This window comes from Taudactylus pleione, unplaced genomic scaffold (assembly GCF_031769625.1).
Source record: "Taudactylus pleione unplaced genomic scaffold, aTauple2 ptg000913l, whole genome shotgun sequence".
Taxonomy (NCBI): Eukaryota; Metazoa; Chordata; class Amphibia; order Anura; family Myobatrachidae; genus Taudactylus; species Taudactylus pleione.
The window spans coordinates 1,473,466-1,533,011 of record NW_028285314.1 but is presented as its reverse complement, the minus strand read 5'-3'; the positions used below and the strand labels follow the sequence as shown (position 1 = coordinate 1,533,011).

Sequence of the window (59,546 nt, the reverse complement as noted above, 5' to 3'; positions counted from 1 at the left end):
TCACCCAGCAGGTGCACAGGTGTATTCATTACTCACTGACACATTTTAAAAGATTCACAAGTGGAGCGAACTAGTTCACTTGTGATTCTATGAGGAGACCTGGAAAACATGCACTGTTTGGAAACATGAGGACCGAGTTTGAGAACCTGTAATTATATTATGTCAGCTCTTTCCAGAGCATATGTGAAAAATCCACCCAAAATTCCTCCCTGTTTACTTAAAATGCATTTTAATATTATATTTACAATTCATGAATTCACAGTAAAATGTAATGCAGTGCTTCTCATATGCAGCCCTCAACACACACTAACAGTCCAGGCTTTAAGGATATCCGCGCTTGGGCACAGATGACTTAATAAATAATTAGCACCTGATTTTACCATCTGTGCTCAAGCGTGCAAATTCTTAAAACCTGGGCCAGGGGTGTATCTATAATGAGTGCAGGGTGTGCAGTGCACACGGGCTGCGGACTACAGGGGGGGGGGCCCACATCGCACACCCTGCACTCATATTTTTAATAGCCCACGTCGGCTGTAGCACCGCTACATAAATCGCCTGGTAAAATGGCCGCCGCGGCCATTTTCCCGGCGATTTGCACATGTGCAGTAGACTCTGAGCACAGACTAGTGCCTAGAAGCTACAACTGTGCTCAGTGCACTACTGGTCGCCGGGCAGAGAGGGAATGCACATGGGTCCTCTCCTCTCTTAATAGGCCCCTGACCTGGACTGTTATACCCCTTTTACACTAGCAGCAATAACCTGGTTTTTGCACATGAACCTGCAGCAACCCGGGTTATAACCTTTTCTACTGCTGCAGTAACCCAGGTTATTGCTGGGTCTTCCCGGGTAGCGGCTCAGTGTAAAAGGGTCCCTGAAAAATAACCCGGGTCAAGTGACCTTGGACTCCAACCGAGGGACCTGGGTAATGGTGCAGTGTAAATGGTGAGACCCAGGTTATCCGACCTGGGTCATGCCTAAAATTAGCTGATTGGTGGCTGTGAAGCAGTCGCCTCCCACTTTTTCTCACAAGTTTAACAGGGCAGACTTGGGTTTAGCTATACTGTATGTACAGGTATGTGAGCCACTCCCTACTCCTGGCAACCCCCTCATCAGTGCTCCTCACAGTGACTGCAGGAGGAAACTGTCTGCTCTCTGGATAAGTGACCCAGTACCTGTATCGCTGGCACCGCCTGTAACTAATGTGCTGTGAAACTGCGCTACGTCCATCCCTAATAACCGCACCATAGTATGAGTAGGGTTACCCCGTCACCATGTCAGTCTGACCCCCCCGCAGCCCAAACGTTTCTCTCATTTTCATCTATTTTCCCCTCACATTGTATTTTCTGTCACCTGCCCATGCACACAGTGGGTAGGGACGGGCGGGCGCAGCAGCAGAAGTGCAGTCAGGACATGTTTAAAATGCGTCCAATGGCGACTACCAGAAAGATACATATGCGCCTGATTGGTGCTGCAGCACCTGCGGGTGCTCACCCTCTGCTGCAAAATATAACCTGATGATGATGACAATCAGCGGCCACTTCTGATTGGCTGAGCACATCTAAATCCATTTATACTAATACTATAACAATGTGACCAGGGCAGTAGGGGGACGATATTCCGCCCTGTGCCGACACCGCCATCCGGACATGTGAGGTCAGCAGGAGGCTCCGAGCCGCTCTCTAGGCTGCAACATCCAGGCACCCTGCAAGACAAAGGCTGGTGCCACAGGGAAGCAGCGGTTCCGATCCCTAGACCCTGCGCCCTGGGTGGCAGCACCGATCTCCCTACACTTCGTTACGGCCCGGAATGTGGCTGCTGCGATCTATTCTCAGTATGACAGGGGGATATTACCCATCAGTCAGCAGCAATGATGCAGATTTCCATTTCATGTGTTGTACAGAGGAAGAGGACAGGTGCGATGCGACCATATTTCATACTGTCCTCTTGTCTTTGTAATAAGGTGCCCATCCACTAGGTATCGTTCAATAATCATTCAAAATCGTTTGCGGATTGTTTAAAAAATTTCTAAAACGACCAGCGATGCGCGCTCCCGCTGGTCGTTTAGACATCTATCATCGGTCAAACATACTGGACATCCTGAAAATAACGTTTACAGATGTTGCATGATGGATGAGCCTGCACTGAACGACTGCTCGCTCAGTGCAGGCTCATCACAGACTGACAAACGACTGAACAATTACAATGTTGTAATCGTGCAGTCGTTTTGAGGTCTGCTAGTGGATGGGCGCCTTTAGTCTTTTTTATGCTTACAAGGTAAATGTAACTTTATTAGTTATAAATAACACTGCTCAGTCCTGTACTGTATTGTGTATGAATTGTGTACTGTAATTTGGACATTTACTAACACTGTGCAGCCAAACGAAACTGTTTCGGGCAGATGGAGAAAATCCCATTGGGCAGTGAACCCGGCATCCTTTGCGGATCATTTGCACATGTTCATATCTTGCATTCATTTAGATAGGGGCGGAAAATCCTAAGATCGGGCAATAAATCTTCAAATTGTTCAATTGTGGTTTTTAGATTGCTGATGTATAGGGGCCTAAAGAAGAGGAGGTAGAAGAATGAGGAGAGGAAGAGAGAAGGTAAATGCGAGTGGCTGCATGGAGGGGTGAGGTCAGAGATGTGGATGAATATGGTTAGCTGGGGCAGGTAATGAGAGAACAAAGAGGACCAACTGTTCCAAGTTGTGCAGGGCAATGGATAGAGTGGCAGCACCTTTTCCAACCCCTAGCTGGGGTAATGGAGTGGGCAGGCGCTGCAGTTTGCACACCAACAGCTGAGCTCTGTGGATCCAACAACCAATCAGAGATGGGATTTGCAATGGCAGGTCAGCTCAATGAGTCCAGCAGCCAATCAGAGGCATGGATAGCAATGGCAGGTCAGCTCATTTAGTCCAGCAGCCAATCAGAGATGGCGATAGCAATGGCAGGTCAGCTCAATGAGTCCAGCAGCCAATCAGAGATGGCGATAGCAATGGCAGGTCAGCTCAATGAGTCCAGCAGCCAATCAGAGATGGCGATAGCAATGGCAGGTCAGCTCAGTGAGTCCAGCAGCCAATCAGAGATGGCGATAGCAATGGCAGGTCACCTCAGTGAGTCCAGTAACTGAAGAGATCCTTGCAACCACCTTGTTAGTGGTACGATGACGCTTTTCAGCGCCTAAATAATTTTTCAACAGTATCCACAGACATTCAATGTTTATACGTGTGAGAAAAACTGATAACGCGGGAGTAAAGGCATCCTAGCAGTCCATGTTTTAAGGATATTTATGCTTAAGCACAGGTTGATTAATAAGTACCTAAGTCACTTTGATTATAACATCTGGGCAGAAGCATGGATGTCCCTTGAGGACCAAGTTTGGGAAACACTGCACCATTAGGTTCCAGCATGCCCATAAAGGCATTCAGTAGCTCTTCTGGGCTCTCTCTCCCAGGACTCTGAGATGCGTTTCTCACCTGCACCTCTGTTACATCCTCTCCACACTGCATTACCCCTGGGAAGGCTAAGTGACAGAGAGGGTACATGGGGGGACACTTGCAATGGGCTCCGTCTGGGCCCCGACTGATACAGTCCTGGAGCAGGAGTGGGCTAGGCCAAGGGGCTTCTGTCTTTTATCAAAGCACCCGATGGCTGGCTCTATAAAAGATGTGGTCAACTTCCAGCTCCAGGTTCCATTATTTAGGGATATTTTTGGTGTTGCAGTGTGTGTGACATCGTGCCCCTGAAGGCAAGAGAACGGGGAATACAGTTTGGAGCCACAAAGAAGAGCCAGGCAGGTAGAGAAAAAGCTTCTGGCACTCTGTCCGGCCACCAGATGTTCCCTTACACCTTCCCATCCACAACTGTACACACGGGGTGCACCTCCCGGTCATATTGGTGTTTTGCCTTACACTTCCTTCATTTGTGTTGCCAGTATGCGAGTCCCAACATAAATATTCAGACAGAATTTAAGAACAGTTTAAAGGACGCCATTTTTACCCTGGGCACCAGAACCATAACTAGGGTAGTGCGACCAGTGCCATGGCACAGGGCACCGCAGGGCAGGGGGCACTGTTTGGACCTGTCAATTTTTTTGTTTATTATCATTCTCACTTGTAGCTTCCTCTTCTTTTATCCCCAGCATCTCCTGGCCTCCCCTATCTCTTCCTTGGCCCTTCCCTATGAGGCTATGGCCCTCTCTCAGGTGCACTATATTATGTCCCTATTTATCCCCAGCATCTCCTGGCCTCCCCTATCTCTTCCCTGGCCCTTCCCCATGAGGCCATGGCCCTCTCTCAGGTGCACTATATTATGTCCCTATTTATCCCCAGCATCTCCTGGCCTCCCCTACCTCTTCCCCGGCCCTTCCCCATGAGGCCACGGCCCTCTCTCAGGTGTACTATATTATGTCCCTATTTATCCCCAGCATCTCCTGGCCTCTCCTATCTCTTCCCTGGCTCTTCCCCATGAGGCCATGGCCCTCTCTCAGGTGCACTATATTATGTCCCTATTTATCCCCAGCATCTCCTGGCCACCCCTATCTCTTCCCTGGCCCTTCCCCATGAGGCCATGGCCCTCTCTCAGGTGCACTATATTATGTACCTATTTATCCCCAGCATCTCCTGGCCTCCCCTATCTCCTCCCTGGCCCTTCCCCATGAGGCCATGGCCCTCTCTCAGATGCACTATATTATGTCCCTATTTATCCCCTGCATCTCCTGGCCTCCCCTATCTCTTCCCTGGCCCTTCCCCATGAGGCCATGGCTCTCTCTCAGGTGCACTATATTATGTCCCTATTTATCCCCAGCATCTCCTGGCCTCTCCTATCTCTTCACTGGCTCTTCCCCATGAGGCCATGGCCCTCTCTCAGGTGCACTATATTATGTCACTATTTATCCCCAGCATCTCCTGGCCTCCCCTATCTCTTCCCTGGCCATTCCCCATGAGGCCATGGCCCTCTCTCAGATGCACTATATTATGTCCCTATTTATCCCCTGCATCTCCTGGCCTCCCCTATCTCTTCCCTGGCCCTTCCCCATGAGGCCATGGCTCTCTCTCAGGTGCACTATATTATGTCCCTATTTATCCCCAGCATCTCCTGGCCTCTCCTATCTCTTCACTGGCTCTTCCCCATGAGGCCATGGCCCTCTCTCAGGTTGACTATATTATGTCCCTATTTATCCCCAGCATCTCCTGGCCTCCCCTATCTCTTCCCTGGCCCTTCCCCATGAGGCCATGGCCCTCTCTCAGGTGCACTATATTATGTCCCTTTTTATCCCCAGCATCTCCTGGCCTCCCCTATCTCTTCCCTGGCCCTTCCCCATGAGGCCATGGCCCTCTCTCAGATGCACTATATTATGTCCCTATTTATCTCCAGCATCTCCTGGCCTCCCCTATCTCTATCCTGGTTCTTCCCCATGAAGCCATGGCCCTCTCTCAGGTGCACTATTTTATGTCTCTATTTATCCCCAGCATCTCCTGGCCTCCCCTATCACTTCCCTGGCCCTTCCCCATGAAGCCATGGCCCTCTCTCAGGTGCACTATATTATATCACTATTTATCCCCAGCATCTCCTGGCCTCTCCTATCTCTTCACTGGCTCTTCCCCATGAGGCCATGGCCCTCTCTCAGGTGCACTATATTATGTCCCTATTTATCCCCAGCATCTCCTGGCCTCCCCTATCTCTTCCCTGGCCCTTCCCCATGAGGCCATGGCCCTCTCTCAGGTGCACTATATTATGTCTCTATTTCTCCCCAGCATCTCCTGGCCTCCCCTATCACTTCCCTGGCCTTCCCCATGAAGCCATGGCCCTTTTTCAGGTGCACTATCTTATGTCTCTATTTAAAAAATGTGTGTGGGGGGGGGGGAGGTGCCAATGCTCTCTCTGGCACAGGGCACCAAAAAGTCTGTCTAGTTACGGCTCTGCTGGGCACCATCAACTTCAGTTACAGCTCTGCCGTCCGGCCTGTTGAAATTTGAAGGACTACAAGAGGCATCGCCTGACGTATGTGTGTGTGTAGAATAAGTTGGAGATTGATTTCCACCACCTCTAAACCCAATTTAAGAAATGCCTACTGCAACTCTGCCTTCCTGTGAGGCATGCCGTGGCTAATCTGTAATGGGTGCAGGTTGTGTGGTGCACATGGGCCCCTGGGCACCAAAATATACTTGCCTATCCAGAGTCCTGCATGGGCGCAGAAGAAAAGTCACCGGGAAGATGCCATGGGTGACATTTTCTCGGCGACCTGTGCATGTGCCGTAGACTCTGGCGCAATGTAAAAGTCTACTGAGCCCTTAGAGAGTAGGGAGCCAATCCAGAGACACTGCACATGCACTCCCCACTCTCTTAATCTCCCCCTGGAGTGATGGGGCCCCTCAAAATGTGTACCAGGCCCCCACCAAATGGAATGTAGTTATAATCCGAACAAGCGAGATGCTTGCGCTTAGAATGTCGGCACTGAAATCCTGATACCTGTCAGGATCCCGGCATTCTGACCATAAGTACTGGGGTTAGGGATTGGGACTAGGGGTAGGGTTAGGCACTAAGGGGGAGGTTATGTTTAGGTAGAGCAGAGGGAGGGTTAGGGGTAGGGAGTAAGGACACTGAATTTAAACATCTATATGCTCCTGCCTATACCTTCTAAAGTTGACGCTATTTGCATACGCAGTCATACAGTAAATAAATGCCTTCACACTTTGAGAAAATGTGTTTCCAATGCACAAAGGTTATTATTCAAGCAAAGTACAGATAGTTACACCCTGTGATCTAAATACAATTTAGCGCAAAGAAATTATACAGACCCAAGGTACAGTTATACATATGCACGCGCTCTGGGACCAGTTACCGGCATCAACAAGAAACCTCCATCAACTGCATCAGCATGAAGACTCCAGATGGGGGTCATAACACACATATATATACCCTTACAGAAATAGACAACACAATAGAGAGGTTTGTTGCGATCCCATTGGTTCTCCATCACGGTGCTTCTGTTACAGGACATTTAACAGGTCGATTCAAATGGACACAGACCAGCCTCTAACAGCTTGTTGCCTCCATTTTCCTTCCTCATGCAGATCTAAGCTGTTAATTTTACAAAGTACAGTTTGGTGTTTTAACTCTCTACGGTCTATAAGTTGAGAATGCATGTTGCGATCTTCACACCGATGATACCGGAAAGCTGTTGAGAAAGTGCAGATCAGTATAACACCAAACACGGTTTACTTATCACGTATTAAACCTTTGATACCAAATAGCCTTTATTTCACAGCATTAGTAATAAATGAATAAACCTTGAATCTTACACTTTGAAGCTATGGAACCTTTTATGTGAGTGTGCATTGTGTAAGTATTAGGGGTTTGGGAAAAGACGCTAGTTAACTTGGGGCAGATGCGTACATATGAAGCTAATAAACAGCGTTCACATGCAGGATATTATGCATTCGCTAATGTGCGACATGTTAACAGCGCAACTGTGTGTATTGATGTGTGTATGGGGTATGGTAGAATATGTGATCGCATGATGCTATTATTAGCATCGCCATATGTACTTAAGTGTGAGTTTGGCTAAAATGGCGCTGAGCGGCCATTCGCAAAATGGCATCTTGCAGATCTCATTTTCAAGATGGTGTCTTGCGGCCATTCGCAAGATGGCGTCTTTTTGATCTAAATTTAATCTGATCTTGTCTCAGCCAATTATCCAGCTTCGACAGTCCACCCTTTGATAGTGAACAACATGCTATCATACTCTGATTTTAAAAATATTAATTTAGGCTTACATTTTGATATATTATTTAATGTTATTATGCGATGGGACAAGGGGGTTCTTAATCCATCAATAATGTGTCTCTGGGAGGGGACATAAAACTACCATTATATGCACACCCCGGATCTTGGAAGATCATGGGAATGATGTGGGGATGCATCTATCCTATAAAGGCAGTCTTGAGGGGGAATAGGGACTTACATTATTTGAGGTGTTTTTAAAATAACATTTTAATAATACATTTTATGCACGTCTAAATATAATACATTATATGATGGTGTTTCCTAGTTCAGGGTTGTAATGCAGTTCTACATTTACCGCAGTATTCATATTGTCATTACTAACCACCATCATAATTTCGTTCTTTCGTTTTACCTTACCTTTACATTTTCCACACTTCAACACAGTAGGAACACACCGGACACATATGCCAATTACTATGATGACGACCAGTATAAGGATCAGGAGTTTACCTATGCTTGCGATCATTTCCTGGACCCATTTTCCTAGGCCTGAGAACCATTTCATGGGGTTCAACCATGAAACCCATTCCTCTACCTTCTCCTCTACTTCAGCCACTGAAGCATTATGGTTCTTTCGAATTCCCATTTTAGCTGCAGAATTTCATCCATCTTCTGGTCTATCACCTCCTTGGGGTCGCTGGAATCATTGGTGACATAGGTGCAACACTTCACTACAAATTGGGTGGCCAAAGTTACGCAGTATCCTCCAGTGACAGCGGTTAAATAATTTAACATTAGCCTGTGTTGCACCAGTTCTTTATTGTACGCTTGCAATTCTCTCCCTGTATACCTGAATGTGTCATCATACATCTCGGTGATATTATCTATCAATTTAGCAAGATCCTGAATATATCTAAAATTTAATGTACCCCGAGTGATCCTGGTGGGATTTAGTGCGACTAAAACTTGAAAGCCAGTTGTCTCACTAATTAACTGAGCGGCTTTAGGCACATCACCAGGTATCAGATTTATTTTGCCTCTGTGTTCATATTGCGTGTGAAGATAGGGTGATGGTGTGTTTTTATGTATGCCAAGCATTTCAACATGTGTGACGGTCATAACTTCTGGGACTACTCTTCCCAGGTAACACAAACCTTCGGAACTCGGGGAGAGCCACTTATACGCTTTTCTTCCACATATAAAATATACATTATCGGGGAGAACATAAGGAATAGTACGCATCATTATCATTAAACACATTTCCCTTGCAAATAATCCTATCTCAGGTTCTTCCATCTGGTACATGCAAGTTTCTGGTTGTATTACCTTAGCACAATATCCATCTGGTACCTTGCCAATAATTTCTTTGATGGAACTTAATGTATACCGATACCTAAAGTTTCTCCCATTAGATCTAATTGAGCGTAACAGATCATGATTCATAGACTCATTATCAGCTCTCAGGTCATCGTCTGATTATTCCCTTTCACTTCCCAATCCCCTGCATTATTGGGGTTGGTTATGTTTAAACACAAAAGTGATCTATCTACCTGGAATTGATAGAGTTTGAAATGAGGTGGTTTGGATGAGAGGAATTTTCCATCCAATGTTTTCCATTTTTGCAATTCTAAAATTTCCGTAATATTCAGCGGAAATGGCACCAACCCTACATTATGCTGACCCTGTGGCACGTGTGAACACACCCAGCAGTTTGATTTAATACTTTGCCTACCATGCTATGATAATCCTCTAAAGGATGCCCACCCCAGTACGGGTTATATTTAGGCTGGCACCGTTGGATACAGTTCTCATCAACTAGGGACCCACAAAGCTCACAAATACAGGAATCTTCAGACGATAAACCTCCACACTGTCCCCAAGTATCTGGAATAGCAGCTCTCTTAACAATAACAGTACTAAGATTGGTCAGACACTCCCCTGATTGGCATTGCACTCCTCCTGTCTCCACTCCATCAGCACTGCCATCAGCTCCCATCCCCTCTATCGGTCCCCCGTCACAGAAACCGGAAATTCCCTGCCTAACCCCATGCTCGCTCAGCTGGGTGATAGGACCACAGATGATCTGATGCTGCGTCTTTGGATGCAGCTCGGATCCATTGGCAGATGTAAAACATGCAGGAAGCGTGACACCTCCTGCTACATTACAGCCATCGCAGCTGCTCATATGTTAGTAGCTGCGATAGCAAATCTGTCTGCAGCTGAATCACCCCCTCTGTTCTGCAGTGATTTCTGAAACCCAAGTGATTTGAAGTGATACTGATGTTATGATGCTTTTGTATAAGACCCCCCCCACCCCCACAGAGTCACGCTAGAAAGGGCTTCTGCCTATAATTTAATTAATAGTTTCTTATATAAGGCAGCATATTCCGTTGCGCTTTACAATAGGAAACAACATTACTAGAACGAAAATGGGTAGTAACATACAGACAAAGGTGAGAGGGCCCTGCTCGCAAGCTTAAACTCTATAGGGAAATAGGTGCTACATAATGGCCCAGCCAGATTGCAGATGTCCTTGGTGGGCTGTATGACGCAGTCACACAGGAATGGTGACCTAGGGTTGGGAGGGTGTAGTATGTAACACCGCTTGCCGTCTCCAGGGGCAGTGTGCCTAAACCCCCCCACCCCCCCCCCCCTTCCCCTAGCCTAACCCTAACAGGGGGGTGTATCTAAACCCAAGTCCCCCCTGGGAGCCCCTAACCCTCCCGCCCCCACAGCTGTCCGCGCCCGATTTACCTTCGTTCGGTATGCCGGGCGTCGGGCTCCCGGCGTAGGTCTAATGACAGGCAGCAGGTTTTCGACACCTGTCATTAGTACCTTGCCGGCATTTAGACCATCGGCTTCCTGACTACACCCCGGTTGGGAGGATGTCAAAGTAAAGAAAGAGAAAATATGTGACATGTGTGAGGTTATGTGTGGACTGTGAGAGGGGATGTAATTAGATAGGGACGCTATGAAGGTTAGGTGGGCGGTTCTGGAATCTGATAAGCTGGCCTGAAGAGGTGAGTGTTCAGGTAACGCTAGAATGTTTGGAGACCAGCGGAAAGTTTTATTGTGAGTGGGAGGGCATTCCACAGGGTGGGTGAACGGGAACAAGTAATGCGTATTAATGAGACACGTAGACTTTGTGCAGAGATGTCGGGTTGGGAGATAAAGAAAAGACATATGTTGGAGTGGTTTGGTTAATAGCTTTCTGTATATTTAAAAGCATTTTTTTTTTTTTTTTTTTTTTTTAGAAAACCAGTAACCAATGGAGGGGCTGACAGAGTGGAAGATCAACATCGCAGCTGCATTCAGAATGGATTGTAATGGTGAGAATGTTTTTGGGAAGACCAGTAAGGAGGCTATTGCAATAGTCAAAGCAGGAAATAATGAGTGCATGGATTAGAGTTTTTGCAGTGGTTTGTGTAAGATATGGTCAAATTTTGGATATGTTTTTTTAGATGTATGCAACATAATTTTGAGACAGATTGAATGTGGGGAACAAAGGACAGTTCAGAGTCAAGGATGACACCGAGCTTGTGGGATGGGGTTGATTGTCAAGTTATCAACAGTGATAGATCAGGTTGATAACTACTATTGGCCGGTGGAAATATAATTATGTTTTGGATATGTTAAGTTTTGGCAAGATGACATCCAGGATGAAATGGCAGAGAGACATTCAGTGACATGGGCCAGCACGGATGGTGACACATTTGGGGAGGATAGGTAGACTTGCGTAATAGCCTTTAGACTTAGGAGTGACCAGATCATTCACTACCTTAGTCAATGCCATCTCTGTGGAATGTTGAGAACAAAAGTCTGACTGAGGTGGGTCCAATAAGTTGTGCTAAGAAAGTGTGTGAGATGGGTGTATGCAAGTCTCTCAAGTTGTTTGGGGGGGCATGGGAGCTTCGATGGTAATTTGAGCTAGAGCCAGAAATTTTTTTCTTTTCCAGAATGGGAGTAATCACTGTATGCTTGAACAGTGAAGGAAAGATACCAGTAGAGAAAGATTACAGATTTTAATTAAGGTGGGATTAGTACAGGATTCAGAGTTTTACTAATTTGTGAGGAATAATAGGAGAGGTAGTAGATTAGGAGGATGAGAAGAGCAGGGACGTGTAGTCAGGGTAGGTAGAGTGCCTCCCCTGTCATGCTCCAGTGTTTTATACATGTGAGCATCCCCAACCATTGACCTCACCGCACGTCACTGAAGAAGAGTGTAGATACTTTTGTCTTAATTTGTGGGGTTAAATGAAGAGAATGTGCCAGTGTGTTCAGTTAGAGAATTGAACAGGTCACTGGTTGAGGAAGTGCATACCATTTCATTTTGGATATCAATCTTGTCCTTGAAATGGAGGAAAGATCTCATGCAGACAGTAGCAGGTGGGTTGGGTGAGGGAGGGGTAAGGAGTGATTTAAATTTATTAAAAAGTCACTTGGGGTTAGCGGCTTTGTGCAGAGATGACAGATTGGAAATGTTTGGCAGTATCCAGTGCATTACAATAAGAGCGGTAGATTGTCTTATATGGGAGGGAGTCACTTATAGAATGACATTTACGCCACTGATGCTCTACTTTACGTGAGTTTTTGTAGGTGTCATATTACTTTAGAATGCCATGGTTGACATCTGTTTACGTGGAGGGTGATGGGCAGCTGGAGCCACTTCATCAAGAGATATTTCTAGAGTTTGGTTCAGGTGTGACACAGCAGTCTCAGGAGAAGTGAATGTAGAAATAGTTGTTGCAGAGAGATGGCTAGTTGTTGAAAATTTAATAGCATTAACCCGTTTTGGCCCAGTACCCAATTTGGTTGAGTACTTGAGGGATGGCTAATTTTGTCCAAATTCAGAAAAATCTGGTGGCAAATTTGTTTTTGGTGCAACAAATTCTGGAGTTACAGACTGGACTACCCAACGGGCCAATAGTGTCATTTTGGAAATATGAGATCTTATACAGGAAAATGTGTTACTATACCCAAGTGAGGGGAAAAGGTGTTGCTACACAAGAGGGAAGGGAATGTGTTACATTCTTTGAAAGTTATTCTGGAAGAAAGGAACTTATTTGTGTACCATTTCATATACTGTACAAATAATGTAAGTGCTTTGAAACAAACATTGTTTCCAAACAATTATATAATTTATACTATGAACTTTACACTTGAGCAAAAAAAAAAAAAAAAAAAAAAAAAAAAAGACCTAATTGAGAGTTAGGTTTTTTTTAATTCACCATCTACTAAATATAAAGAATCACTTATGAAAACCTTGGCCTCAGGGGAAAAAACAAACTAGTAATCCTCAGTGGTCAGGATAGGTCTCCTAATATTTGTACAGCTTTCCTACCGCCTCACACAAGCAACTCCACACTGTCCTGTCCATATGCCAGAACCAGCATTCAAGACATCGCCCCAGTACCCACAACAACTTCTGCCTCTCCCCGCCTTGAGATTGTGTTTGTAATAGCCCAGGTCAGTGGCAAAGCTTAGTGATAACAGCATAGCACTCCCACTGTAGGCCTTTAACCAAGGGCAGCACAAAAGTGCCTTGGCAGAGATGTCACACCATGTCTAACACTCTAGGCTTCTACACAAGACCTGGGAAGCCAATCTTCAACCTTTAGAACAGTCCATGTTTTCTACACCAACTGTGAATCTTTTAAAAGCTTTCAGTAATGAACACATGGGAGGGTGCACCAGATAGGAGACTGACTAAGTGGACTGATGAGGCTTCTTGTGGATTGAAATTGGCTACCACTAATGTTATATCCTGATGTACCTTTCTTCAAAGAAATGACTCAAGTATGCAGTTTATTTATTGTAATACTTGCATTACTATACTACAACTAACAAGGCTGCTGTCTGGCTAATTCCTTATACGCCAAACATTTCCACCAATATTAGGAGCAGGATGCTATGAGAGCTTCTGTCAACTCCCCTTTATACGTGCAGTAGAAAGCCGTCCAGCTGGACAATTGCAAGGAGTGTACATGCATTTATATATACACATAGCCATAACATTAAACCACCTGCCTAATATTGTGTGGTTTCCCTCATGTGGCAACACAGCACTGAGCAGTTGAGGCGTGGACTCCTAGACCTCTGAAGGTGTCCTGTGATATCAAGCCGTTAAATGATCTTCTGCCAAGTCCTGAGAGGTGGGGCCCACATGGTTTAGATTTTTTTCCCTAGCACATCCCACAGATGCTCAATTGGATTGTGATCTGGGGAGTTGGAGGCCAAGTCAACACCTTGAACTCCTGTTCCTCAAACCATTCCTGAAGAACATCTGCAGCTGCATGGTAGAGTGCATTATCCTCCTGAAAAAGGCCACTGCTATCAGGGAATACAGCTGCCATGAAGGGGTGTACCTGGGCTGCAGTAGTGTTTAAGTAGGTGGTATATGTCTAACAGCCACATGAATAGTATGACCCAAGGTTTCATAGCAGTGCATTTTCTCGAGCATCACACTGGCTATATGATATCTTGGTGCCATCTTTTCCCCAGGGAAATGAAACATCCGGCCATCCACAGGATATAAAAGAATGTAATCAGACAAGGCCATTATCCATTGTCCAGTTATGCTCACATTCCCATTGTAGGCAATTCCTGGGGTGGACAGAGGGCAGCAGCTACACAGAACCATATGTAGCAAAATGCATTGGTCTCAGTTTTGACACCTTTCAATCAAAGCCAGCATTAATCTGTCAGCAATTTGTACTACAGCAGTTCTTCTATGGAATAGGAAGCCACCACTTCCTACCCACTAATATTAGGATATAATTTTAGGTGTTGTATGGGTATAGTAAAGTGCAGGAGAATTGGTGCCAGCATTAAGACGGCTGCAAATGGGTAGACCTGTGAGGACCATGAATTCACCATTTAACCCAGTTTGGTGACTCGTTCCATCAGGGATTAAGAACAATGGACCATAGGGTCTCAAGTATATGGGGGTTCAGAACACTGGGCTGTCAGAACATTCATCCAGGGAGCGCCGTATGTCTGACTCCAACACCTGCTGAGCCAGTTAGACCCAGAACACCCATTTACCACATTGTAATCATACAATCAATCCTGTGCAGTGGATAATGTGTCGTTCAGTGCAGGCACCCTCCCTCATCCCGGAATATGCACAACCTGGTCGGTATCAGCAGGTTGGCCTGTGTTCAGGTGATAGATGTTGAAAACCACCAGCAGGAGACTGCATCGCTAGTCATTTTCAACATTTTACTGAACGATTTATGAGCAATTGAACGATAACGTAATTGTTCAATCGCTCATTTTAATTGTGCAGTGGTACCCCAATTTTTATTGAATCACGGCACCCTAGAGAATCAGCATTTTTTTTTTCACGGCACCCTTGGGCCAAAGGTTTGAGAAATTCAGCAAACATTAAAAGTAGTAAATTGGGCTTATATTTATAAGGCTGTGTTTTTTTTTGTCCACATTTTTTGATAGTCATTAGCACTGATTTTGCCCATCACACCGACTAAAAATAATTTTATTTGGTACTGGACCACCAACCCAAGACAACCCTGCAAGTGCCCTGAGGCAACCCAGGGTGCCACAGCACCCAGTTTGGGAACCACTGGTCTAGTGGATACATGCCTTAAGTTTCTCAGCAGAAATTACAGGAGTCATTGTGACCTCCTCAAGATCTGGGACCTCAAAAGCTATGGTTCGCAGAATGTATCTGACAAGCTAAGGAGCTACAAGCAGATTTTGGAGTCTATTGTAAGGTGTTTGCCATTCAATTAACAAAACCCTGTGACATTTTAGGCCAGGATTATAGGATACATGACAAGGATGCAGAAATGGTTTCCTGAAGCCTTTTATTTCTATACAGCTTCTTAGTGAGAGAATCTCCTTATGACACATTTACCAACCACCACAAGACCAACAGCTACAACAGCCAGACTGACGGAGACAATGGCCACCAACACCCACAGTTGTAGAGGCCTGGATCCTGCAGTCATTCTAGAAGCCAGGCTTATGGAGGCACCAGGGGCTGGGTTAGACTCGGCTCCAATCACCAGAAGAGGCCCAAGTGTGGCCAGTCCATGTTCCTCTGAATGAGAACCTACAGGGGGAGAGGTTAGGCTTTAGTACATGCAATTGGAACTTCCAGTAGAAGTGTAATACACTGGTAAAGAGGCTACACTTGCTTGGGACAACTTCCACTTATTGGCAATAAACCACTGTTATCTTAAGAGATCACCATATTCAATTACTGAGAGCAAAGTCTACTTTGTAATGTCAGGGACTTTTCTAGAAGTCCATTCCCAAAGCAGCAGGCGCTATTACAGGTTTGAACTAGCGATGTGCTAGGTTCTGAGTGGATTCAAGACCTACACTTATCTGCAGTAAAGACTAGAGGAAAAGTAGATAGGAGTCAAGCAGCAACTCCTTAGTAACACCAGTGTCTGTATTACAGAAGTGCCTTTACCAAGTCTAGTCCTGGCATTACCTACAATTTAGGGCACATTGAAGCCCGGCATGATTAGATGCCATCAATCCAGGGCCTGGTAACATCTGAGGAACTCACCGACTTCTCTCTTCCCCATTCCTCTTGGTCTCCCGTGCACAGCTTCCCATCTCCTGCTCTGACCAGCGGTGGCAGCACAGTTCCCAGAGTCACAGCATTGACAGATGTTACTGGCACCCTCCACAGCAGCCCAGCTAAGAGAAATGGAGGAGTCAGCCAGCTTACCCATTACACCAGTAACGTAACTCAGGGGTCTACAGTGTCTCACCTTCTAGAGGCTTTGCTGTAGGAACAGGCTTTGTTCAATGGATCCGGGGTCTGAGAGGCTGCAGCAGCTCTCATGTAGCAAGTGATATATATCTAGGGCAAGACGACAGTTACAGGTAAGGGCAAAGGGGGGGGGGTGTAAGCTGAGAGAAGGGAGTATGGGGTTCTGCAATGAGTCACCAGGTTATTTTCCTGCACAAGACTAGTTTCTTGGTTGGAATGAAGATCTGGCAATGTATAGAGCAAATGACAATTGACCATTTGCTCCCAGACATTGGAACAGAATTTAGGTTTCTAAGTTGTGACATTTACCCAGCTCTGGAACATGAAGCTTCTGCAGCTTGGCCAAGGTAGCATACGGGTTACTGCAGCACTCATGAAGGATCCTTGGCTGCCCTCCCTGCTATCCCATACTGGTGCATACAGTGCAATGGCCGTACATTATCACGGCTGGGTCTATACCCAGAAGCAGTGATAGTTACAGTTTTGCTTCCAATTCTGCACTGGAAATGAGCTCTGTCTGAATGCATGAATAAATTGCAAAGCGATTTTACATTTATGATACTATAACTAGATGAAAGTGCCGAATATGCCCCTATATTACACTGTGCACCCTTATCTGCCTCTCAGAATTTGCATCATGTTCCCACACTAGAAGGTGTAACCAGGAGAATGGATCAGTCCTCACCAGAGAGACATCTGTTGCAGTGAACCGGAAAGCATCAACCATGAACCGGAGCTGGTTTAGCTGGGTCCTTGGGGATGTGAAGGCGGAAGAAGAATCTTCTTGCTTACCGTCCATCAGACACCTGCACAACAGGACAGGTTTAGCAGAAAGTGGAGCCATGACCACAGCAACTAGACAGTCACTAGTATAACATACCCATTGTAGGCAATGATGTCATAGTGAAGGTCAGACTGGACATCAGGAGACAGCGTGGCCACACATCCATCCACAAACAGCATCATAGGGACGTGGTTCTGAGTGTCCACAGAGGCCTCTATGTAGAACATGTCCCCCAGCTGGAAGACAGAGGAAGGTCTGGGGGCACTCCAGTCATCTGTAAGGTAATCAGAGGGTTAGAGACCAAACCAGACCCAGCACCATAATAGCCACCACCTCACTCACCCATCATCAGCTGCAAGGAGAAGGACAGCCTTGCTTCTGAGGATGCAGTGGAATGGAACGGAACCCATGTTGGCTTGATGGCCTCACTGCTCACATTACCATGTCTGTTTAAAAGAAAAAAAACAAATACAATTGACAAGTGAAATGAGCCTTTATCAGATCTACATTGTCAAGGGTCTCAAAAACAAGACATTTCCTGTTATCCATGGATTAAATGCTGGATTTCCAGTATGAAATGGGACTAGCTACAAACAGTACCATGGCTCACCGGCCAAGTGAAGTCACCATTATGCCTATAGAACCAGATACCATTTTCATAGAGGATTCTTTGGCCCATTAAGTGAATATTACTGAACTGTCAAACCCATAAACAGATTCTATATTGGTTTAATTGAATGGCCATTTTTCTTGATGCACATACAGATTAGAGGATTGGCCAACTACAATGCAGTATGGTGGAGGGAGAAGGACAATGACAACCTTGTCAATATGCAGCCACAGTAGGACACCGCTATGACCACCAATCTCTATTATGACCCCGAGGTGCTATTGGCCACATGACATGCATTAAAAAAAAAAAAAAATTTCACAAAAGCTTCTTTCACTCAAAGTCAAGACTACACCACAACCCTATACCCCCGCATAACCCGAGTGTCCCCTGGTTCATCGATGTGGTAGACCATTGTTCAGCAACTTCACTGCCTCAGTAGCCCATAGTAGCACAGAAGACAGTAGCCGTAATGTTACACAGGAGCACAGCTACTCCAGCACAGACCCAGACCAAGAGTCACTAGTGTGGCAGCTCCCACTCATTAATAAGCTATAACCCTCCCTCTGACCACACTCACCGGGGGTAGAAGCACTGGATGGGGACTACAGCAGAGTTGGTCCTTGTAATGGGGACACTGCTGGAGGGCTTTGGGTTGTAGGACAGACTGGTTATGTAGACCAGAGAGTCTGCAGTCATCTGAGGACATGAAGAGTAATATTATCCATAGCACAGACACAAAGTACTACATGCAGATCAGTATTCCTGCTCTCTGGTGATGACTGAAGCAATTACACAGTACAGGTGAGGACAGCATTGTAGTGCAGATTAGAATAGTCATTTCTGGACGTTATGGGTCAGGGATAGTTGGGGAGATGTATGAAGACTCCTGAAGAGTCAAGAAGCTGCTGATAGCAGCCAATCATTTTATAGACCACTTCAAAATTTCTACCTCAAAATGCAGATTTGCTAGGGTCAATCCCTCCATTATTTAGGAGGCTTGAAACATCTCCCCCAATTCATACAGATATCATCACCAATGACCCCTACTACACACTCAGAACTGCATTCTAGTATGCTCTGTTGTATATTTGCTGATTAGGAGAAAGAAAAAAAATAAAAAATAATAATATATATATATATATATATATATATATTATGTTTGTTGTATTAAAGGAACACAATCTACAGCTAGGAGAGACTACAGTCCTACAATAGCCACACACGAGATATTGTAGTCTCATAACAGCCACCCCTTCCCCTCACCCACTTACCTGTACTATGTTCCCACACTCCTGGAGGCCAATCTCAAAGACCACACTGGTATCAGAGCTCTGGGAACCAGGTTTGCAGGACTGGGGTCCTAGGCTCAGATCTGAGGCCTTCACCAGCTTCCCATTCCCATACAGGTCTGTCATCACAGTCACCACCATTGTGTCCTCACCACACTGCACTCTGATAGGAGAGCTCTGGGGTGGTGCCAGCTGTGTAAGCTGAGCAGTCCCCTCATCATAGCTAACAGGAAACCCCCATCCTGACACAGGCCGAGCACCCCATCTGGGATACCACAGGCCAGACATAGGCTGAGCACCCCATCTGGGAGACCCCAGACCAGACACAGGCTGAGCACCCCCCACATGAGACCCTCTAGGAGATCCCCTCTCAGAGGGCTGGTAATGCCTCCACCAACTGTCTGACTGGCGCCTAACCAAGACATGCTCCCCAGCACTGGCAAATGCTGAGCCATAAACCAGTGCAACCACCAGCAGCCAACTCCACATCCCCATTCTGCCTGCAGGACACAGAGCACAAAGACAGGAGTGCAGGGAACAGCCCTTTATACCCCTCCCATCAGCTGCTAATACCCCCACCTGGGGCAGATAATGATCACACACACACCTGAGCACTAATAATATCTATCTATCTATTACCCCTTTTACACCAGAGCAAAAACCTGGGTTTTTGCTGGGTCTACCCGGGTCGCAGCTCAGTGTAAAAGGGTCCCTGAAAAATAACCTGGGTCAAGTGACCTTGCAATCCAACCAAGGTAGCTACCAGGGTTGGACCCAGGTAATGGTGCAGTGTAAATGGTGCAACCCGGGTTATCTGACCTGGATCATGCCTAAAATGAGCGGATTGGTGGTTGTGGAGCATTCACCTCCCACTTTTTATAACCTCACAGGTTTAGCAGGGCTGACCTGGGAGTAACCCAGATCAAAGGTGCAGTGTAATACCCCTTTTACACCTAAATTCCGGGTCTGACCCGGAGTTGGAACAAAGTTCCTATCCGGATCAGACCCGGAATTTTGCCGGCGCTGACTCGGGATATTCCTGAGTCAGCGCCGCTCACACCGCAGTCGGGTCTGCATAGACCCGGCTTTTGCGGAGTGAAAGTGGACGCTTGGAGATGACGTCATCTCCAAGCGCCACTGAAGCCGGACCAATCGGCCGGCTAGCAGCGCACTCCAGGTCATCGTGACCCGGAGTGCGCTGTTCTCATAGCAGGGTTTCACGGGCTACGCCCGTGTTAAACCCTGCTAGTTGCCTGGGTTGGATTGCCGGGTCACTCGACCCGGCGATCCAACCCTCTCCCCTTTTACACCAGGGAGCTGCCCGGGTTAACCCTTCAAAAACCCGTGTTTTAGCTCCGGTGTAAAAGGGGTATTAGTCTTACTCAGAAGGCCGGTGACCGCTTGATCTGCGTTCAATATTTCCATTGTTACTGGTTATGTGCGTGAGCAGCGGATGTGAGGTGCTTTCAGTCGGGCGTCTCTATGAACTGGATGGCAGGGGGAATCATTACCATATTTCCACAATTGCGATCTGTGAGCGATTGCAGCTGCCGTTGCTTTTGCGTACAGACATGAATCAGGCCCTATGCCGGGTCGTGTGCGTGTGAGGACACGCCTGTTATCAGACTAGTCTCTTCCAGCAAGGATGTGTTTATGTACATATTTATATACATGTTTTTAGGATAGCGCCCACCAAAGGGAGTACACTCCAGAAACTACCAGTTACATTTACAGGGAGTTAAGAACGATCGCCCCAGTATCTAGATCCACAGCTGTGTACTAGTGCTCTGCTATTACCATCACCAATAGTACACACATTGGGCCTGATTCAGACCCATTCGCTATCTGTGTATGCTTGCTGGATGCGTATGTAAATTTGGCAAAGTGACGCCACGGGAAGTGATCGCTCGCCAGGGCATAAGCACGCCCACCATGTCTTAGCGAGCGGCCACTTTGTCTGAGCGTATGCCCAATAGCGCAGGCAGAGCCGCCAACCAGCACACATCATCTCCAGGAAATGTATTAAAACATTGGTACATCGAGCACCATCGGATGTGAACGCAGTGCTTGAGGTAGCTTTACCCTCCCGCAAGCATTGCAAGGAAATCAGTTTAAAAAAATGGCACGTGACGTGTACTATGACACTACCTGTTAATTATGCATGCCTCTAAAATGGCGTTGAAACACTCAGGCACACCTGCGTTCGCATCTCCAACCCCCACGTTATTAGTGTCCTGCCCCTGCTACCACCCACAAACGGCATCTCCTGTCACTATGGGCTGCCTTTGCTGGGCGAGCGAGAGGGATGCGATCGCAGTGTGTAGTTTGCGCACGCGCAGGACGAAACGTGCGCATGCAGAATATTGGGCCACTTGCGGACGCACATTACGAGCGAGTGGCTCTGAATCAGGTCCAGAGTGAAAAGTGATAAGAAAGTGATAAGGTGCCAGCCAATCAGCTCCCAACTGTCATCTCACAGGCTGTGTTTGAAAAATGACAGTTGGGAGCTGATTGGCTGGCACCTTATCACTTTCTTATCACTTTTCACTCTGGGCCTGATTCTGACCCGGTCGCAAGTGCTGAGCCCTCGCAACCGGGTCGATGGTGGCCCAGAGCACATTCGCACGACGGAGCCGGCTCCGACGTGCGCATGCGTGAGACCTGGATAGCGACGGGCAATCCGTCGCTCTGGGTCTCGCACCAAAGGGGGCGTGCTGTCAATGTTGAGTGACAGCATACCCCCTTTTGTGGGCGGGCCGGGGGGTGGCTTCCCAAACAGAGGCGTTCCCATGAGAACGCCTAACGTTTGGGGCCGGCTCCACTGACATCACAAGTGATGTCAGTGGAGAGATTCCGGCTCTGTTAGAGCCGAAATCTCTCTGGGGCTTGCGGCAACGAGACCCTACCACAAGGGTCTCCTCGCAAGCCCGATGGTCTTGACCATCGTGACCATCATCATGGCCGCTCGCTATAGCTGTGGGTGGTCACCCACAGCTATGCGAGAGGCCAGGAGACCATTCTTAAAAAAAAAAAAAAAAAAAGGGGACCGGCCCTGATTCAGAGCCAGCGCTCTGTCAGAGCGACTGGCTCTGAATCAGGGCCTCTGTCTCCTAACACTGCTTAGTAAATAGACCCCTTTGTGGTGTAATGTGAATCAAGGATACCATGTACGTTGAAATGTAAATAAGATTGTGCTACTGTTTGGCGTAATTTGAATTGGGGATACTATAGTGCAGTGGTTCTCAAACTCGGTCCTCAGGACCCCCACACAGTGCAAATTTTGCAGGTCACCCAGCAGGTGCACAGGTGTAATCATTACTCACTGACACATTTTAAAAGGTCCACAGGTGGAGCTAATTATTTCACTTGATTCAGTGTGGAGACCTGGAAAACATGCACTGTTTGGGGTCCTGAGGACAGAGTTTGAGAACCTGTGCTATAGGGTGACCACGCCCCTGCCTGCAAGTCCTTTCTGTTTTGTATAACATATGTTTCCTTATAATATACTATGTTTGGGCGCTGGAACACAGAACCATTTCTGTATAATGGCTGCACTGAATGATTTCAGTTGTCCACATAATGCTGCACTGTGCTGCTTATAGTATTACAGCATATAGCGCAGGAAAATAAACATTGCATTATCCTGACACAATGGCACTTTGTGATTATTGCTAATATATTAATTGCCCTTCAACAATCCCCTGAAATCTCAGTTTTTTGTTGTGATAAAGGCTTACAGTGGGAGTGTGATATGCTGTTAACCAAGGGCAGCACGAAAGTGCCTTGACAAAGAGGTCACACCATGTCCAACACTCTAAGACCTGGGCAGCTAATCTCCATTCTTCAGAATAGTCCACGTTTTCTACACCAACTGAATCTTTTAAAAGCTTTCAGTAATGCACACAAGGGAGGGTGCACCAGCTAGTAGACTCGGAATAAATGGACTGCTAAACTCTTCTTGTGGCTTGAGATTGGCTACCACTGACAAACAAGGCTGCTGTATCCAAGTATGGCTAATTCCATATATCACAAACATTTCCTCCAGTATTAGGAGCAGGATGCTATGAGAGCTTCGGTCAACTGACATTTATACGAGCAATGGAAAAAAAAAAAATGTTCAGCTGGCCCATTGCTGGAGTGTACATGTATTCATTTTATATATACACACAGTAGCCATAACATTAAACCACCTGCCTAATATTGTGTGGTTTCCCTCATGTGGCCAACACAGCACTGAGCAGCTGAGGCATGGACTCCAAAACCTCTGAAAGGGTCCTGTGATATGAAGATGTTAGAAGATCTTCTAAGTCCTGCAATTTGTGAGGTGGGGCCTACATGGCTTAGACTTTTTCCCCCCAGCACATCCCACATATGCTCAAATCTGATTGAGCTCTGTGGAGTTGAAGGCCTAGTCAACACCTTGAACTCATGTTCCTCAAACCATTCCTGAAGAACATCTGCTGCTGCATGGTAGAGTCCATTATCCTGCTGAAAAAAGCCAAAGCTATCAGGGAATACAGCTGCCATGAAGGAGTGTACCTGGGCTGCAGCAGTGTTTAAGTAGGTGGTATATGTCCAACAGCCAAATGAATAGTGCGACCCAAGGTTTCACAGCAGAGCATTATCAAGAGCATCACACTGGTTTCCTTCTTCCTATATGGCATCCTGGTGCCATCTCTTCCCCAGGGAAATGAAACACCTGGCCATCCACATGACAAAAGAATGCGATCAGACCACCATCATCCACTTCTTGTGCTCACATTCCAATTGTAGGAGATCCCTGAGGTGGACAGAGGTCAGCATGGGCACTGATTGCTCTGCAGCTACACAGAACCATGTGCAGCAAAATGCATTGGTCTCAGTTCTGACTACTTTCTATCAGCAATTGTACTACAGCAGTTCTATGGAATTGGACCAAACAAGCTATCATTTGCTCACCCCCCCCCAATGAGCCCGAGTGACCATGATACCAGCACATTGATCACTTATTAGGTACTAGCCACTGCAGCCAGGAGACCTGCCATTTTGGAGATGCACTGACCCAGACATCACAATCTGACGCTTGTTAAAGTCACCCAGATCTTGCCCATTTTCCCTGCTTTCAACACATCTACTTCAAACACGGAGTGCTCAATAAAGCTGCATACACATGTAAAGATTCTGCCCAACCATCCAACTAGTTGATTGGTTGGAATGAAAATCTGGTAACATATGGGAGTTAAAGATGATCAGCAATTTGCTCCTAAATGCCAGAAAACAGATGAAAATGGTCGTCAGACATATTTGTTAAATGTTTGATCTAAAGACTTTGTTCAAACAGTTTGTCCATTTTCTGGCATTTGGGAGCAAGTTTGCTGATTGGCTGGAATGAATCTGGTAAGGTATGAAAGCAAATGACAATCAACTAGTTGGATGGTTAGACAGAAAATTTGAGTGTACCCAGCTTTACTGCCCAATATATCCCACCCCTTGTCAGGTGCCATTGTAACAATAAATAATCAATGTTATCCACCTGTCAGTGGTTTTAATGTTATGGCTGATACATGGTCAAGGGTTAACCCAAAGCAACCCCTGGTTGACATAACTTGTGGCACCATTAAGGCTTTAGAATGGGGTGGGCAATAAGCAGCACTTCAGCTGCTGAACTACATATCCCAGCATGCCTTGCAACAGTTAGCATGGCCAAACAAAACTGACAGGGCATGCAGTTCTAAAACTGCTGTGGGGCCACTAATTACCAGCCCTACTCTAGAAGTTGGCCCTCTTGATTAATCATGGCTACAGGTAAGATCATAAGTGAAGCCCATCCTGAGGCAGGGCAGCATTGTTTAATACTGCAAACCACCACCTCCTACCAATATTAAAATTATTTCCTAAGTTGTATGGGTATTGTATAGGAGCATTGGTGCCGGCCTTGAGATGGCTACAAATGAGTAGAACTGTTAGAGGACCACGAAACCACCATTTGATGCAGTTTATGGACTCGTTACAGGGATTAAGAACAAAGGACCATTGGTTCTCAAGTATATGGGGGTTCAGGACAGACACTCGGGCTGTCAGAACATACATCCAGGGAGCACCACATGTCTGACTCCAACTCCTGCTGAGCCAACAGTTAGACCCAGAACATACACTGGAGACATTTCAGATGTCTGATGGACCATTATGCATTTGTTTTGCCTTTACAGCCTAAAAGGTGCGTATCCACTACACAAGAGTGGAATGACTAAGATTACAACATTGTACAGGATGATTAACGATTGTACAATTACAGTGGATAATGTGCTCACACTGAATATGTTCAGTGCAGGCACCCTCCCTCATCCACAACCTGTTGATATCGGCAGGTTGGCCTGCATGTCCAGGCGATGATACTGTAGATGTTGAAAATGACTAGCAGGAGTGCGCATTGCTGGTTTTCAACATTTTCTTGCATGATTTATGAGTGATTGAACGATAATGTAAATTGTTCAATTGCTCATTTTAATAGTCTAGTGGATACACACCTTATGTTTCTCAGCCTGCGGTGCTAGTCCTTCTGTCAGCTGAAATGCCAGGTGTCTGACCTACTCAAGATCTGGGACCTCAAAAGCTATGGTTCTCAGAATACATAATGCATCCAACAAGCTGAGGAGCTACAAGCAGATTTTGGAGTCTATTGTAAGGTCTGCCACTCAATTAACAAAGCCCTGTGACATTTTAGACAAAGATTATAGGATACATGACAAGGATGCAGAAATAGTTTCCTGAAGCCTTTTATTTCTATACAGCTTCTTAGTGAGAGAATCTCCTTAAGACACATTTACCAACCACTACAAGACCAACAGCTACAACAACCAGACTGACGGAGACAATGGCCACCAACACCCACAATTCTAGAGGCCTGGATCCTGCTGTCATTCTGGAAGCCTGGCTATGGGCTGCACCAGGGGCTGGGTTAGACTCGGCTCCAATCACCAGCAGAGGTCCAAGTGTGGCCAGTCCATGTTCCTCTGGATGAGCACCTGCAGGGGGGAGAGGTTAGGCTTTAGTACATGCAATTGCAACTTCCTGTAGAAGTGTAAGGCACATCATGGGATTCTGGGCCTCAACTATCAAGAAGTTCTATCAATTTTTAAAAAATTGAAAACTTGATTGTTCTTTAGCAAATTAAAGATGCGCGCAGATTGCTGTCTTTTTGGCAAAACCAGTCTAACAGACTTATGAGAAACCCCTAACCAGGTGCAATCAGGGGGAAGTCTCCTACAATTATCTGCAGAAAATACTTTGAAGGACATAATAAGGAGTCAAACCACAAGTCCTTAGTGACACCAGTGTCTGCATTACAGAAGATGCCTTTACCAAGTCTAGTCCTGGCATTACAGTACCTTCCATTTAGGGCAAATGGAATGTGGACATGTTTAAATGCTATTTGGCAGTCCAATGACTGGTAACATCTGAAGAACTCACCGACTTCTCTCTTCCCCATTCCTCTTGGTCTCTCATGCCCAAAGCCCCAAATGCTCTGAACAGCAGGGGTAGCACAGTTCCCAGTGTCACAGCATTGGCAGATGTTATTGGCGCCCTCCACAGCAGCCCAGCTAAGAGAAATGGAGAAGTCAGCCAGCTTACCCATTACACCAGTAATGTAACTCAGGGGTCTACACAGTGGCTCACCTTCTAGAGGCTTTGCTGTAGAAACAGGCTTTGTTCAATGGATCTGGGGTCTGAGAGGCTGCAGCAGCTCTCAGGTAACAGGCGATATAGATCTAGGACAAGACAGGTACAGGTTAAGGGGCGGGGGGGTGATGAGCTGAGAGAAGGGAGTATGGGGGGGTTCTGCACCGTCACCAGGTTATTTTCCTGCACAAAACTAGTTTCTTGGTTGGAAGGAAGATCTGGTAATGTATAGAGCACATGACAAATAGCCATTTGCTCCCAAACATTGGAAGACAGACCATTTAGGTTTTGAAATTGTGAAGAAAAACTGGTGCACTAATACATACAATTGAATGAAAAAAAAGATGAAATGTTACATTAATCTAAACACATACTGTTACCAATATATCATAGGAAAAAAAGATAGATGTTTTAAAAACCATGTAGAGCCTTGATGGTAATCAACATATGGTGCTATTAGCAAACAGAATTATATAAATCTGTATAATGGGTATAGTCCCCCTGTTGAAACCTGATAGAGTATAGTGACTCCCTAAGTTGCAGAGCCGTGGAGCTAACAAATCTTGGCATGGTGAATAGCAGGGGGGGGGGGGGGGGGGGGGGTCTAGTATCTCACCTGTCCCAGTGGACTCAAAGCTCCAGAGACTCCCTAGGAACCAAATGCTCCTGCGACTCCCAGACAGATTGAAACAAGTAGGTGTGATGTTGGTCCCTGTGACCAGCACCACTCCAGCAGTGGACTGGGGGACTGTGCGTGGCGCCAATGGCTCACAGGCAGGGAAGACGTGCAGGATGGTGGGCCGTTTGTGCCTCAGCTTCTCCCGATCAGGACGTGAGGGGTGAAGGCTGGACAGTGTCTCTGTGGGGAATCCTCCCCATCCAGCGGAGGCAACGGATAGCAGGAATGATGGTCCGCACAAACAGGCTCAGCAATGTCAGTCAGTGTCTCTCAGCAACACTGGTGGGTATTAATATGCAGGTACTGTAAACCACCAGACAACGGTTCCTCAGTTGGAACACAGCAGTGTAGTATGGTCAAGAGTTGGAAAAACGTCCAGAGACCACGTTGACATGTTCCTCCCCTCTTGCAGGGGTTCTCACAAGGTAATGAAAAGAAATTGTGACATTTACCCATCTCTAACATGAAGCTTTCTACAGCTTAGTCGAGGTAGCGAATGGGCTACTGCAGCACTTTAATGAAGGATCCTTGGCTGCACTCCCTCCTAGGCCATACTGATACATGCAGTGCAATGGCTGTACATTATGCTGGCTGGGTCTATACCCAGAAGCAGTGATCACAGTTTCAGTTTTGCTTCCAATTCTGCACCGGTACAGAGCGCTGTCCGAATTCATGAATAAATTGCAAAGTGATTTTATTTTGCATTTAAGTTGATACTATAAACTAGATGTTAGTGATGAATATGCCCCTAGAGCAACATTTTTCAACCACTGTGCCGTGGCACACTGGTGTGCTGCAAGCAGTTGTCAAGTGTGCCATGGCAATCAGCTCAGCGCACTTTTACTGTAGTGAGCTTTATTTCTGTGGAGGCCAATGTAGTGTATTTTTTTTATGTGGGAGCCAATGTTTGTTTTTTCATTGGTCATGCACACTGCTTCGCTGGAGAGTGCGCCTTGGCAATTTTAAAATCTTGTGCCGTGTTCCTAGAGTGGAAAATCACTGCCCTAGAGGTTTATCCTCTATGCACCCTTAGTTGCCTCTCAGAATTTGCATCATGCCCCCACACTAAGAGGTGTAACCAGTAGAACAAATCAGTCCTCACCAGAGAGACATCTGTCCCAGTGAACCGGAAAGCATCAACCATGAACCGGAGCTGGCTTAGCTGGGTCCTTGGGGATGTGAAGGCGGAGGAGGAATCTTCTTGCTTACCGTCCACCAGGCACCTGCACAACAGGACAGGTTTAGCAGAAAGTGGAGCCATGACCACAGCAGCTGGACAGTCACTGGTATAACATACCCATTGTAGGCAATGATGTCATAGTGAGGGTCAGACTGGACATCAGGAGACAGCGTGGCCACACATCTATCCACAAATAGCATCATAGGGACGTGGTTCTGAGTGTCCACAGAGGCCTCTATGTAGAACATGTCTCCCAGCTGGAAGACAGAGGAAGGTCTGGGAGCGGTCCAGTCATCTGTAAGGTAATCAGAGAATTAGAGAATTAGAGAATAATCCAGTGCCCAGCACCATCATAGCCACCACCTCACTTACCAGTCATCAGCTGCAAGGAGAAGGACAACCTCTCTTCTGAGGATGCGGTGGAATGGAACGGAACCCATGTTGGCTTGATGGCCTCACTGCTCACATTACCATGTCTGTTTAAAAAAATACAATTGACAAAGTGAAATGAGCCTTTATCAGATCTACATTGTTAAGGGTCTCAAAACAAGACATTTGCCGTTATCCATGGATTAAATGCTGGATTTCCTGTATGGAATGGGACTAGCTACAAACAGTACCATGGCTCACTGAGCAAGTGAAGTCACCATCATGCCTACAGTACCAGATACCATTTTTTATAGAGGATTCTTTGGCCCATTAAGTGAAGATTACTGAAATGTTAGACCCATAAACAGATTCTCTTGGTTTAATTGAATGGCCATTTTTCCTGATGCACAGATTAGAAGATTGGCCAACTACAATGCAGTATGGGGGAGTGAGAAGGACAATGACAACCTCATCAAGGGGCAACTGCAGTAGGACACTGCTATGATCACCAATCTCTATGATGACCCTGAGGTGCTATTGGTCACATGACAGGCTTTCTTAAGAAAAGCTCACAACATGGTCATTGGGCTTTACTACATAAATAACCCAGGTGTGAATCCCATCTGCCCATCACTGACTAGCATTAGCCACCACGTGTAGCATTTATGGAAACCTAGCATGACCCAGCTTCCAGTCACTTCTTAATCACCTCTGCTGAAATACACACTAGGTGAGAAGTGGCCAGTTCTCAGCTACACAAATCAATCTCAAGGTGGGACCACAGCTACAGGGTCCCAAGAAATGGTGGCATTGAGAGGCAGTGAGGCAAGCACCATACTCCATTCTCCCTGGCAGAGTAAGCGTTGTATTCTTTACCAAATATGGCAAGCCAAGATAGAAAAGCGGTCACCATATCAGGGAAGATTGCAGCTAAAGGCCATTTGATGAGGGGGGGGGGATGGTAACTGTCCATGTCAGCTTCTAAAATGCAGGCAATAGCTCCCCAGACTGCCTGGTGAAAAAGGCCTAGTCCACCATGTGGGTCTTAAAGGGGGAAGAGGGACTACCCCAGGCAGTAGCAAGACGACTTGGCTGCCCGTATTACAGCAGCAATTCGTAATTCACATCTGCTCTATGAAGCCGCATTTAGATATTTTAAGAGTTCAAAAAAATTCACAAAAAAGTCTTTCACCCAGTCGAGACTACACCATAACCCTACACACCCCCATAACCCGAGAGTCTCCTTGTTCATGGATGTGGTAGACCATTGTTATATTGTTCAGCAACTATACTTACTCAGTAGCACAGAAGACAAACTAATGTTACACAGGAGCACAGCTACTCCAGCACAGACAAAGGCTGAGAGTCACTAGCGTGGCAGCTCCCACTCAATAAGCTATAACCCACCCTCTGGCCCACTCACCGGGGGTAGAAACACTGGATAGGGACCACGGCAGAGTTGGTCCTGGTAATGGGGACACTGCTGGAGGGCTTTGGGTTGTAGGACAGACTGGTTATGTAGATCAGAGAGTCTGCAGTCATCTGAGGACATGAAGAGTAATATTATCCATTTATTACACAGACACTAAATACAGATCAGTATTCCTGCACTCTAGTGATCACTGAAGCAATTACACAGTACAGGATGTAGTGAAGTCATCAGCCAAATCAGATGCATCCCATCCATAGTCAGCATTGTAATGCAACTGGGAATAATCATTTCTGGGTCAGGGATAGTTGGGGAGATGTATTAAGACTCCTGAAGAGTGAGAGAGTGGAGAAGTTCCCTATACAGCCAGTCATTTTATACACTTGAAAATTTCAACCTCAAATGCTGATTTGCTAAGGTCAATTGCTGCACTCTTTAGGAGGCTTAGTACATCTCCCCCAATGCATGTAGACATTATCACCAGGGATCCCTACTGCACACAGAACTGCATTCTAGTAATGCTTTGTTCTAGATTTGCTGCATTATATTGAAAAACAAAAAAGTGAAGTTATTGGTTGTACTAAAGGAACACAATCTACAGCTAGGAGATTCATGCGCAGAGCCCCCCTCCCCTACTTACCTGTACTATGTTCCCACACTCCTGGAGGCCAATCTCAAAGACCACACTGGTATCAGTGCTCTGGGGACCAGGTTTGCAGGACTGGGGTCCTAGGCTCAGATCTGAGGCCTTCACCAGCTTCCCGTTCCCATACAGGTCTCTCATCACAGTCACCACCATTGTGTCCTCACCACACTGCACACTGATAGGAGAGCTCTGGGGTGGTGCCAGCTGTCTAGACTGAGCAGCCCCCCCATCATACCTAACAGGGGACCCCCATCCTGACACAGGCTGAGCACCCCATCTGGGAGACCCCAGACCAGACACAGGCTGAGCAGCCCCCACATGGGACCCTCTAGGAGATCCCCCCACAGAGGGCTGGTAATGCCTCCACCAACTGTCTGACTGGCGCCTAACCAAGACATGCTCCCCAGCACTGGCAAATCCCGATCCATAAACCAGCGCAACCACCAGCAGCCAACTCCACCTCACCCACATCCCCATTCTGCCTGCAGAACACACAGCATAAGGATAGGAGTGCAGGGATCAGCCCTTTATGCCCCTCCCATCAGCTGATAATACCCCCACCTGGGGCAGGTAATGATCACACCTGAGCAGTCCTCTCACCACATGCAGCCACCTAATGAAGAAACTTTAACACTAAAGATATGAAACAAGGCAGAACACCTTTGTATGGCAGGGCATTATGGGACTTTTAGTTCCACAACAGCTGGTGAGCCAAACATTATCTATATCTGCTTTGCAGCAAAGAGTTTGCTGAATATTAGGAAGCCCCATCAAGTGCATAATAATGAGTGGGCCAGTTACTAAAAACAAGCAGAAATTTGCATGTGTAACGTGTCCTATAGTGATCATAGATAGGCCCCATGTTATACCGATTTTATGCCTAAATTCCGGGTCTGACCTGGAGGTTGGAACAGGTTCCAAACCGGATCAGACCCGGAATTTAGCCGGCGCCGACCCAGGATATTCCAGAGTCGGCGACGTTCTCCCCTGGAGCCAGGTCTGCAGTGACCCGGCTCTTCCGGCATGGATGTGGACGCTTGGAGATGACGTCATCTCCAAGCGTCGGCATGCGGTGCACTCCAGGTTATCATGACCCTGTACCCTGTAATAACCGGGGTTTTAGCTCTGGTGTAAAAGGGATATAAACGTGAAATGTTATGTGTGCTTATTATGAACAGCTCTGAGTAAATTTTGTGACTTTGAAGTGCTTAAATGAAATATAATAATAATAATAATAATAATAATAATAATAGTAATGCATGGACTTACATGCACATGAATACCTCTTTTCCACCAAAAAGCAAGGTCTTACATGGGTTTTCAGACATGGTTCCAACCCAGGTCAGACCCAGGTCAGACACCGTTTACACAGCACCATCGATCTGGGTTATTCTCAGGTCAGCCCCATTCGCACTGAACCTGGGTCTGCCCTGCTAAACTTGTGAGGTCATAAAAAGTGGGAGGTGACTGCTCCAAAGCTACCAATCAGCTCATTTTAGGCATGACCCAGGTCCAGGGCCGGCACTTCCTCTAGGCAAGCTTTGGCAGCTTCCTAGGAGCGCCGACCACTAGAGGGCGCTTATGAGTCCGCCCGGCCATCCGATCGCACCCCCCATTTGCCGGGTGCCCACTGAGATTGTGTTACCAGCAGGCGCCCGGCTCCTTCTTTCCTCCCCACCCCACCCCCCGGCGCCAGCAGCACCCAGAGAACGGAGCTCACTCATGAGAGCTCCGGCTTCCGGGTCCCGCAGTGCACTATGGGAGTGACATCATGATGTCACTCCCATAGTTCCGAGGAGCGGGCGCCGGGGATGGACGGCAGCAGGCACTGGAGCAGGGTTTAAGGTTAAGTATTGTGTTTTTTGTGTGTGTGTATATGTGTGTGCACGGGGTGGTGGTGGGGGGTTTACTACTGGGGGATCTACTGGCGGCACTACAGTGGCCTTACTATTGGGGGCACCACAGGGCCTTATTATTGGGGGCACTACATGGGCCTTACTACTGGGGCCTTACTACTGGGGGCACTACTGGGGGCACTACAGCGGCCTTACAACTGGGGGCATCCTATGGGGGCACTACAGCTGCCTTACTACTGGGGGCATCATATGGAGGCACTATTGGGAGCACTATAACTGGGGGCACTACAGGTGCCCTTACTACTGGGGGCACATCAAGGGGCATTACTACTGGGGGCACTTCAAGGGGCATTACTACTGGGGCACTGCAGGGAGCATTACTACTGGGGGCACTACAGGGGCCCTTACTACGGGGGGGGGGGCATTACTACTGGGGGCACTACTACAGGGGGCATTACTTTTAGGGGCATTGTTACCAGAGGCATTGCTACAGGGGGAATTATTACTACTGGGGGCACTGTGTAAGGGGCACCATTACAGTGGGCATTGCATAAGGGGCACCCTTATAGTGGGCATTTAGTGTTTTAGGGGAACTACTACTGTGGGCATTGTGTATGACCTAAGTTAGGAGAAATGTTGCTATGGGGCCTAAAAAGTTCTAGTTACACCCCTGATACTGTGTGTGTGTGTATGTATATATATATATATATATATATATATATTTTTTTTTTTGTGTATATAACTATATATATATATATATATATTTTTTTTTTTTGTGTGTGTGTATAACTGTATATATATACATACTTCTGCCTGCGCCCCCCTCTTCGTGCTAATTTAGCCCCTCAGGTGAAAATGACTTTGCACAGGTGGAGTGGCGGATAAGTTTTCCATCCTGGACCCCCCAAAATGGATCATTTCATTAGCAGGACCGTATAGAAGGCTGTTTGTGGGCATTAGGAAGGTGCTGTAGGTTTTTAAATGGTGTCAAATGGCCGATTTGTGTTTTTTTTTTTAAATGCAACAAAATTATAGAAGAACAAACGTTTTTCATTTAATCTCAAATGAATTAAATAAAAATGCAAAAAAAAGTAGGAAAAAAAGGTGATTTTGGGGTACTTTGAGGTCACCTTGACAATTATTTTTCAATTAAAAAAATATTGTATTTAAATTTGGGGTGCCTAAACTAACAAAAGAGGTAATTTTGGGGTAATTTGATGACAATTTTTTTTTTAACCCCAAAAATGACATGTAATTATTGGACTAATTATGCTAATTGGAAACTTCCAATTACTTAATTAGTTATTAGGAGGGGGGGGTCCCGACATTTTAACCTTAAAACAAAGATTTTCTGCGAATGGAAAAATGCGAATTCACTCTGACTGGTTCAGTGCGAGTTGCTAATTGGATTGCAAAATTAATTTGCTATGCAAATTCGAATAGAAAATAGCACCTCGCACTTAATTGGATTGACCCCTTATACCCCTTTTACACCGGAGCTAAAACCCGGGTTTTTGAAGGGTTAACCCGGGCAGCTCCCTGGTGTAAAAGGGGAGAGGGTTGGATGGCCGGGTCGAGTGACCCAGCAATCCAACCCAGGTAACTAGCAGGGTTTAACATGGCGTAGCCCGTGAAACCCTGCTGTGAGAACAGCGCACTCCGGGTCACGATGACCTGGAGTGCGCTGCTAGCCGCCCGATTGGTCCGGCTTCAGTGGCGCTTGGAGATGACGTCATCTCCAAGCGACCACTTTCACTCCGCAAAAGCCGGGTCTATGCAGACCCGACTGCGGTGTGAGCGGCGCTGACTCGGGAATTTCCCGGGTCGGCGCCAGCAAAATTCCGGGTCTGATCCAGATAGGAACTTTGGGCCTGATTCAGAGCCGGACACTCTGAACGAGCGCCCGCTCTGAATCAGGGCGTTTTTTTTTGTAATGACGCTTATGCGAGCGTCCATGATGATGGTCGCGTTGGTCAAGACCATCGCGACCATCGGGCTTGCGACGAGACCCTTGCGGTAGGGTCTCGTTGCCGCAAGCCCAAGAGTGCTTTTGGCTCTATCAGAGCCGAGAGCACTCCCACTGACATCACTTGTGAGCGGGTCTGAATCAGGCCCTTTGTTCCAACTCCGGGTCAAACCTGGAATTTAGGTGGAAAAGGGGTATTACACTGTCGGACTCTGTACATTTTTTCACTGCCAGGGCAGCTGCTTTTCAGAGTCACTATTGCACCAGAGCAATACTGATCTGCACCAGTCCACTTACAGTGAGTTGGTTACTCAATTACCGGGGGGGCTCACAGGGCTTCATAATGACTCAGCCCCTATATCCATTAACTCCTAGTTTTTTATACAGCTCTGCGTTTTCTGGATGTTTCAGTGAAATTGTATCTATTACCAGTACTGCTCTGCCTCCCGCCTGTGATGCTGTGGACTCTGCGGGGTCCCTCTCTCATGTTCTTCTCTGACGCTTGTACAGTGTTTAGTTTCTGTTCCAAACATGCTCAGAGGTAATTTTATATGTTGCGTTAGCATCGTCGGGATGTATCTAAAGCAGTAAGCCGGGACAGCTCAGTGGCGCACACAGGGGGTGTTTCTGGTTGCTCAGACACACACACCCTGATGGACCCATTTTTTTTTCTCAGAGACAGACACAGCTTAGTCTCTGGGCCTGATTCAGGGATGGATGCAATGGCGATATTTACGCAGATCGAACGATTGTTTGCAAGATGCACACGACACGATTGCTTGCGATTACGTACGCACAGAGGAACCATTCGCAAAGTGAGTAGTAGGTACAGGTAGTCAGCGTTTGAGGGTGGTAATGGTGGGGGTGGTCAGAAAAACGCAGGCGAGTCTGAACGTATGAACGTCGTTTCATGGGCGTGCATAAATTAGCCATAGCGACAGCATTTGCAGCGTGAGAGCTCTCTGTGTGTGAGGAGAACTGCAGTGTTTGCGGCTGGTCAGACCAGCCTGATCGGCAGAGCTCTCTGCACTGGATACCGATAGCTGGGGGAGCTGCTGTGTATACCCAGCAGCAGCCCCGCTCACACGCCATCTGTTATTCCACCCTGGTGGTAGGGCCGGAAATGCCAGATGGGCCGATGGCCTGATGGGCCAGTACAGATTGAATCCCTGGCCAAGCAGCTCCACAACCTGGCGAACTGCTCGTACAGGATACTGAGAGACGGGGGCGTGCGGTGAGGCCACACCCAGCGTGGCCAAACCACACCCTTGTGTGATGAGGACACACCCCAATCCACATAGGTCACGCCCCCTCGGGGATTCATTCCAGGGCTGTTTTGCAGAAGATGAAGAAGTGGGAAGATGATCAGCTCAGCCTTGGATATGTTAAGTGTAAGAAAGCGCTGGGACATCCTGGAAGAGACAGCAGAGAGACAGTTGGAGATACGAGTGAGGAGAGAGGGGGAGAGGTCAGGGGAGGGAAGGTAGAGCGTGTCGTCAGCATAGAGATGATATTGGAGGTCAGAAGAGCTGGTGATCTCACCTAAAGAGGATGTATAGAGGGAAAATAGGAGTGGTCCAGGACACAACCTTGGGGGACACTTACTGGCAAAGGAAGTGAGAGGGAAGTGAAGTAATGAGAGGAGACAGAGAAAGAACGGCCAGAGAGGTAAGAGAAAACCATGACAGGGCAGTATTATACACACCAAGGGAGTGGAGGATTTGCAGGGGGAGAGGATGGTCCACAGTGTCAAAAACAGCAGCGAGGTAAAGGAGAATGAGCATAGAGTAGTGGTCCTTGTCTTTGTGGAAAACCAAACACACACAATCAGCGCCGTAGCTGGACGGCAGTGCGCCCTGTGCAGCACTGCCGCCAGTTTCGCTCACTCTCCGCCCCCCTCCTCCCCCCCCTGAGTGCTTACCTTTCCTTCTGAGGGGAGGAGGGAGGGCGGGATCCTATGCCGACTTTCACTGTGCGGCACGCTCCACTGCCGGAGGTCTCTTCCTGCAGACCTCCGGTGCAGAGAAGTGTGTGGCCGGTGCAGCTGGAAGATTCTGCCCTGTGTGGAGGCACCGGCCGCACCACCCTCCCTTCGGCCCTGCACACAATCTTTGGGGCTCTGAGTAGAACCAGGTCCCAGCTCCGATCACTTTTGGGGCTCCGATTAGAACCAGGTCCCAGCTTCGATCACTTTTGGGGCTCCGAGTAGAACCAAGTCCTGGCTCTCCAATCACTTTTGGGGTTCCGAGTAGAACTGAGTCTTGTCTCTGATCACTTTTGAGGTTCCGGGTAGAACCGAGTCCCGGCTCTGATCACTTTTGGGGTTCCGAGTAGAACCGAGTCCCGGCTCTGATCACTTTTGGGGTTCTGAGTAGAACCGAGTCCCGGCTCTGATCACTTTTGGGGTTCCGAGTAGAGCTGAGTCCTGGCTCAGCTTTTTTGCCAAGTTCTAATTTTGGATTTAAAAAACAAATCTAGCATGTTTTGGACTGCATATAAGTCCCTCCCTTGTGATTTCAGGTGCCATATCACACTCTCCTAGTGTATGCAGAGGGTGTGGGGTGTAGTTCATGCTACAATACTACATACTAGTCGCCATTAGAGAGAGCGTGTTGGTAGATGGAGTGGGTGGTAAGTGTGTAAGAGACTGCAGGCATCTTTGTCACTGTGTATGTTTGTCAGAGACCAGCACCTGCATCCAGGGCAAATGGGCTCTTGTGTATGCTTGTTAGAAGTGATCTTGAGGTGAGCTGCACTTACAATTGTTTTTCATAGATGTGCTATATTCTTTCAACCTGCCGCTGCTACCTCCTTAGGGTTTGCTATTAGTATCATAAAGCCTTTGGGTGGTACAGTAACCGTTACAAAATTTACATTAAACCGGGGAAAGAGGCAGATGTGGCTTCATATTCATCATGATTTTGGACGAGTTGAGGGAATCTACCTATGAATGGGGTTTTTCCCTCATGTAGCATAGGCGTCTTTATAATGGGTGCAAGGTGTGCGGTGCACACGGGCCCCTGGGTCCAGGGGGGCCCCACACCGCACACCCTGCACCCACAGGTAATCATACTTACCCCTCCGCTGATTCCCGAAATGCTGGCGATGCAGAGCAGCAAACACACACTGGGGAAAATGGCAGCGGCCATTTTCCCAGTGTTCTGCGCTTGCGCAGAAAAGATGTCCCCGGGAAAGTAGGCATGGGCGCCATTTTCCTGGAGAGACGCTCATGCGCTGAGCCGCCGATGGAGAGGAGGCTGCACACGGGCCCCCTCCTCTCTCAAAATTCCCCTGTCATGTATGTATACATTTCTAACCCTTCCAGTTTGGTAATAGACATGATATGGTTTGTTACCCTCTTCATGGGTCCTGAACCCAGGGTAAGCAGTCATTAGTGGCAGTTAGGTCAAAGGGTCCATAAGTTTCTTGTGTATTGTCATATTGCTGACATCTTATGTCACGTTTGCGGTGCATGGCCAGAGACAATCAGGTCCATAGTCCCCTGGAGGTGCTGGCAAGTTGGATCAGGACCATCTATGCATGGCCAGTTACTAAAGTAGCCTGCCTCAGGAGGATAGAAGACACCTATGTAGGTGTATGACACCTACTATATGCCGCTGTGGTGTCTAAGTACAACATCATAAGGTGCACAGGTGTCTATATACACCGTCATAGGTGCATAGCTGTCTGTGTATACCGTCATAGGTGTCTTCTGCTCCTCCTGAGTGGAATGCTGGTAATATCATGGCCACCCAGTGATGATGTTGAATCGTGAAGGCTCCTCCCAGGCTGATCAATGGCGGGCATCAGTCTAAGATACAGACTTTCTCCCCGCTAGTGAGTGAGGAGCTTCTTACTTCACGACCAGTGGGATTGGGGGAGCCCAATCTGTTGAATTAGGTGGGTACATCGGTACCCATCGGAAGAAGGCGTGGGTAGGATATCGCACGCCGATGACCAAACTCTATTAGTATCTTTGCGATTCTGTTTCCTGGGCCACAATGGAAGTGATGAATAAAATTGGACCTTCTTCCCGCCAGCTATGGTGTGTAGCATCTTTATTTTCTTCACTTAAGAGGTTGATATCTGAAAAGCTTTATAAGGTTTTAATGAATGACTTATAGACACAAGGTAAGCCATCACACTTCAGCTGCTTAGCGTAAATGAGGGACAGTGACCTTAGCCATGCAGTTTTCTTAAAAAACTTGGGGCAGGATGTACTAAGCATCGCATTCGTCATGCGTTACTTCCCGCCTCTCATCGGGTACATACCGCGGTTGATCTCCACGGTATGTACTTAGAATATCGCAAATGACAGCTTTCCCCTGATAAGAGCTGTCCTTTGCGATACCCTCGTATAGGGCCGCGAGGGGGAGATGGGGGGGATACGATTCCATCCCTCTCAGGGGGCGTGTCCCGGAAAGAAGCCCATAGGCTTCTATTGGGTAACGCCACCTGAAGATGGCACTACCCACCAGGACGAAGCACCAGAATGCATTGCATTCCAGTGTTTTGGACATAAGGGGTATGTGGTAAAAACCGCCGAAAACTTCATTTTCGCTGCTTTTACCGCACTTTGCACTTTAGTACATCTCGCCTTGGAGAATTTTTTTTTAAAACCAAGAAAAAAAATAAAATTTTTCAACCTTTTTAATTTTGGGGTGCAGCTGATGGGGCCGCCACACCCAGTAAGTACAATAATAATAATATATGCTCCCTCTCGAAAACACAGTATTCCCTTCAAAAAAACTAAATTGAGATAAAGCACTTGAGGGGCCTTCCAAGTCATTTTTGAAAGAACATACAGCATTTGCCAGGCTTGGCCCCACCCCTGGTGACTGTAGTCATGGTGACTGGGAGGGCAGATTCAGTGTGAGGCCGGGCTGTAACTAGGGATGTGTGTGTGGTGCGGCTGCACACAGCGCAGAACACTGTGGGCGGCACCTTCGCTCACTAACGGTTCCTGCATCTGGCTAGCAAGGTGCCTGGAACGGCCAGAATTTCTGCAGCAGTGCCGCCTGGAGCGTCCTTAGGACGCTTCAGACGTGCACACCGCCTTCCCTTACAGGAAGCTGAGCAGGGGCTGGCTGGCAACTTTTAGCCTGGGGGGCAAATGCATGCAGGTGGCCCTGGCAGAGGAGTAGCGTGTAGCCAGGGTGCCAGAAGAACATGCGTGCTACGGCGCCGCCCCCCCTCAAGTGTTTCAGGGAGGAGGCGGGTCCATATGGGATTAATGTAAAGTAAAAATAAAGATTAGGGGCAGCCCCCTGTCGTAGTGCCCCCGTGTGCCACAGGAGAGAACACCCTTATGCAGGCCTCCAGTAGTGCCCCCAGTAGTGGTCCCCCCTGTGCAGTGCCCCTTGTGCCCCCAGTAGTAATCCCCTTATATAGTGCCCCCAATAGTGGTACCCCCTATGCAGTGCCCCTTATATAGTGCCCCCAGTAGCAGTCCACCCCCCCATGCAGTGCCCCAATAGTGGTAACCCTTATGCAATGCCCCTTAAATAGTGGCCCCAGTTGTAGTCTCCCCCCCATGCAGTACCTCCAGTACTGCCCTTTATATAGAGCCCACAGCAGTGGTCCCTCGATGCAGTGCCCCCAGTGGTAGTCCCCTCACCTATGTAGTGCCCCTAGTATTAGTCCCCTCCCCCTATGCAGTGCCCCTAGTAGTAGTCCCCCCCTTGTAGTGCCCCCAGTAGTAGTAGTACCCACTTGTAGTGCCCCCAGTAGTAGTAGTCCCCCCCTTGTAGTGCCCCCAGTAGTAGTATCCCCCCCTTGTAGTGCCCCCAGTAATAGTAGTCCCCCCCTTGTAGTGCCCCCAGTAGTAGTAGCCCCCCCTTGTAGTGCCCCCAGTAATAGTAGTCCCCCCCTTTGTAGTGCCCCCAGTAGTAGTAGCCCTCTTTGTAGTGCCCCCAGTAGTAGCCCCCCCTTGTAGTGCCCCCAGTAGTAGTAGTCCCCACTTGTATTTCCCCCAGTAGATCTCCCCCCCTTGTAGTACCCCCAGTAGTAGTAGCCCCCCCCCCCTTGTAGTGCCCCCAGTAGTAATCCACCTCCCTGCTAGTGCCCCCAGTAGTAATCCCCCCCTGGTAGTGCCCCCATAGTAATCCCCCCCTGGTAATGCCCCCCAGTAGTAATCCCCACCTGGTAGTGCCCCCAGTAGTCAACCCCCCCAGTAGAGAGAGACTTCATTAAAAAAAAAACACTTACCTGAAACTCCCGCTCCTGGTCCCGACGCTTCTACCGGCTCCTCCGGCCGCTTTGCATTATGGGAGAGACGTCGTCATGACGACGTCTCTCCCATTACCCACTGCGGGAGCTGGAAGATGGCTCCCGCAGTGGGAGCAGCAGCAGCCGATGAGAGTCTGACAGACTCTCAGCGGCTGCTGATTACAGCAAACACACAGCTGCCGGCTCCGGCGGCTGTGTGTTTGTGCTGTGTAGCGCTGACCGAACTCCGTCCGGTCAGCGCTACACACGTGATGAAGTCTGTGTCACAGTGACACAGACTGCCCGCAGCCCGCCTGACGCTGCGGCCCTGGGGGCACATGGCACCCTGCCCCCCGGCCCAGCCTGCCACTGACCCTGAGGATCCTCCGGGCATTATTGTAATTCTCGGACTTTGTAGCTCACCCTACCTCCGCGTGATGTCATACAGAGGGGGCAAGAAACTGCCCCGGCAAGGGGTATATATAGGGGTATATATACTAAAGTGTGGGTTTTTAGAAGTGGAGATGTTGCCAATCGCAACAAATCAGATTCTAGCTATTAACTTTTAGAAAATGCTAGATAAATGATAAGTAGAATCTGATTGGTTGCTATGGGCAACATCTCCACTCCTATAATATAAACCTGCTTTCTGGCTCAGGTACACAGGGGTCTATTTATCAAGCAGTGAAAAGTGTGGAGAAGGGAACCAGTGGAGAAGTTGCCCATAGCAACTATTCAGCTCCTTCCTATTATTTTGTAGACTGTACTTGATAAATGCTACTTCATAGTAGGGATGAGCGGCTTCAGTTCCCTGAGATCTGAACCCGCCCGAACTACGGGGATCCAAGGCAGAGGTTTTCCCGCCTGACTCGGATCTGAAAACGAGGCAAAACGTCATCATCCCGCTGTCGGATCCTCGCGGGTTTTGGTTTCTATAAAGGTCCCGTGATTGCCGCCATTTTTCATTCCGGCTGTGGAGCGTGAAGAGGGAGGGAACTGGGAACTGTTGCTGACGCTGACCATAGGGGCTGGCTGGCTGGCTACTGTTGTCCATATAAGGGCTGGCTGTTGTCCTGTCCATAAGGGCTGGCTGTAGTGCTGTGTTGACCAGGGGGTGCTGTGTCCTTCAGGGATGCTCTTCACCCATCCCCAGTGTGTGCGTGTTAGCCACACTTGTCATCAGCGTAGGTGTGCAGGGGTGCTTTGCTGCTATCTGTGAAGGGGCTGCTGCCTCTTTCAGGGGTTCACCCCCAGTGTTAAAAAAAAAAAAAAAAAATTTGTGTGTTAGCCACACCTGTCATTGGTGTAGCTGTGCTGTTGAGCTGTGGTCCTGTCTGTAAAGGGGCTGCTGCCCAAAAAATAAATAAACAATTTTTTTTCTGTGTGTGTTAGCCTCACCTGTCATTGGCGTAGGTGCACAGGGGTGCTGTGCTGCTGTCTGTCAAGGGTCTGCTGTCTTTTTCAGCGGTTCACCCCCAGTGTTAAAAAAAAAAAATAAACAATTTTTTTTCTGTGCATGTTAGCCTCACCTGTCATCGGCATAGGTGCACAGGGGTGCTGTGCTGCTGTCTGTCAAGGGTCTGCTGTCTTTTTCAGCGGTTCACCCCCAGTGTTCAAAAAAAAAAATAAACAATTTTTTTTCTGTGCATGTTAGCCACACCTGTCATCGGCATAGGTGCGCAGGGGTGCTGTGCTCCTGTCTGTCAAGGGGTTGCTGCCCAAAAACTAAATCAACAATTTTTTTTATTTTGCAAGTTAGCCACACCTGTCATCGGCGCAGGGGTGCTGCTTTCTGTCAAGGGGCTGCTGGCCCCCCCCCCCAAAAAAAAATTGGGGTGCATGTTACCCACACCTGTATCGGCGTAGGTGCGCAGGGGTGCTGTGCTGCTGTCTGTCAAGGGGCTGCTGGCCAAAAAAATATATATATTTATTTTGTGTGTGTGTTAGCCTCATCTGTCATCGGCGTAGGTGTACAGGGGTGCTGTGCTGCTGTCTGTCAAGGGGCTGCTGTCTCTTTCAGGGGTTCACACCCAGTGTTCAAATAAAAAAAATAAAAAAAAATTGTGTGCATGTTAGCCACACCTATCATCAGCGTAGGTGTACAGGGGTGCTGTGCTGCTGTCTGTCAAGGGGCTACTGGCCAAAAAAAATATATATATTTATTTTGTGTGTGTGTTAGCCTCACCTGTCATCGGCGTAGGTGTACAGGGGTGCTGTGCTGCTGTCTGTCAAGGGGCTGCTGTCCCTTTCAGGGGTTCACCCCCAGTGTTCAAATGAAAAATATTTTTTTGTGTGTGATTGTGTGCGTAGTGAGTATGAAGGACACTCACAAGACCGGAGAGCAGGATCCACATACCTGTCTTGTAGCTGCCAGCAGCAGTCATGATGACTATACAAGGCCGTCAACATCATCTATGAAGGCCGATGTACCAGGGCTTAAGTCAGGCCAAAAAAAATCAACTTTTACCCTGTTAAAGCAAAAAAATGTTAAAGCTAAGTCCGCTTTAGAGAAACAAAAAATTGTCAATATGCCATTCACTACACGAAGTGGCAAGGAAAGGATAAGGCATTGGCCTGTATATATGACTGATGGTTATATCAATAATTTAAGCCCCTCTGCTTGTAGGAGAGGTACAAAAAAAATACAAATTGTTAAGACAAGTAAGACGCCGGAACCAACTGGGTCCTCTGAAAAATCACAAATTCCAGAGGAGAGTCCAAGTGTGTCTGCTGTTGCCATGTGTGAACCTGACCTTTCTAGTAATACTGTACTTGAAGAGGATCCTCCTTCCACCATTTGTGTGCCTACTGACGTAGAAATCGAGGATGCTTCTGTGGAATTGCACAAGGAGGATGAGGATATATATCTAGTTGGCGATAACAACAAGGATGATGAGGATGTTGATGCTGATGAGGATGTTGATGGCGAGGATGTTTGCTGTAAATCAGGCAACAGTTGTTGCCCATGGTGGGAAAAAAACCATTGTTGCCATGCCTGGGTAAAGCACCATAAAATCTACATCTCATGTGTGGAATCATTTCCACCCAAATCCAGACAACCTTTCCCAAGCCTTCTGTAACCATTGGCAAGTAACATTGAGTAGAGGTAAAGACCGTAACCATCTTGGAACCTCCTCACTTTTACGTCACTTGCAGCGCATTCATCAAATTGAAAAGGGTATTTACAATTCAGAAACTTTGGGGACAAAAAACCAAACAACAATAAGTCCAGTGTCACCTAGCTGCTCCCTTCTATCTGGATCCAAGCACCTGCAATCTCCACCACTAACATCTGCATCATCATCAACATCCTCAATCGTGATCGGAAGTAGTCCTGCTGCATCCAATTTCATAAGTATGACTGACTCCTCTACTATCTGTGATTCCTCAGAAGGATCCTTGAGTGCTATGCCTGCTGCTGCTGCTGAGGGTGGATCTTCATCCCAGAAAGGGACCAAGAAGTCTAATACTAGTAGTAAGTTAAAAAAACAATTGACTATTAAACAGTCCTTTGATAGAGGAAGTAAGTATAACAGCTGTCACCCAGTTTCACAGCGGAACACTGACGCCATGACGGCTGTGCTAGTATTAGATGGTGAAATAATAAAAAATGAGGATGATAGTGTGGAGGAAGTGCCAGAGGAGGATGAGGGGGTAATTTGTGTCCTATCTGATGCTAATGAGGCTGTTGATGATTTCTTTATTTTGTTTATTTATTAACAGTTTCTTATATAGCGCAGCATATTCTGTTGCGCTTTACAATTGGAGACATTTATAGAACAAAACAGGGTAATAACAGACAGATATATAGGTAGGAAGGCCCTGCTCGCAAGCTTACAATCTATAGGGAGGATGTTACAATCTATGATGAGGATGTGGTTTGCGTAAAGCAGCCACCAGTGGCAGCAGTTCTTGCTCATGATAAAAAGAAAGCCAGAAAAGCCACGTCTTGGGTGTGGAATTATTTTAATCTTAATCCTGACAACAGTTGTGAAGGCATCTGTTCCATTTGTAAAGCCAAAGTTAGCAGAGGAAGGGACGTTAACCATCTAGGCACCTCCTCCCTGTTACGTCATTGTAATGCGTTCATGCATTTTGTTTAACAAAATGATAATAATTTGTAAATTAATAACAAGCAGTCCAGTATCAGCAGTTTGGACCAGCACATGCAATCTCCACCACCAACACCCTCATCATCAACCTCCTCCTTAATAATTGAAGGTAGTCCTTCCAAAAAATATTTTGTGGGGGCCCAAACAAACCAAGAACTTCAGCCACAAAAGTGTCAGTCCTAGTGGCTAAAGTGCTTGGTTTGTTAAACTGTACATGTCCTTTTTAATATCCCACATAAGAGTTTATATCATTTTTTGGAAAAAATACAGATCCAAAACCTAAAAACACCAAGGAAAAAAATCCAAAACCAGATTCAGATCCAGACCAGGGGAGATACAGATCCAAAACCAAAACACGGGGGTCGGCGCACATCTCTACTTCAAAGCTGATTGGTTGCTATGGGCAACTTCTCCACTGGTTCTTCACTTCTTCACACTTTTCACTGCTTGATAAATAGGCCCCACAGTGTGGAACGTACCAGTGTGGATACAGCTGTAGGGAATCATTTACAGTTGTGGAATAGGGGGTCTATTTACTAAGCCTTGGATAGAGATAAAGTCAACATAGATAAAGTACCAGCCAACCAGCTCCTAACTGTCATTTTTCAAACACAGCCTGTGACATGGCAGTTAGGAGCTGATTGGCTGGTACTTTATCTCTGTTCACTTTATCTCCATCCAAGGCTTAGTACAGGGGTTCCCAACCACGGTCCTCAAGGCACACTAACAGTCCAGGTTTTAAGGATAGCCTTAGTTTAGCACAGGTGACTTCGTTATTTTGATTTAACCATCTGTGCTTAAGCATGGATATCACTAAAACCAGGACTTTAGTGTGCCTCGAGGACCGAGGTTGGGAATCACTGGTTTAGTAATACCCCTTTTACACCAGAGCAAAAACCTGGGTTTTTGCTGGGTCTACCCAGGTCGCAGCTCAGTATAAAAGGGTCCCTGAAAAATAACCTGGGTCAAGTGGCCCTGCAATCCAACCCAGGTAGCTACTAGGGTCGGACCCAGGATGGACCCGGGTAATGGTGCAGTGTAAACGGTGCAACCCGGGTTATCTGACCTGGATCATGCCTAAAATTAGCTGATTGGTGGCTGTGGAGCAGTCACCTCCCACTTTTAATGACCTCACAGGTTTAGCAGGGCAGACCTGAGTTCAGTGTGAACAGGGCTGACCTGGGAGTAACCCAGATGAAAGGTGCAGTGTAAATGGGCCTGACCTGGGTCTGACCAGGGTTGGAACCATGTCCAAAAACCCAGGTCGGACCTGGGTTTTTGGTGGAAAAGAGGTATTAATTGACCCCTTGGTCACCACTTACACCAGACAAGTGACATAAACAAACATGCAACACGTATGTCACCTAATAGCAATACAGCCATGTAACCTGTGTCTTTCATGTGTGTCAGGTGTTTATCCCACAGCTCTGTTCCTAGAAATGTTACATGAACTTCTCTGCTGTAAACCAGACATAAGTAATATTTGGCTCACCAGCTGTTGTGGAACTAAAAGTCCCATAATGCCCTGTCAGGCAGCAGTTACCTGCTGGTGTTTCATGTCTGTATTGTTATAGTTTCCTCGGTGCATACACACGGTCAGATCTGTCAGACAAACAATGAACTAGGAACGATGAACTGCGAACGATTTGAACGATTTTACCAACGATTTCATGAACTACGAATTCCGAACGATTTTTGCCTGTATTAAAATGAATGAAATCTGACGAATCTGACTGCAAACACATCAGATGTCAGATATCGTTATCTGACGAGCGGGAACGTGCATCGTTCATCGTTTATCTGACAAACATGTCAGATATGTATTTTCCTTCAGATATGAACGATTTTTAAAATCGTTATTGTACAGATCTGAAGGAAAATCTGACCGTGTGTATGCACCATAATGGAGCATACACACGGTCAGATTTGTCAGACTTGTCAGATTTGTCAGATGAATGATTGAACGATTAAACGATTTGAATGATTTGAACGATTTTACCAAAGTTTTGAACGATTTGAACGATTGAACGATTTTTGACTGCATTAAAATGAATGGAATCGTCCAAGTCTGACTGCAAACACATCAGATGTCAGAAATCGTTATCTGACCATCGGGAATGCGCATCGTTGATCGTCCATCGTTCAGGCATGTCAGATATGAACGATTTTCCTTCAGATAAGAACGACTGAACGATTTTTAAATCGTTATCGTTCATATCTGAAGGAAAAATCTGACCGTGTGTATACACCATTTGGTGACTGCATGTGGTGAGAGAAGTGCTCAGGTGTGAGTGATTATTATCTGCCCCAGGTGGGGGTATTAGCAACTGATGGGAGGGGTATAAAGGGATGTTCGCTGCACTCGTGTTGTGTGTTCTGCAGGCAGAATGGGGATGTGGAGTTGGCTGCTGGTGGTTGTGCTGGTTTATGGATCAAGATTTGCCAGTGCTGGGGAGCATAACTTGGTTAGGCGGCAGTCTGATAGTTGGTGGAGGCCTTACCAGCCCCCTGGGGGGGTTGTTCAGCCTGTGTCTGGCCTGGGGTCTCCCAGATGGGGTGCTCAGCCTGTGTCAGGATGGGGGTCCCCTGTTAGGTATGATGGGGGGCTGCTCAGTCTAGACAGCTGGCACCACCCCAGAGTTCTCCTATCAGAGTGCGGTGTGGTGAGTACTTGATGGTGGTGACTGTCATGAGAGACCTGTATGGGAATGGGAAGCTGGTGAAGGCCTCGGATCTGAGCCTAGGACCCCAGTCCTGCAAACCTGGTTCCCAGAGCACCGATACCAGTGTGGTCTTTGAGATTGGCCTCCAGGAGTGTGGGAATGGATTACAGGTAATGCTGGACTGTGCTCTATATAAGTGACATATTTGTTTGTCTGACTATCTCCTAGTGTCCTTGGGCCTGATTCAGAGCCATTCGCTATTTGTGGTCGTTCGTTCAAAAACAAGGGGTGGTTATTCAAATGATCCGTTCGCAAATTGTAGTCTGTTCCCACCTCTAAGTCTGAACGAGTGAGCAAAACATGCGCTCGTTTTTTTTATAAAAACGCCCCCTGGCCGCACGCACCATACGTCATGTCCGCTATTTATTAGATTAATCGAGTACATCGTACAGCGTATGAACTGCTCGCTATTCTTGTGGTTGGTGTTTTCAACCGCTATTTTGCGAGCAGTTCTGAGTTAAAAAAAAAACAAGTGACGTGGTCAATGACGCTGCTATATTAATTATGCACTCCCTTAAAACGCCCGTTTTGACCTTTAAGCACGCCTGCGTTCGGATCTCCACTCCCCATTTTCAAGCACCTTCCCCTGTTACCACCCACATACGCCTCATTCTGTCACTCAAAATAGCAGGCCCTCGCTATATTGCGTACCAACGATTTTCGGCCGCACTGACTGGTTCGCGCATGCGTACTAAAAACCGTACGCATGCGCAGATGTGCGAACATCGCTCGGAACGAGCGTACTGCCGCTAGCGAGTGGCTCTGAATGAGGGCCCTTGTCTCCTGTATGTTACAACTTAACTGCTATGAATTAGTGAAGTAACTGAGACATGGCTTCCTACTGAATTCCTATGTTGTGTGGGAATAGACCAGGTAATGGTGGACTATGTTCTTTGTTGGTGTGACATGTCTTGCTCTGTGAAGAAGGCAGCCATTTTGTGGCCTGTTACAATAATCCATCCATTTCCAAGTCTAGTAAGGCACTGGCTCCAACTGAATTAATGGGTGGCTTTTTCAAAAGCAAACAAAAAATAGTTTGTATAGTAAGTGGTTACCCTGAGTATCACCATCTTACACAGGAATCTGTAATATAATACTGAGCTTAACATCTGTCTCTTGCTAAGGATACTGTCCAAATACTCCTCCCAGTGTCCACTCTATGTATTATAATCTGAGTTTCCACTAGGGATGGACATTGATGGTCTGGTTAACTTTTTTTTGTTTTTATATGCAGAGTTGCAGTAAGTTGCAGCTCTGTCGGTCAACTTGTCAGTGGAACTACTCCAGTCCACATCTTGTCCCCTGCCAGCGGTGCTATAGGGCTATCTTGCATGCGCAAACATAGTGCATGTTAAACTAATACACTTTTTTTTTTTTTCATTACTTTTAATGCAATGGTTACTTATCACATTGGAAGCCCTCCATCAAAACTTTCAAAGTCCATCCCTTGTTTCCACTAGGTTTTTATTTTATTTTTAGCCTGCTTTACAGGGAAATCTGACTTTAAAAGTGTCTTTAAATCGGATAAAATTACCATTTTTCACTTAATTTGATTTCCGTACTTGGTTTTGTTAGCCTTCATGTTATGCACTCACAGTATCTCAGCAATTTTAGTAAAACTGGCTGATTTTGACCAGGATATCTGACTTTTGAAAGTGGGAAAAGCCTTTAATGGAGTCTAGCAAGCAGCTGTGATTGAGTGTTTTTCCCTGTAACAGTGTAGTACCTATCTGTGTACAAAAGTAAAAGGTTACGCTGCAGCCCTATGTGGTTTGAGCCTGGGCAGATCTATTAAGCTCTAGAGCATGGAATGACCAATCTGCTTCAACTGTAATCTATCACAGCCTGTAGCATCACAGGAGCTGATTGGTTGGTGGTTTCACTTTCCAGAGCTTAGTCATAGGGCAGATGAATTGATAGTCAGCAAGCTTCCTTCTCTCTCTCCCAAACAGAAGTTACCACCTCGCTACACTGTAATATGCCTTGTGCTACAACCAAATGTGGTTAATATGTGGTCTCCAGCAGAAGCAGCCAAAATGTTCAGTTGTCAGGCTTCTCACTATTTAATGTCCTGATAAAAATAGATTTTCCTGTAATCTGACTCTACATGTAGAAATACTACTGCTGGCCCTCACTCTTAAGCTGACCATGCACCAGACCAACTTTCCTCCATCCAGCTAGTTGGTTGGAATGAAAATCCAGTAATGTATGGAGGCAAATGACAATCGGCTATTTGCTCCAAACACCATAAAAGGTCATTCAGGTAAGTTGGTTAAATTGGTTTGATTTAATTAACTTGTTTGAACAGCAGCTTACATCCATTTTATGGTGTTCAGGAGCTAATGGCTGTTTGCCCCTTGTTCCCATGCATTACTGGATCTTCATTCCAACAAGCTAGTTGGATGGTTGGAAGGACGGTGTTCTGGTGTATGGCCAGCTTTACTCCTCCAGCTAATTGACCTTGTCAAGACCTAAACATTCTCCCCATCACAGGTCTGTAATCTTTTGCTGGGTCAGTAATTATCCCAACTCTTTTCATAGACCGAAATCATGACAACATGGCCTGTTCAGAATACTTAAGAGTTGGGAATCACTGCTTTAAATGATAAATTAAGAACTTCTGGCATTGTATGTGTCTGTCAACTGAATGAATAAATGTTTTTGTTCTACAGATGACAGCCGACTGGCTGATCTACTCAACCACCCTGACCTACAGCCCAACATCCCCCAGAGATGTCCCCACCAGGACTAACTCTGCTGTGGTTCCTATCCAGTGTTTCTACCACCGGTGAGTGTAACCTAGTGATGGGCAGCTGCATGTTAGATGGATAGTCCCTAAACTTTCAGGATCAGTTTAGGCTATGAAGGTCCCTGGCTAGCAGATTCCAAGTGTTAGAACTTGACTTCATGGATTAAAAACTGGGACTTTGGTGGAAACCTTTCCCTGGTTCTTACAGGGCACTAACTTTAACTTGCAACCAATGTATCCTGATTTTTGCTACTAGAAAAACCATGTCTAAGAGGGGTATTCAATATGAAATGTAAACTTCGCTGTCGAAGTTTACGTTTAATATCAGAGATTTTACCTGCGTTAAAGTATCGGGCGCGCGCCCGATTATCCCCGTATTCAATATGAAATTAACAAACGGGAGCCTGCGAAGTTGGATTTGCGTAAAGTTACGAATTTTTCGTTAAATTGTAGGACCCCCCCTAAAGTAGTAAAAACATGGGGGATCACTATGGGTACCCCCGTTTTAGCCTTTAAATAGCCGCAGCAGGTGTTTTTTCCTGACATTGAAGAAGTGTTGCAGAAGAGCACTTGGGTTATTTTTTTCATTTTTTTTTTAAGTGGTGCCATCAATTTTGGGGTACATGAAAATGGGTACTAGCATATTTTTAAGTCCCTAAAGTAAGTTTTTAAAAATTCTGCATTTGTGCACCTGCCGCTATAAATCTATTCTTCAAAACACCTGCCGCATACTTGCAGAATAGCCCTGAACCTATTTCCCTATTGTTAATCCATTTTGTCCCTTTTTTTTTTTTCCCCAATTTTTTAAAATTTTTGGAGTGTCCCTATTTATTTTATTTTGACAGTTCTTTTTTTAAATGTCATTCCCAGGGCTGCAGGCTATTTTTTTAAGCCTGCAACCCTAAACCCCAATTCTGCACATTTTTTTGACACCAATTCAATGGTGAAAAGTTATCCCTGTTTTTATCAGACTTTTCTAACCTGCGAAAAGTCTTTGAAATTGAATACAGTGTAAAACTAAAACCTGCGATAATGATGTCATAAGTGCGATATTAACGCAAAAACGATGTTATCGCTCCCATATTGAATACCCCTCTAAAGGTCTTTAAGTTCTGCACTTAGGATGACTGAGATGAACAGAATAAATTATATTCTATATAAGGTGGTAATATGGTAGAACATCAAAAGCCTTAAGATCCCATGCACTGGTTAGCTTCTATGTGATGAACTCATCTGCATGGTAACAAAGTAGGTTGAATACCGCATCTGTTGGCTTAGGACAAGAGGCTTCTGGAATGTGTTATCATAACATGCTATTTACACTGGTCTATCCATAATGGGAACAGGGTGATGGGTATACCAATTGGGTGCAGTGTTGGGTGTCCAGGGGCCCATGCCTAACTTGAGAGTCCTTTTGGAACCCTCCGCCCCTGTTGGGCACCTTCTGCCAGACGTCAGGGCACTCGTGCTCTTGTCTCTTCAGGGACACTGCTGATTTTTGGATCAGTTGTCTCTGTGCCGGAGCAATGACTAATTGCTCTGGTGCCTGTGTTGAGATTGATTACCAATAATTGACATAATGAATAGAACATTAGAATGTAGCCTGAACATTTAGCCACATGGCTCCTTAACTGCTGTAACTTAAGTCTGTGTTTTTGCCTTTAATTTATAACCACTTAACACTGCCACTGCTGGTGCTTTACCTTCTGTAGACATGTCAATATGAGCAGTGAGGCAATCGAGCCAACATGGGTTCCATTCCATAGCACCGCATCCTCAGAAGAGAGGCTTTCCTTCTCCTTGCAGCTGATGACTGGTAAGTGAGGTGGTGGCTATGATGGTGCTGGGTCTGGCTTGGTCTCTAACCCTTTGATTACCTTACAGATGACTGGAGCGCCCCCAGACCTTCCTCTGTCTTCCAGCTGGGGGACATGTTCTACATAGAGGCCTCTGTGGACACTGAGAACCATGTCCCTTTGATTTTATTTGTTGATAGCTGTGTGGCCACTCTGTCTCCAGATGTCACCTCCAGCCCTCACTATGACATCATTGCTTCCTATGGGTATGTTGTACTGGTCACTGTTCAGGCTGATTTTAGTGGTTCCAGAATGTGTTTATAACAAATGTGTTCAATAGGTGCCTGGTGGACGGTAAGGAAGAAGATTCCTCTTCGGCCTTCATATCCCCAAGGCCTGAGGCAAACCATCTCCAGTTCATGATTGATGCTTTCCGGTTCACTGGGACAGATGTCCCTCTGGTAAGAATTGGTCATTGTCCGCATTCTCTTCCATAGAGGGACAGGTCTATGTGCCTTTTGTATGCTGGTGGTTTATCTAGGCTTATTGTCTTTCCTTTGTCATACATTGTATATACTCTCCCTCAGATCTATATCACGTGTTCTCTAAGAGCTGCTGCAGCCACTCTGGTCCCTGATTCCATGAACAAGGCATGTTCCTATGTGAAGGCATCTAGCAGGTGAGGATGTCCTACTGTAGCTTCTATACATCTTGCACTTAGAGCAGTTGGATTACCATGACCATAAAGGGGAAATATTTATGCCTCTGATTAATCCAAATGTTGTTCAGCACCAGAGAAAGAACTGGCTTGCCCATGATTAAAGTATATTGGGGGATAATGGTTGAGGTGGATGTCTTGGAGGTGGCCATTGTATGAGCATGATATACAGCCTATGACTTTAAAATGCTTTATGCCTCAGTGGTGAAAAGCCTGTCTGAATTAATGGGCTGTAGCCCTATAAACTGGTTCTAGTGACAAAATTACTTTCACTACTGAATGTGACCACTGTTTAATTCCAACACTGTATAGTACAAGGGTTTGATGGAAGAAATATTGAGTCACATTGATCATGCTAGCACGTAACAAAAGGACTGTTCTGTCTCCTTAGCTGGATGGCTGTGGATGGCCCCAATACTATCTGCCAGTGCTGTAACACTGGAAACTGTGCTGGTCCTACTAGCAGACTGGTATCTCTCGGAAGATCAAGAATTGCCAAAAGAGAAATTGCAGATGGTAAGCTCCAAACTTTATTCTTGAGGTTACCCTACTTAACTTTGTGTAGGTAGTTATTGCCTCAATAAAAAATAGCAGGAATGAGCATGACCTCTGTTTGAGCACTCTTGGCACTAGAGGGTGGTCAAGAGTTGGGTTGGAAATGCAACAGTATCTGTAAGCTAAAACTCTGCTGGGTCTGTGGAAAGGAAGGGACCGTTGGGTAGCAAATGGGGCTTGTATTGAGTAATGTATGGATCTTTTGGTTGTAACAAATTGTATATTGATATTTTGTTGCTTGGGTTTGACTATCTCAACAGTGCAACTTTGCAGGATATACTATTTTATCTGCATTAATGGTTTAGCCAGACCAATTTTCAAGAAAAATGTGTCCAGGAACTGGGAGTGGAGCTATAGCTAAGTGTCCCTGTCCTTATGGAAAATTCATTTTGGCTGGAGACACTTCATTCATGAGAGATTCAGACCTGCTCACTAGGCTGCATTTGCTTGTAGCGGCCAATGGTTCGCAATGTGCGCATGTATCAGTGGACAAAATAGTCCTGGTGATCGGGAAGTATTCACTTCCTGTGCAGTCAGCTCACTAGACTGAGTGACAGGACAAGCCGTTTGTCGATGGTAACAGGTTGGGTGAAGGAAACTGGAGTGGTGGTGCAATGGCAAGCATGGCTAAGCATCTCAACACTGTTCCAGAGGCGTGCATAACTAGCGGTGTCATAGTACACATCACTTGGTTGTATTCCACACTGAAGCCCTCACAGTGCTTGCAGTAGGGTATGGTTAACCACAAGCGTTGCAATCGCATCCAATGGTACTCGATGGCTGCATACACTTCCTGGAGATGACTTACATTAGTGGGGGTCTACATACACATCACACGCCAAGACAGTGGGCTTGCAGTTGCCTGCCTTTGCTGAATTTGCATACACTAGGTGCATGTAAGCAGTTTGAATTGAACCTTCGTACTGAAAAATAGCACCGAGGATATTTGGGACATTTCATGGCTAAAGTGACGACCTGTATATGTGCCTCAGATGATACTATGTTTTACAAATGGGTTGACTTTTTCAAGGCTGGATTAAATCATATTTTGTACTGGGTGCACAGCAATAAATAAACCTGTCACAGATTATTTACTACACTAATTATACCACTTATTTTCTGGTCCACATTTACTGGACAAGTTACTTTGTATAGACTATTTAATTTTCTCCTGCAGGCCCATCTACAGGAGAACATGGATCTGTGACTTTGGGTCCCCTGCTGGTGGTTGGAGCAGAACGTGTCCAGGCTTCCAGAACAGCAGAAGGGTCTGGACATCTAGAGCAGTGGGTGCTGGTGGCCATTGTGTCCATCAGTCTGGTTGTGTTACTTGGCTATCTTGTGCTGGTTGTGGAAAGACGGGCTCATGTACAGGCTGCAGAGATATAAAAAGCTTCAATAAATTTCATTCTGTGGTCGATATTGTGTCTGAGAAATTCCAAATATGCTGAGGTTTTGTCTGACTGCTTCTGCAGAGGGCTCTTCAAGTACCAGTGTGCCCCCCTCCATATGTCTCCAGCTGGACCACTGGTGAGGGATGACTCTTCAGAACCTATCTGATGTGCATTGTAAGATGACTCTGCATAACCAAACTGATAGTCCCATAGTCAAATATCTAATGGCAAGAACCCTCCAGTGTTTGTGCAAAGTGCAGAAAGTTGTGGCTTTTATTTAAATTCAAACCCAAACATAACTTTAAGCAGCAAAGTCTATATTGGGTTGGTTAGCTCATATACAGTCTATCTTCCCAAGCTGTGAGTACTCATGATAACTATTTATTTAACAACCCCCCCCCCCCCCCCCCCTCCTGGATTAGAATGAGGTATATTGGCCTCCTTCAAGTAAGAGTCCTGGTAGTCAATTAATCAGATGTATTTGCTGTACAATAAGCTTGTACTGTAAAATCTTTCTGCTGTACTGCAGGCACAGAATAGAGGTCAGGGGTAACACTGGATGTAGAATTCCAGCAACTAGTGATCATTGCATGTTAAGGTGTCTATGTACTAAGACTTGGGGAGAGGTAAAGTGGCTGGAGATAAAGGTCTATTTACTAAGCTTTGTTAGGAGCTGATTAGCTGATACCTTACCTCCGTTCACAATCTCTTAACTGTCATTTTTTTCAAACTCTGCCTGTGACATGGCAGTTAGGAGCTGATTGGCTGGGACCTTACCTCCGTTCACTTTATCACCTAACGGCTTGGTAAATAGACCCCAAAGTACTAACCCATTGGCTCCTAACTGTCACTTTACAGGCTGTTTGAAAAGAAAAATTAGTTGGGAGCAAAGTACCAACCAAACTTCTCGCTCTGTCCAAGGCTTAGTACATAGACACTGAAGCTCTAATTGAAGAGGTCGGGGATGAAGGTCAGTTTAAAAGAAACTGAAATATACAGTTAACGATCACAGGAATTGGACATGGCACTTCTAGCCACAAAAGTATCTAAGTAAATGGACTAGTAACACTTAAAATGTTACTATGAACCTTAGGTTATAAGACCTTCATCCATTAAGTCGCTGTACATAACACTGTCCTACACTCACCCCTTTACTTTTACTGTGACATTCTTAGGTGAAACCCAGGGCTGTGTATCACTACTTCTCTGCAAGGTGTAAAGTAGGGGTGCGCACTGGCCACTTTTTGTGTTTTGTTTTTTGGCTTTGCCAAAACCACCGTTTTGGATCTGTAATTATGCTTAGTTTTTTTTTTTTATAAAAAAAAAAAACTAAAATCACAATTTGTGGGTTTTTCTGCTCTTCAATAACCTTAATTTCCAGTCTATTCTGAACACCTCACAATAGTGTTTTTATGTCCAAAAGGTTGCACGGAGGTAGCTGGATGACTATGCTAAGCGACACAAACACGTGGCCCATCTAGGAGTGACACTGCAGTGGCAGACAGGGTGGCAGTTTGAAAAACTAGGCCCCAAACTGTACATAATGCAAAGAAAAAAAGAGGTGCAAGATGGAATTGTCCTCCCACCCACCCTATGTTGTATAAACAGGACATGCACACTTTAACAAACCAATCATTTCAGCGCCAGGGTCTGCCACACGACTGTGGCTGAAATGATTGGTTCGTTTGGGCCCCCACAAAACAAGCTGGCAATTAATCTGTCCCTGCACAAACTGGCTCTACGGAGGCAAGATGTCATCCACAGATTCCTCACCCTCTTCAGTGTTGTGTACATCCTCAGAGTATTAATTTGTCCCTGCTGGAATCCACCACCACAGGTCCCTCTCTGTGTTCTGGAGGCTGGTCTCCCTGGAAGAGTTGATAATTCATTTTATGAACATCATCTCCACATTTTGTGGAAGCAACCTCCTACGCCTTTCGCTGACAAGGTTCCCGACTGCACTAAACACTTTCGGAGTACACACTGGAGGGGGGGGGGGACAACTCAGGTAAAATAGAGCCAGTTTGTACAGGGGCCTCCAAATTGCCTTTTTCCTGCCAGTACATGTACGGACTGTCTGACATGCCTACTTGGATTCTGTCACCGATGTAATCCTTTAACAGACAGACACACGCTTGTCGCTGCTGCTTTGAGGATGCAGGTGCGGCTACAGCCCACACAATTCACAAAGACAGAAAAAAAAAAAAGATTTTTTTTTTTGTTTGTGGAGCACACTTTGAGGGTTACACCACCCTTTAATAGACAGACGCACGCTTGTCGCTGCTGCTTTGAGGATGCAGGTGGAATCTAGAAGGGATTTGGAACCGGGGACACACTACCTCCATCAATTGTCTAAATCCTACTGCACTAATGGCGGATACCGGACGCACGTCTAACACCAACATAGCAGTCAAGGCCTCAGTTATACGTTTTGCTTCAGGATGACTGCTGTCGTACTTCATCCTCCTCGCTAGGGACTGTTGGAGGGTCAATTGTTTAGTAAAAGTGGTGGTGTTCCTACTTCCTCTCTGGGATGATGAACAACTCCCAGCAGCAGCAACAGCACTAGGAGGAAGTGGTTCTTGATCTTTCCCTATTTTATTTTTATTGGAGAAAGTTTGGTCCTCCATTTATGTTATATTGATATATACGTGTGGCTAAGGCGCACACAAACACAGAAAATAATTTTTTATTTTTGTTGGAGACTAGTGCACTTTGTGGGTTACACCACCCTTTAAGAAATGAGCCAGCCGCCCATTACTTATGGGACACAGGCGCACACTTGGCGCTGCTCCTTTGTTGATGCACGTGCAGGCACAGTGCACACTGGCCCTCATTCAGAGCCATACGCTCTGAGCAGAGCGCACACTCTGAATGAGGGCCGGGCTCCATGAAAATGGAGCGTCCTCCTGGACGCTCGTATAGCTGTGGGTCTCCACCCACAGGCTATACGAGCATGCATTTTGATGGCCGCGATGGTCGTGACCATCGCGACCATCGAAATTGCGAGCCGGAGCCTGCGGTTGAGGTTTTCAATCGCAAGCTCCGGAGTGATTTTGGCTCTATCAGAGCCAAAATCACTCCCACTGACATCACTAGTGATGTCAGTGGGCCGGCTTTTGACGGGAGGCGTTCCCGTGGGAACGCCCCCGTCAGGGAGGCATGCCCCCGGCACGCCTACCAAAGGGGGCGTGCTGTCAATCAACATTGACAGCACGCCCCCTTTGATAGGACACAACGAGCGAAGGACTTTCTTTCGCTCGTCGCGTCTGGCGCATGCGCACGACGGAGCTCCCTCTGTCGTGCGCATGCTCAGTCCATAACATCGACCCACTTGCGAGCGGACAGCCGCTTGCGAGTGGGTCTGAATCAGGCCCACAATTCACAAACACAGAAAATATATATATTTTTTTTGTTTGGAGTGTACTTTGGGGGTTACAGCACCCTTTAACGGTCAAGCCAGCCGGCCCTTTACTTATGACACAGGCGCATGCTTGGCACTACTTTGTTGATGCACGTGCGGCTACTGCGCACACAATTCACAAACAAAATATTTATTTTTTTTGCACTTGGGGGAGCACCCCTGATGGACAGAGCCCCCCCCGGACAACACTACAGCACCCCTTTAGGACTGGGACACTGCACAGGACTTTGGAGGAGTGGACACAGCCCCTATGGACAACAGCAGCACAGCACTGCACTGCACTACACTACAAAGCCCAGCCAGCCCTAACTCCCACCCTCCCTCTTCACTGTCCACAGCCGAGTGAGAAAATGGCGCCGACGCGGGTACCTTATATAGAATCCAAAACCTGCGAGACCTGGAAGGCGGGATGATGACATTTTGCCTCGATTTCAGATTCGAGTAAGGCAGGAAAAGTCGAGCCTGACTCGGATTGGTCTCGGATCGGGGGGGTTCGGATTTCAGAAATCCGAACCCGCTCACCCCTAGTATAAAGTGTGCCGGACCATTCTTGCTGGATTTGGCTCTGATTCATTTTCTGGCTTTGAATTTGCCAAACCTGCCATGACTGGATTTGTATTTACAAAAAAGCTAAAATCACAATCTGGGCTTTTTTTTTTGTTTTTGTTTTTTTTGTTTTCCTAGAGTTTTAAGCTCAACATTATTTTGCAGTCAATTTAGACCACCACACAATATTGTGTTTACCATTATTGATCAAAGGCTGCAGTGAGCTGTATACACAGTCGGGTACAGCATAAAGGTTTTTGGGTGCACAGTCACTTAATCAGCAGATTATAGCGCAGCATACATCAGTGTGCCCTCTTACAGTCACTTTGCCAGCACAGCCACTTGTGAGTCTATGTACACAGCCACTTTCAGCAGC

The 59,546-nt window shown here is 46.6% G+C and overlaps 3 protein-coding genes across 4 annotated transcripts; 1 reads left to right on the top strand and 2 right to left on the bottom strand.

The window, feature by feature from the left end:
* Positions 1-15,536: 15,536 nt before the first annotated feature.
* Positions 15,537-19,690, bottom strand: LOC148473762 (zona pellucida sperm-binding protein 3-like). Its single transcript, XM_088459527.1, has 8 exons — positions 19,145-19,690; positions 18,451-18,569; positions 17,603-17,706; positions 17,357-17,534; positions 17,162-17,282; positions 16,475-16,566; positions 16,267-16,400; positions 15,537-15,801 (listed from the first exon to the last, which is right to left on the bottom strand). Exons 1-8 carry the CDS (start codon positions 19,655-19,657, stop codon positions 15,572-15,574), a joined length of 1,491 nt encoding a protein of 496 aa, XP_088315653.1. The 5' UTR covers positions 19,658-19,690; the 3' UTR covers positions 15,537-15,571.
* Positions 19,691-25,901: 6,211 nt separating this feature from the next.
* LOC148473761 (zona pellucida sperm-binding protein 3-like) lies at positions 25,902-31,635 on the bottom strand. The gene is made up of 8 exons (XM_088459529.1): positions 31,119-31,635; positions 30,473-30,591; positions 29,053-29,156; positions 28,798-28,975; positions 28,603-28,723; positions 26,819-26,910; positions 26,612-26,742; positions 25,902-26,166 (listed from the first exon to the last, which is right to left on the bottom strand). The coding sequence occupies exons 1-8, from the start codon at positions 31,599-31,601 to the stop codon at positions 25,937-25,939; spliced, it is 1,458 nt and encodes a 485-aa protein (XP_088315655.1). The 5' UTR covers positions 31,602-31,635; the 3' UTR covers positions 25,902-25,936.
* Positions 31,636-31,734: 99 nt separating this feature from the next.
* LOC148473760 (zona pellucida sperm-binding protein 3-like) lies at positions 31,735-56,463 on the top strand. Of its 2 annotated transcripts, none has more exons than XM_088459558.1 (8): positions 31,735-31,830; positions 50,661-50,776; positions 52,450-52,553; positions 52,622-52,799; positions 52,874-52,994; positions 53,121-53,212; positions 53,643-53,767; positions 54,984-56,463. In XM_088459558.1, the coding sequence occupies exons 1-8, from the start codon at positions 31,804-31,806 to the stop codon at positions 55,193-55,195; spliced, it is 975 nt and encodes a 324-aa protein (XP_088315684.1). In that variant the 5' UTR covers positions 31,735-31,803; the 3' UTR covers positions 55,196-56,463. The 2 variants fall into 2 exon arrangements, with proteins under 2 accessions (XP_088315684.1, XP_088315683.1); XM_088459557.1 differs by lacking the exon at positions 31,735-31,830 and adding an exon at positions 47,653-48,098 and having other exon boundaries at positions 54,984-56,459.
* The last annotated feature ends 3,083 nt before the right edge of the window (positions 56,464-59,546 follow it).

Excerpts from the sequence above, each read along its gene's own strand:
- LOC148473760 (XM_088459557.1), top strand. The coding sequence starts at position 47,940 with ATGGTGGTGACTGTCATGAGAGACCTGTATGGGAATGGGAAGCTGGTG. Across the intron at positions 50,777-52,449 it reads ATCCAGTGTTTCTACCACCG|ACATGTCAATATGAGCAGTG; the intron begins GTGAGTGTAACC and ends TACCTTCTGTAG. Across the intron at positions 53,768-54,983 it reads CAAAAGAGAAATTGCAGATG|GCCCATCTACAGGAGAACAT; the intron begins GTAAGCTCCAAA and ends TTTCTCCTGCAG.
- LOC148473762 (XM_088459527.1), bottom strand. The coding sequence starts at position 19,657 with ATGGGGATGTGGAGTTGGCTGCTGGTGGTTGCACTGGTTTATGGCTCA. Across the intron at positions 17,707-18,450 it reads ATCCAGTGCTTCTACCCCCG|ACATGGTAATGTGAGCAGTG; the intron begins GTGAGTGTGGTC and ends TCTTTTAAACAG. Across the intron at positions 16,401-16,474 it reads TACAGCAAAGCCTCTAGAAG|CTGGGCTGCTGTGGAGGGTG; the intron begins GTGAGACACTGT and ends CATTTCTCTTAG.
- LOC148473761 (XM_088459529.1), bottom strand. The coding sequence starts at position 31,601 with ATGGGGATGTGGGTGAGGTGGAGTTGGCTGCTGGTGGTTGCGCTGGTT. Across the intron at positions 28,976-29,052 it reads CTCCTTGCAGCTGATGACTG|ATGACTGGACCGCTCCCAGA; the intron begins GTAAGTGAGGTG and ends ATTACCTTACAG. Across the intron at positions 28,724-28,797 it reads GACATCATTGCCTACAATGG|GTGCCTGGTGGACGGTAAGC; the intron begins GTATGTTATACC and ends CCTGTTGTGCAG.